This window comes from Mus musculus, chromosome 5 (genome assembly GCF_000001635.26).
Source record: "Mus musculus strain C57BL/6J chromosome 5, GRCm38.p6 C57BL/6J".
NCBI lineage: Eukaryota > Metazoa > Chordata > Mammalia > Rodentia > Muridae > Mus > Mus musculus.
In genome coordinates this window covers 5,506,135-5,565,403 of record NC_000071.6, presented here as the reverse complement: position 1 = coordinate 5,565,403, position 59,269 = coordinate 5,506,135, and the positions used below count along the sequence as shown (strand labels likewise).

General features: G+C 40.3%; 2 protein-coding genes across 11 annotated transcripts in view; both read left to right on the top strand.

Moving 5' to 3' along the window:
• Positions 1 to 5,862: 5,862 nt before the first annotated feature.
• On the top strand, positions 5,863 to 27,950 carry Gtpbp10 (GTP-binding protein 10 (putative)). Of its 3 annotated transcripts, none has more exons than NM_153116.2 (10): positions 5,863 to 5,971; positions 7,998 to 8,191; positions 9,248 to 9,339; positions 10,022 to 10,166; positions 17,404 to 17,477; positions 18,999 to 19,051; positions 21,231 to 21,338; positions 22,036 to 22,113; positions 22,979 to 23,102; positions 25,953 to 27,950. In NM_153116.2, exons 1-10 carry the CDS (start codon positions 5,939 to 5,941, stop codon positions 26,150 to 26,152), a joined length of 1,101 nt encoding a protein of 366 aa, NP_694756.1. In that variant the 5' UTR covers positions 5,863 to 5,938; the 3' UTR covers positions 26,153 to 27,950. The 3 variants fall into 3 exon arrangements, with proteins under 3 accessions (NP_694756.1, NP_001343960.1, NP_001343961.1); NM_001357031.1 differs by having other exon boundaries at positions 22,979 to 23,157; NM_001357032.1 differs by lacking the exons at positions 10,022 to 10,166; positions 17,404 to 17,477.
• A 22,477-nt stretch (positions 27,951 to 50,427) lies between these two features.
• Cldn12 (claudin 12) overlaps positions 50,428 to 59,269 on the top strand; it is a 9,962-nt gene continuing 1,120 nt past the window's right edge. The window contains exons 1-5 of one of the 8 annotated variants that reach the window (NM_001193660.1): positions 50,615 to 50,639; positions 51,028 to 51,172; positions 52,153 to 52,242; positions 54,282 to 54,333; positions 56,950 to 59,269. The exon at positions 56,950 to 59,269 is cut by the window's right edge and continues 1,120 nt beyond it. In NM_001193660.1, the coding sequence (NP_001180589.1) occupies positions 56,979 to 57,713 (735 nt within the window). In that variant the 5' untranslated portion in view covers positions 50,615 to 50,639; positions 51,028 to 51,172; positions 52,153 to 52,242; positions 54,282 to 54,333; positions 56,950 to 56,978 and the 3' untranslated portion in view covers positions 57,714 to 59,269. Of the gene's footprint in view, positions 50,777 to 50,860; positions 51,173 to 52,152; positions 52,243 to 54,281; positions 54,334 to 56,949 lie in introns of those variants that run through there. The other 7 variants (NM_022890.2, NM_001193661.1, NM_001193659.1 and 4 more) reach the window with 7 other exon arrangements.

Below are 59,269 nucleotides of genomic sequence, written 5' to 3'. Positions count from 1 at the left end.
TTCCTGTGTTGGTTCCTGGTCCCCACTATTGAGTCTGACACTTAGGCTTCACTCCAAAATCATGGGGAGTTTCCTCCATGTTTTGTTACACACTCAGTCTTGTGCCTATTTTTTTTAATGAATTGTATAAAATAATTATATGCTGGGTGGTGGTGGTGGTGCGTGTCTTTTCTGCCAGTGTGGGGCAGAGGGGTGGAGGTGCAGAGGAGCAGGGAGAGAGGCAGAAGCATCTCAAGGCCAGCCTGGTCTATACAGAGTTTCAGGACAGCCAGGACTACATTAAAAAAAAACTATTCTTTAAAAAGTTATACAAAATAAAAAATTTAAACATTGTACTGTTGATATCATGTCTTCATTTTTCTCTTCTCTATCAACATTCAGTTTGTTAACAAGACAGAACAAATCTCATAACTCTCATTGTTTCTAGTGGCCATTTCCTGTCAAATAAAATATAGACCAAGGAAGGGACTTGATACTTACAATGTTTGGTACAAGTTAGGGACATAGCTAAAGTTCTCGTGGAAAGGGCAAGTGACAAGCAAGGCAACAGATATGTGAAATAAAAACCAAGACTTCCCTCAAGTAAGGTAAATGAGAAGTGTCATGCCATGCAAAAACTTGGTTAGTAGTAAAAGCCAGATTTAATTTTTAAAAATTATCTCACTTGTTTATTGTCATAGTTTCAGTTCTGTTTCTGAAATACACAGGTAAAAGGGAGCTTAAGGAAAATGTATTTATTTTACCTCTCAGCTCCATTATTTTGGGACAGTTAAGATAGGAACTTAAAGCAGCTATCATATACACAGGCAAGAACAGAGGGTGTGTGTACGTGTGTGTGTCTTCTTTCACAACCATGTTCTACAATAATCTGCCATATCCTTTATGCAGAGAAGTCTCTATACAAAGGGTGCAATATGCATAAATTACATTCCATTCCAAGGTAGTAACTTACCACATGTGGAGTAGTTTATTATTTATACATAAAGCAATAGCTAGTATATTCATATGATAGCGTCTTGATGAGAGGAATATTCACTGAATTATGATGTGCTAATAATAAAGGTTTAAAACAATATGTACATAAACCATAATACCTTTCTTTGTTTAAGCTATCAAAATTGTCCTACTATTAGAGACAACATTATGAACTCTCTGTACAATCGATAAAGAACATGAGGTAAGAGAGAAACCAAAATTTACTTCTGGCTTTCCTGAGCATCTGTTTTGAACAAACAAAAAGCTTACTTTGAGAGACCCATCTAATGACTGAACTGATGTTTTTATGCCTTTTGATGGATAGAAGAAAATTTATAAGAGGGTGTAACTGATGGTTAGTAATACATAGAGACAACCTAATGTATTTTCAATTCTATGGAGCCAGTGGTTGACAATAGGGATACTAAAATTATAACTCAATTAATTCTTCTATAAGTGTTCCTCAAATGAACCTTTAAAAGACATTCTTCAGATTTAAAACAAGATACATTAAGAACAAAGCAGATGTTATTCAATAGGAGCTTTTCACAGCCTTTTAGAAAAATAAGTATCAGAAAGGATAAAAATGTGCTTTTATGCCATTAATACAACCATTCTGCTTAATTCTAGTTCAGTTATTCCAATAGCTATGGCAGTGTCCCTGCTCATAGCTGAGTGTGTGCGGCAAATTCAGAGTCCAGAAATTGCTGTGTAAATGAAAGAATGAAACACTGCAAATTTCTAGAAAAAAAAAAAGGGAAATACTAAAAATCCACTCTCTTTCATGGAGATCTTGTTTGGGGACAAAGATTCTATACCTAGAGGATGCTACCATGACCAAGCTTCATCCTTGTTTACAAAAATAATGACCTTACCTTATGACCCATCATTGGCTTAATCTACCATCACGTTTATCATTTGGAAGAACTCAAATGATTTCATACTAAATTTTCAGACAGTAATTTATAGTATTTCTCAGAGTCACTACATCTGAATAGCATAATCAGCAGCTGTTTACTATGTTACTTTGGCAGATCTTAAAGATAAAACAATTTGCCATAAGAGTGAGCACTCTAGTGGTTGTCTTTCTTCTAAATAAATTAACAACCAATAGAAAATAATCAGTTTCTACTGAGCCCAAGGCCCGAGTCACATAAAGCTTGTTAACTTGTACAAGTACAACCCAAAGCATTATAGACAAATAGTCGGAATCAAATTAGGAGTGGTTAGGAAAACATCAGAAGAATAATGGAAGTGACCTACAAAGCAGAGGGCCAAGTCAAACAACTTAATTTCAATTGGCTAATACAATTAAACTATGTATACTAGATTTCTTAAACATATCTGTCCACACTGTGTTTTAAATTGTATCCTCACTAAACTGTCAGTTAGGTTAAATGTAACCTGTACAGTAATTGAACCTGAAACAGATAACGGTCAGAGGAAATCAACTTTATACTTACAGCTAGGATGTAGCTGAGTATTCATATGTTTGTCTAGCAGGCTTGGTTCTCAACCAACAAACAAACAGAAGTTGGAAGTTCATTGAATGACATTGTACCCAGACTAATTTTTTAAAGATTCATTTATTTTTATTTTATGTGCGTGGGTATTTTGCCTTCTCTTTGTGCACCACATGTACTCGGTGCCTGAACAGGTCAGGAGAGGGAGTTAGGTCCCTTAGAGTTACATATGCTTGTGATTATAAGCTGCCATGTGAGTACTGAAGAACAGCAAGTGCTCCTAACTGCTGAGTCACTTCTCCAACACCCTGGGATTTTCCCCACTATATATAAGAAAGCCTTGAATTTACTGTGCAGCCCAATCCTCCAGCTTTAAGCTTCTCACGTGCTGGGATAACATGCATGCACTACTATATTAGTAGGACTTGCTAGGCAAATTTGTACTATCTTTTCAATTTTCTTGGAAATGGTAAAGTGCTACAAAATGATAGTGTAAAGTTGGTCAAAATCCACAGATACAGAGGTCTTAGAGGCAACCCTGCTGCTGTTCTTTATCTGAACTGTTATGTGGTCTAGCTGCCTTCTAAATATTTACATTTATACTCACTGGTAAATGCTACTCCAAGGCTTAATCAGAGAAACTTCTCTCTGCAGTGAACTGCAGTCAGGGAAGAGGTTCATGACCACTCAAGGTGCTTAGAATCAGTAGTTGGTGAATGCTGAGCCAGAAACAGAACATTTATACCACCAAGGCTCAGGGATCATCCAGAAGAGGGGGCGGGGCAGAGAGAATGTAAGAGCAGGAAGACAGTGAAAGCACTATGAGATGCTGTCTTCTGGACGTGGCAGAACTGTTGCAAACGTGACCTCAAACTGTTGTGAGTGTTTGCAATGGCCTGTACAAGATGGGACCTATGAGCAGGGAACTAGTAGAAGGCTATCATGGATCAGAAAGGGGAAATTTCATGGCTCTACGTCTTCTTGAACTACTGTGGCTACTGATGATGAATCCAGCCATTGTCTTCTGTTATGTGTTCACTGAGGAGTCTGTCAGGCTCAATAGATGGTTTCAAAGCCATTGTTACAGGCAATTCTGATTAAACTCAATGGTTCTTAAAGGAGGAGGAGGAGGAGGAAGAGACATGACTGGAAAAGAGATTTGTGGGGAAGAGGGGTAACTGGGGTAGGAAGTAGATAAGAGAAAATGACGGGTTACAATAATCAAAATGAGCTTTATACATGTATGAATTTTCCAAAAACAAAAACAAAAAAAAATCAAAGAAAAAATTCAAAAGGAAATGCTTAAAATTCTTAACACAATTAAACAATTAAAGCAATTGTTCTGAAATATTTTAAAATCAAATCATGAGTTATGTAGTGAGTCATGTGTGAATTTGATGAGTGACATGAAGAATTCTCCAGTGCTGCTGAGATGAGTGGTTTGCCTACTTTCGTCTTTAGATAAGCCACATTCCTGGGAAAGTATGTTCTTCTCTTAACAGAAATGCCAGAATGTTCATGCAATACTGACCCCTGCATAAGATCTGGATGATCCTCTGGGTCACCTAATTCCAGTTTTTAAATATTTAAATTATATGTGTGTATGTTCAGGTCTGGGGGTGTGTGTGCATATGCTCACAAACACACACACACAGTCATATCTGTGTGATGATATGTGCATATGAGTGCAGGTGCTTTCAGCAGCCAAAAGGGGGCATCAGATGCCCTGGAGCTGTTACATGAGCCTGTGAGACAATTAACCTAGATGCTAGGTCGTGGCTTCTGGTCTTCTAGACGAGTAGGAAATGCTCTTAACCAATGAGTCATCTCTCCAGCCTCATCTCAAGTCAATTTTAACAGCATATTTTTAGGAGAGCGAGTTTAGAGATTTAAAAGGTTTATTCTACTATCTTATTATCAGAATTATAATAAAATATCTTGCTGTGATAATGTTTTGTTTGAGGTATATGTATTTTTCTTTTGCTTACATCATCAATGATCCTTAGCATTTTAGATATCAATTTCTTATTTATATTTTATTTATTGTTATTATATTCTGTGTATGTTATGGGAAAGAGAGTGGGCCTATATTCAATAATCATAAATAAACATTAGAAGGTGTGTGCATTAGGCTAAACATTTTGGCATAATTTAAATGGCAGCACATTTTCTAGATTTAACAGGAAAAGTATGATAACAGCAACTTAATATTCTGGTTTTTAAAATAGTAAGTATATTTATTGAGGCTAACATCTGACATTTGGGTCAATATTTAATGTTAATCTACAGAGGCTAGAACCAACCAACCAAACATCTAAATGAAAATGACAGCTTCAAAGTCCAGGAACAGTAAACTAATCTAGACTGAGCAGTAGTTTCCACACTGTGTACTTCCAAATAGGACTCGCTCCTTTCCCAAATTCCCCATCCTATTGTTTAGGATGCAGAACCTTATCTAAATGAATTGGAGTCCTGTTTTCTAGTCTAGGACTCAGGCATGTAGCAGAATGCCCGTAACTGCAATTTTCAGAGTTTCAAGACTAGCCTTTGCCAGGTTCCAGCTAGGAAAGCGGCCTTAGAGGCGCAGGACCTCGGGCTATCTGTAACTAACTTTAAATCAACCTCATACTGAAAAACGGAACATAACAATTCCTTAAGGTTACTCTCAGCTGCACTGCCCTGGCCAGTGACCATGACTGAGTCACATTTCGCCAAGGATTCTAAACCTAATAATTCTAATGATAGAAAATAATAAATGAGCAGTGAAGGGAGACCCCTCTAGTACGCTCGTGTGCCTTTTTCACTTAAAGACTTGGCAGAAAGATTGGCGAAATGGGCCTGCCATTCAGTGATCTTTTTCTGAAGCTTCCTCTCCAAGCTGGAATGTAATCTCTCGTGTTCTCACAAGGACAGCCTTCAAATGAAAGGTGAAAACTCTCGGCTGAGTCCAGGTTGGGGTTTCTGTTTGCCTCCACTGCACACATCATCCTTTGTAAAAATCTAGATCGTCACACTTCTTTCAATACTTCTGTGCTACAAGTTTTAAGTGACTGGTTCCTGAAGTTTAAGCCTTGGCTAGAAAAATTGCTCAAGCCATCATCCAGCAGTCTTTTAGAGCTCTCGGTGTTTTGTACAAGTGTGTCTGTTGGAGGGGTCTTTCATCGTGAGAAAATCCTGGCACCTCAGGTTCTTCAGCTACCATAAAAATGTTTGTGAGGCAGGCCAGTCTCCAGCGCATAGCGTTCAAAGCGTCAACTCCAGAGACTCCTGCCCGGAGCCCTGCTTCCCCTTGCACACAACTTAGACGAATCTGGGCTCTGCACTCTCCTTCCTGCACCCAGAGGCGTCCAAAGCACACGCCCACCTTCCTCGAGCGCGATGCAGCACGCAGGCGCGGATCCGCTGAGACGTCACCTCTGCGACCAGTAGTGACGTCAGTACGCGCGCCCGACCGAAGTTTGTCCGGATTCTGCGGGCGGGAGTCCTGCCCCTTGGAGCTCATGGTGCGCTGCGGTTGCGCTTTGTTGAGAAAGGTTCGTGACGGGGGTCTCCCCAGCTTTGGTGTCTTCGCCGCTCTCCTCCTGGGTTGTCGTTCCTCGGTTCCCGTCTCCTGGGAGAAGATTGTGTCTCAGTGACACGCTGATGGCCGTTTGGGGTCCAGCTTTAGGGAATTCCTGTATTGTTCCCAAAGCACGTGAGAGGATAATTGGGGACCTGCCTGCGGTTTAGACCCGGCATTGCGGTGCACGTGCCGGCTTGTTTGTTTGTTTGGTTTGGTTCTCATTGTTTAAAAGAGAGTCCATAACCTGCTTTTATACATTTCTCCTCCTTTACACTGCTTTTGATATCTTTCTGAAGACTTTTCTGGAAGTCAGAATGTGTGTTTGCTGTGCCTCATATAGAGATTTTACGTCAATTTTTATGTAGTGCCTGTCTTAAAATCCACTTTTATAACAATCTGCAACCAACCGCTCAATTAAAAAAGAATCTCAGTGAGCTTAACTGGCAACGGTGTGTGAAAGCTAGAGGTCATGTACATAAGCTGTTGTTAGGAACAGCCATTATAAATGAGAGTCCTTAATAAATATGACAAATCTAGAAAATAAAGAAAAAGTCACATACTGAACACAGCTTTAAAAGCCCTTACCAGGAATATCTCAGGGTGGTCAACCTTCAGTTTGTTTTTGTTTTTTTTTAAACCCACAGATTTTTTTGATACCCAAAAGTACTGCAGATTACCAAAAACGTGAATATTAATTTAAACGATTGCTCTGTAATTTGAAAGCCTGGGATTATGACACACTGGCTTTATAAGAAGTTACCTACCTAGTGAGGGAAACTAAATGGAAAGTACCAGAGGATATAATCCAGTGTCCGAGGAAGCCTGAAAAGCCAGTCAGTGAGAGTGATGGGCCAAGGAGGCCTCAGATCATACAACCATAAGCCATAGTTTAGTTGTATTTGAGGATACATTGAAACTGACACCAGAAAATGGGTTTATGATAGAAAGAACAAATGATAATCTAAACAGAGGAGAAAGCATGAATAGAGTGGCAGGGAGAGTGGGCAGCTCAGAAAAGAACAGGAAGGCTCCAACAAATGACAGCTGTCCCGGTGAGATCCGGTGAGGGCTTTGAATCCAGCACTGTAAACTTTATTATTTCAGAAGCAGTAAAAACCCAAAGTCACGACTGTTTCTGAGTAAAGAGAGACATAGACATCGGGTTCACTTAAGGGGGAAAGAGATGCTCTTGGCTCATGGTGGCGGATGCATTAAGAAGGAATGATGAGACCCTGAAAGACCATTTGGAGTTCACAGTCAAGATTCTAAGAGGACAGAGGTCCTGGAAAGGAGTTAGGCTTCTTGGAATGCAAAAATTTTGGGGAAAAGCCATCTGTTTGTTCAGTCTTGGTGAGCAGATAAGCTTTGATAATTAACTGAGGGGACAGCTTTTTGCTGTTGCTGCTGATGATGATTTTAAAATATTTGGGGGCTCAGTGGTTAAGAGCACTAACTGCTCTTGAGTTCAAGGTCTTGAGTTCAAATCCCAGCAACCACATGGTGGCTCACAACCATCTGTGATGAGATCTGACGCCCTCTTCTGGTGTGTTTGAAGACAGCTACAGTGTACTTATATATAAAAACATTTTGTTTTGGAGGGAACCCAAAACAAAATTTGAGTGGGTACCCACCAGGTTACTTATTTAAAGGGTTTCAAATGTAAGTGAAAGGCACTTCTGCTTTCAGTTGTTTTAAACTATTAATAGCTTAACTTTTCCCGGGGATTGGAGGTGGGGGCGGGGAGAGTTACTAGTACCCACTGAGGTCAGGTTTGGAATGAAAACAGGGGAAAGGGCAGAAACCTTGGGGCTGGGTGGAACAATTGATCGTTGAGGAAGAGAGTGGGAAACGAAGTAATGTGAGAAAGGGGTACACAGTGCTATGCACACAGCTTTGATTCTTTCCTGAACGAAGCCTCAGTAGAATGAAATTAGAACCTTTTAAGTTAAAAGAATATGTGATGTATATATATCCTCTCTTTCTCTCATTTTCTTAAGTATGGAAATTTCATTGATAACCTGAGAATCTTCACCAAGGGAGGAAGCGGTGGAATGGGTTACCCTCGTTTAGGTGGAGAAGGTGGAAGAGGTGGTGACGTCTGGGTTGTGGCCCATAAAAATATGACCTTAAAACAACTTAAAAACAAATATCCTCAGAAACGGTTTGTGGCCGGAGGAGGAGCAAACAGTCGGTAAGTGCCTATGGGATGGATGGGTGCTCTGAGCTTCGTGGAAGTCAGACGCTTCTGGGGAAACCAGAATGTAGAACTTTACTGATAACCAAGTTACTTTCTGTTTTCTCATCAAGCAAAAGTCTAACATGAATGACTATTTTGGCGGTTTTGACCTTTGTCCATTTATTCTCCCTGTGTCCCTTTTGTATTTCTTTCTGGAAATAGATATTAATTGAATCCCTACTTTGTTCCAAACTTACCTTGGGCAAAATTTTAATAATGCCCCAGCATTCCCCACCATGGAAAGCCTTTCTCATTTATAATTCTTCCACCCAGATATAACCACTATTTGCTTTGACTTGACTTTTCTAATACAGTGTGGTTTTACAAATGTAATTATATGTTTGTGTATAAGGTCCAGCATAAAGAAATAAGATAACAGAGCAACAGTATCTTACAATGCTCTTTTCATACCTAAAATTATTCAGAAAGGCGGGTATTACAGTATCAGAGTTAATATTTTATCACTTGGCAAAGCAGTTTAGACTAATGTTGGTACTGTCCTTTTTTTCTTGCCATAGCCACAATGTTTTAATGATATCCTATGTAGATGCTCTTACATATTTAATTTCTTGATAAATTCCTACAAGTGGAGTTACTGTTAGAAGATTATAACAACTTATTTTAATGTAAGCAACGTTAAAGTAGCCAATTAGCCTCTTCCAACTTAAGTACTCCAGTTATGGTCAGCTTTTTAGAAAATTGATACTCATTAGACTTGTTGGGTCTCTGCACTTTGTATTGTAGAAATCATCTTTGGATTTCAGATGTATAATATATTAGTTCATTTCAGGTTGAAATGACTTAGTGTTAACTTAGTAACAACTTATTAACATCTTTATAGGACATGTTAGTATAAAATGTGAAAAAATAGGAATAATCTTTTCTTCTTAGTATTTAACCTTTTAATATCTATTTTAGTGAGAAGGCCTGACTGTTATGTAGCCCTTACTTAGCCCTATTTACTGTTACTGTAAATAATTTGATTTAGTGGTGTTTTCTTTTGTTTTGTAGAGTTAGCGCACTGCAGGGCTCCAAGGGAAAGGACTGTGAAGTGCCTGCTCCTGTGGGTATCTCAGTAACTGATGAAAACGGCCAAGTGCTAGGTGAGGCTCTGGCTTCTCTGTCTGTGAAAGATGAGCATATTTTCCAAAGTTAATGCAGGAAATAGCAAACGAGCTCCCTAACTTGTGAGGAAAATGTTCTTCAATATTAAAATTATATCATTTGTTTTGTGCATTGGGAGACCACACACATGGAGGTCGGATGACAATTCACAAGAATCAGTTCTCTCCCCATCCTGTGGGTTCTGTGGATAAACTCAGGTCATCAAGGTTGGTGGCAGGTACCTCCACACACAGCCATTTCTCAGAAGAAAGGTTTTTAACATTTATAACTTTAGCTATTGGCTTATTAAAGTTTTTTTTAATGTATATAAACTGTATTCAACTTACTGCTAGATTTAAGATGGCTTTAAAGAGGTGAGGATACTTACTTGGTTTTAAAACATATAATCAGCTTCCTTTTAACTATGTACAAAAGTATTTTTTCTGGGGTATTTATTTGCCTTGTGTCCATGATAGACAAACACTTTACCTCCAAGGCAGCCCTAGAGAGTTGCTCTTAAAAGTGTGTTGTTTTGTTTTTGTTTTGTTTTGTTTTAAGAAATTTAATGTTATAGTTTAGCCCTTTAGAGTTTTAAATTGGAATTTCTTGATATATTTATGCAACAAAACAAAACATATTATTGGTTTTATTTAGTAGTGTTTGTTGTCTTTCCTCTTAAAGGAGAACTCAATAAAGAAGAAGACAGAGTTCTGGTTGCTAAAGGTGGCCTTGGTGGCAAATTACATACAAATTTCTTACCTTTGAAAGGTCAGAAGCGCATAGTTCACCTTGACCTAAAAGTCATAGCTGATGTAGGCCTAGTAGGGTGAGTATCATTTATATTCTTATAATATGTCCATCAGTTCAAGACTACAAAATAAATGTAAATAATAATTTTGGGCAGTAAACATTCCTAGTTTACATAATTTGTGTATTAGTACTTTGTGCTAAAAATATAGTTGACCGTTAAAAATTTAAGAGTTAAGGCACAAATTTCATCACTATATTCCTACAATAAAAAGTCTTAAAATTGCTTTTCTTTTTTTCTTTCTTCCTTTCTTCCTTCCCTTCCTCCTTTCGTCCGCCTCTCCCCTTGCTTGCTTGCTTGCTTGCTTCCTTCTTGGATCCCTATGTTGCTCCTGTTGGTTTGGAAACTCCATACAGTTCTGGCCAGCTCATGGACCTGCTGCTGCAGCCTCTCGTGCTGGTTTGGTGGTTTTAAAGAGAACAGTCCTCATAGGTGCGTGTATTTGAATGCTTGGTCCTCAGTTGGTGGAACTGTTCAAGAAGGATTAGGAGATAAGGCTCTGTTGGAGGAGGTGTGTCATTGGGCAGCCAGCTTTTAAGGTTTCAAAAGGCCATACCATTCCTAGTTAGTTCTCTTTGCCTCATGTAAACTCTCAGATACTCCTACGGGCTGCCTGCTGCCATGCTGCCTGCCATGATGGCCATAGACGGCCAGTCCCAAGGAATGGTGCCACCCACTTTCAGCATATGTCTTTCCCTATCAGCCAGCACAATCAAGACAGTCCCTAACAGACTTCCCCACAGGCCAACGTAATGTAGATAATCCCTCACTGAGACTCTTCTCAGCTGACTCTAGATTGTGTCAGGTTGACAGTTAAAGGTAAACATCACAGTCACCATGCCTGCACCTGTATATAACTGGATTCCCAGAAAACTTAACTACTAATAGCCTCTTACTGACCTCTGAATTCTTAGTTTGTGGTATTTGCATGTCACATGCTATGTGAACTAGATGTAGTAAAAATTGCATACATTCATTATCCATTTTATAATTGTATTGTGTGTGTGTGTGTGTGTGTGTGTGTATTAGTCTGTACTGGAGAGCTGAGTTGGTTATTAAAAGCATTTGATGTTCTTACAGAGGACCTGGGTTAGTTAGTACTTCCCAGACCCTCATGGTTGCTCAATTCATGTTCATTTATTTGCAGGAAATTATTTTTCCCTATTTATTTGGCCCATTCATCATTTGGTGACTAGTTGTTTAATCTTTATGAGTTTGTGTATTTACTAGAAATTTGTTTGCTATGCATTTTAAATTCATTCATTCATTTGTTCTTTGGCTTTTCAAGACAGGGTCTCTCTGTGTAACAGCCCTGGCTGTCCTGGACTTGCTTTATATAGACCAGGCTAGCCTCAGTCTTACAGTAATCTGCCTGCCTCTGTTTCCCTAGTGCTGGGATCAAAGGCACATGCTACTATGCCTGTCCAAATTTTTTTTTTTTTTGTACTTGTTTTTTTTTTTTCCCATTTTTTATTAGGTATTTAGCTCATTTACATTTCCAATGCTATACCAAAGGTCCCCCATACCCACCCACCCCCAATCCCCTACCCACCCACTCCCCCTTTTTGGCCCTGGCGTTCCCCTGTACTGGGGCATATAAAGTTTGCGTGTCCAATGGGCCTCTCTTTCCAGTGATAGCCGACTAGGCCATCTTTTGATACATATGCAGCTAGAGTCAAGAGCTCCGGGGTACTGGTTAGTTCATAATGTTGTTCCGCCTATAGGGTTGCAGATCCCTTTAGCTCCTTGGGTACTTTCTCTAGCTCCTCCATTGGGAGCCCTGTGATCCATCCATTAGCTGACTGTGAGCATCCACTTCTGTGTTTGCTAGGCCCCGGCATAGTCTCGCCTGTCCAAATTTTAAATGTTATTGCTTTATGACCACCTAGAATACAAAGAGTTATTTCAGTCTCTTTGGATTAGTAAAGATTTGTTTTGTGTCAAGGGATGTGGAATGTTTTAGAAAAGCTGTGTGCTGCTGAGTAAAATGAACATTCCTTGGTGTTTGAATGAAACACTCAGTGAATATCTGTTAAGTCCATTTGATGCGTGATGCGAATTAACTCTCATGTTTCTGTTTAATGTTTGTCCAGATGACCTGTAGAGAGAATGGGATATTGAGCTCATCTCGTATTAATGGATTGGTATCAATCTGTGTCTTCAAACCCAGTAGTACATATTTTATGAAATTGGGTTCCCCGGCGCCTGGTGCATGCGTATTTAGGATAAGAGATGCGTCTTGGTTAGCTCTTCCCCTGATCAGAATGAAGTGCCACTTTTCATCTCTTCTGACTGGGTTTACGTTGAAGTCTATTTTGTCAGGCAGTAGGCTCGTGACTCCTGCTTGCCTCCTGGTCCCGTTTGACTGGGGTACGTTTGTCCGTCCTTTCAGTCTGTGCAGTCCTTGTCTTTAAAGGTAAGGCGTGTCTCCGGTAAGCTATGGAAAGATGGCGATCATCTCTTCATCCGCTCACCTGTGTGTGTTGGTGAAGAACTAAGGGCAGTGATATCTAAAGCCATTACTGAAATGTGTGTGTCCGGTGGTCTCTGTGTGGTTGGTTGGCGCTTGTTGTGTCCTCAGTGGTGTTTCATGGTTTCGTATTTCCTTCACAGTCTCTCTGCTGTGCTCATTCCTCTCATCAGCCTCTAGTATTACTTCCTGTATTTATTCTCTTTAGGCTCAGTTTGTTGGATGTAATTTTAAAGGCTGTTTGTATCATAGAAAGTGTCTCTTTATCCTTCAATTATGACACACAGTTTTGCTGGGACTGTAAGTCTTTTAGGACTTGGAATGCATAGCTCCAGGCTCTTCTGGCCTTCAGTTTCCACTGAGACACCAACTATTATTCTGATGAGTTTTTCTTTACGTGTGGCTTGTGTTTTTCTCTTGCAGCTTTCAATATGCTTTCTTTGTTCTGTACACTTAGTGTTTTATTGTTGTAACCATGATATGCCATGGAGATTTCCTTTTCTGGCCTTGTTTATTTGTGTTCTGTTTCTTATATTTCTATGGCCGTATCTTTTCTTAATCTGGCAAAGTTTTCCTCTATTATCTTATTGAAGCTCTAGCCTATGCCACTGATTTGGGATTCTCTTCCCTTATCAATATCTACAGTTTTTTATGATGTCCCACATTTGCTGTGTTCCTTTCCTCTGTGTGTGTGTTTTAGTTTTTCTATCTCTTGCCTATTTTGTTTAATTCCTCAACGTTATCTTCCACTCCTGAGTCTTCCCTCTGTTTGATTCAGTCTACTTTAAAGGCTTTCCTTTCAGCTTGCAGGACCCAGGGAGTCCTGGATTGGCATGAGTGTCGGTTCCCTCAGCTTGATGTTTGTGTTGCCTCAGGCGTCACGCAGATCTTTATTCCCCTTAAGTTCTTTCTTCTTAATTTCACTGAGCTGTTTGTATTTTCTTTAAACTCAGTTGAATTCTTTGATAAAGTTTATGGTTGTTCTTTTAAATTCTGTGTCCTGGAGTTCACCTACATAATTCTCATTGGTAAACATTTCTAAAGGACTAGGTTTCAGAGAGAAGATACTGGCCTGATCATTTTGTATCGTTGATATGTTTGCAATGAAATCTACGTATATGGACTTTGTTGGTTTGGGCATGTGGACTTTGCTGGTGCTAAGTCTGACATAGACAGAGCCGGTTGGGGTAAAAAAGAGGACTGGGCCTGAAGACTGGAAATGGCTTGAGTGAAATAGAGTCAGTCAAATGAGGAGAGTGGACTGGGGCAGTATACAAGATGTGCCTTTTGATGCCTGGATTAGGGGTCGGGGGAGCAGGAGTAGATAGGCCTAGATGGGAGAGTTGGAGCCAGCATGGGAAGTTGTCAGTTGGGAGTGGGGGAGCATGTCAGATGACTGCAGAGGAGCACAGACTAGCCTGGGCCACTGAGTATGTGACCCAAACTACTGTGGCTGGCTGGGGAGAAGGCATGAATGAGGAAGTCAGTGAAACCAGGCTTAGACCTGGAGAAGGAAGGTCTGGCTGTATAGAGAAGTTAGATAAATCACAGAAGGAACCTGTGGGGGGTAGCATGTAGGACAGATCATTAGAATACACTTTTTAAGTAATCCTTATTTTTAATTCCTATGCTTAATGTTTATATTTAATACTTAATACAAGATGGTCCCTTAAGGGAAATATATCAGTAAAGTCAAAAGCCTTTAAAGTGATCACATATTTTAAACCCATGTTTACCCATATAGATATTTATTAAAATAAAGAGATTAAAGATACAAAGATTTAAGATAATCACCATACTTACTACCTTTTGTTTTTCATTTTTTACTTTATGTGTGGGTGTTTTTCCTTCAGGTATATCTGTACCACTTGTATGCTTGATACCCTCAGAAGCCAGAAGAAGGCATCAGACCCCCTGGGATTGGGATCATACATAATTTATATTTATTATTACAGTTTTTGCAGAAAGGAAAAAAAAAGAACAATTTAACTATTCTACCACTCCAAATATCAGTGAAAAGTATCTATCTCTCTAGTTATGCACATATTTTTATCACATTTACTTGTGTTTGTGTATATGTCTGTGGGTATGCAGTTGCCACAGCACATGTACAGAATCAGAATATTTTTCAGGAGTTGGCTTTCTTCCTTCCCCATGTAGATCTGAGGGATCAAACACAAGTGTAAGGCTTTACTCACTGAGCCATCTCAATGGCTTCTCCAAGGCTTTTATATACATATTTTTCCAAAGTTATTTATCATTGCAACAAATTAGAAGCAATATGAATGTCATTAGAAAGCTGGCTGGATAAATTGTGTATTAATCATTGAAAAGTTGTTCTTAATATCATGTAGTTTAAAAAAGATCAGTAAATTATGAAATATTCTTCAAAAGAAATCAAGGCATATTTTATAAGTCAAGCTTCTCTAGCGGAACAAAACTTATAAAATCCAGGGCAAAGGACTATGTTAAATGATGCTATCTATCTATGTACATGGCACCAGAAAAGTCTAAACTGTACAAAAGAAGCTCTGTGGGACAAATGACCCAGTTTCTTTAAAAATAAATTGCAAAAGAGAAGCAAAATGGAAGGTAAGCATATATGAAAAAGAGATTTCAGAGACTTTCCAGCTAATTATAGTTCCAATGCTTTATTTCAATTTGTATCCAAACAACCGGATTTTTTAAATGGGAGACCCCTGAACTAAAACTGACCAGAATGCTTCCTCCCTGAGGGCTAGTTTCCATGGAAACAGAAAGTACAATGTATGCTCCCAAAGGAGGAAGGCAACCCAGTCTCATCCAGCTGTGAGACTCATGAGCCTATCAATAACCGGCATGACATCATGACCCTAAGGGTGCAATAATGGCACATACACATTGGCAGCAACCAACAGGTTTCTAACTGGACTTAAGACAAACTCAGCATGTTGACACTTGGGAGGCAGAGGTGGGTGGATCTCTATGAGTTCCAAGACAGCCAAGGCTACACAGTGAGACCCTGTCTTAGGGGTTGGGGCAGTGGGAGGAAATACCATGTATGGTACTAGAAACCTAGCTAACTACTATCTGTATGAAAACATAAATACAACAAATATTATATGGATTGAGCATTATATTTGGTAATATGTGTAAGCACACACACATGCATGCAATAACAATGAAATAAGAGACTATGAATTTGAAAGAGAATTGGGGGGAGCAAAAGCAAGGAAGAAAGGTCTTAAGTTGTATTATAATCTCAAAAGAAAAAGGAAAAATTAAATAAAAACGGTATTGGTAATATAGTAATAGTAATTGAAGCTAGGTGATTAGCACAGTAATTATTTCTCTATTTTTGTCTGTGTTTGTAATGTTCAGTTAAATAATGTTTTGTCAGTGTTTGGCTAAAGATAGTGAATTGCAGGGCTAAAAGAGCTGGCTCATCAGTGAGGAGCACTGGCTGTTCTTCCAGGGGATCTGAGTTAAATTCTCAGCATCCAGATGGTTACCCATCACTGTCTGCAACTCCCAGGGTCTCCAGTTCCCTCTTCTGTCCTCAGCAGGCACCAGACACACATGTGGGTGGTGCATAGGCATACAAGCAAAACTCTCATACACAGAAAGACAAATTAAGATAAAAGAGAGTGAGTTACAAGGTCTTGAGCTTTAAGACTTATTTTTAATTATGTGTATACACATGTGTCTGTATGGGGTGGATCCAGTGGCTATGGAGGTTTGACCTGTCAGATCCCTTGAAGCTGGAATTACTACAGCACTAGTGGGTTGAGAATGGACTCTGCCTCTGCAGAAGCTGTGTAGTCTCTTCTTAACCCTTCAGCCATTCTCTCCAGCCCTGAATTTTTATTTGTTTACCTAAATTTAAAAAAAGAGGTACTTTACTCTCTTAAATCTTAAATCCATACATTTACTTTATTCATAAGTATATTTTTTTCTCAAGTATTCCAAAATTATTTTAGTCTTACAATCTTGTGGAGAGAGACTAAAGAATTGACTCCTATGCTTCTTGAATATAGAGTGCATATTCTAGTACTGCAGCGTAATCCCTGGATTCTAGTCATAGTTCCAGAAATACTCGAGACATCAACATTTGGGAGGGGAAGGGTTTGAAGGCTGAGGCAAGCAAATCTCTGAGTTTGAAGTCAGTCTGGTCTACAGAGTTCCAGGACAGCCAGGGCTACACAGAGAACCCTGTGTTGGAAACAAAACAAGAGGAGTGTTCTCTAGGTAGCTTGGTGGTCCTGAAACTCTGTAGACTGGCTGGTCTTGAACCTCCCTCTGCCGCCCAAGCGCTGGGATTAAAGGTGTGTGCCATCACCATCTGGCAAGAAATCCACTTCTTGTCAGAACAAAGTCCAAGAATGGAGTCGATTGAGAATTCTGAGTGCTTGTGAGAAAACTCCAAGAAAACATGAGTCTTGTGACCCCAGTTTCTTTGAAACAAAGAATTGTTCTTGGAATGTGTTTTCATGCTCCTTCCAGGTGTAGCGGATAGGAGTGAGTTTTCTTCAGCTGTTGTTACTCACATGCCTCTATGGAAAAACATGTGTTTGAAACATGTGACATAGTCTTGTGGTTGAACACCTTGCTCATGTGATTCTTTTTATCCCCCAAGTAGAAATTTCCTGATGCTTTGAATAAAATTGGCTATTGATTGAGACTTTAGTCCACCTTATTTTTAGCCCCTGATCTCCCAGGTTCACATCACCAACTAGAGTCGTAAACACTTGAAACATACAACTAATTCTGTTAGTTGTTATAATGCACATATATCATGTATTTCAGATTCCCAAATGCTGGAAAATCCTCCTTACTGAGTCGGGTTTCCCATGCTACACCTGTGATTGCAGATTATGCGTGTAAGTATCAATGGTGTATTTTAATGTGTGAGGTAAGTTTTCTTTGCATAAGACTAATACAAGTCTGAGTTTAGCTTTAATTTGAAAGCTTTCGGCAGTTAGAATCCATGCATTTCTTTTTAACCTTTCAGACCACTACAGTCCTCACAAAAGTCTCTTGTCCTTGTCAGGAACATCACTGCATTTCTTTCACAGTTGCACATCACTTCCTTGGTTACTATAGGATTTTAACGCTACTTAGCATGTGTTATACATTATGATAAAAACTGGGAAGACAGAGATAAACATTTTTACTAATTTTATAAGGAATTTTTTTCTAGGAACCATATTAGGCTATGCCGCTAGTAAAACTGGTAAGCAATGTTGTGAGATTACTTATTACAGACTAGGGAGAAAGGAATGTGTGTGTGTGCACATCACTGATAAATATAGGGGAAGGAAAGTGTTAAAGAGCAAAAGTAACTGCTATAGGTAGACCTTCCTGAGGAACTGTGCTTGGGCAGAGATACGCACAATAATTATGATTAATCAGAGCTTTAGACTAGAGATAACAGATCTTTAAGTCATGAAAAGAGCCTATACACAGCTCAGCTCAGTAGTTACAGGAAATGTGTTTGTCTAGAGAATGTGTCGGAGGGAGGAAGTGAGATTAAAATCTGATCAAATTCCATAGACTACATGGGTGGTCTTTCATCTTACTAAGCATCTTAAACATAAGACTGTGGAAGGGATAAAACAGGCTTCCCAACGTTCTCAGCCTATACTATAGAGACTGGCTGGTACAAAGCACTAAGGAATCTGGAAAGAGTAGTTAGGATGCTAGTGCAGTAGCTCGATGAGATGCAGTGAAAGATTGCGCTAAAGGGATTGGGTGACAGTGATACAGTATTTGCTATTATTAAACAAAACCCCACAGAATGGCAGTCAAGTTGACAAGCCAGATTAGCCTTGATAGAAGGAAAGACAAAAGGTCCTAGGAGAGGGCTAGTATAGAAATGGAAGGCATAAGAATAGCTCAGATGAGAACTTTACCGGGTTCTGTGTGGTGGCTTAGTAGGTAAAGGTACTTGCTGCTAAGCCGGACCATTCAGCTTTACATGTGGTAGAAGGAGAGAACTGAGTCCTGTAGGTATTCTCTGACCTCCACATGCATACCACTCCATGCACAAGTCCTTCCCCCACATAAATAAATACATACATAAAGGTAATGAATTCTTCAAAAGAGAAGTTTTACCGCAGAACCAGTGATCGTGATCAGAACCTAAATTCTGAGCCCTAAACATTCTCAAGCTGCCCTGGCCATGCAATAGGACTTCAGGCCAAAGCACACGAGTCTCTGTCTTTCTAAAGTACAGTGCGAATGACGGAGAGAACTAACTGTAGGGCCCATTTCAACAAATTAAAATGGGATTAAACATTCAGCAAATACATATTATTTAACCTGTATATAATACTGACTTTTTTTTCTAGAAAGTGTAGTCTTTTATTCCTTCCTTAATTTACTGCCACTTCTCCTTTCAGTTACAACACTAAGGCCTGAACTCGGAAAGATTATGTACAATGATTTCAAACAGGTTGGTAGAGTTTTAAATTGAAATACAGATGGTTTTGTTTTGGATTTTTCTTTTTTTTTTTTTTAAAGAACTTTTAAAAGTATTTCTTGTTTATGAATATGTATACGTGTATGTCTTTGTATGAAGTCAGTTGGGTGTCAGAGTCACTGGAGCTGGAGTTACATGCAGGTTTAAGCTATCTGATGGTGTGCTCGGTATTGAACTTAGATTCAGTCAAGAAAACATAGGCTCTTATCCACTGCGCTATCTCTCACCTGGTAGTAGGACTTGAATATTTACATGTGACTATGGCCTTGAAGGAAAAACAGAGGGGTGGTGGTTGTTGCTGCTGCTGCTGTTGTTACTGTTGTTGTTGTTTGATACGTAAAACTATGAACAAAGTAATTCTGCTCAACATTGTATAGTAAAACAAGAATTTAATTTCTTCTCCTTCCTAGTGTTATGCTCACTTCATCTCTCCAGAATTATATCTTTATTATATGTTCCCTAGTCGGTATCTTCTCAGTATATGTCCTTTTTTTACTACCCCAGTGAATTGTTAATCTCCAGTTCTTAAGATGACTTTCTATAGAAACTATAGTACTTCTGTGAGAACTGGTTAATTCCAAGTTTCTAATTCTGAAAAGGAGGAAGGCAGGCAGTTCATTGTTGTTTTCTTTATATTCTTCTTAAGAAAGATCTATAGTTGCTTTATATACACAGAGAAGCCTGCACATCAATGTTTCTAGCAACTTTATTCAAAATTACTAGAACTTGGAAATAATCAAGATTCTTAGTATGTGAATGGATTAACTGTTATATCTAGAGAACAGAATAGTCAGTTTTAAAAATTAATGGATTATGAAGCCATAAAAAGATAAGATCTTGAATACATATCGCTCATGGAAGAAGCCAAAAGACTATCTTCTCCCAGTGTCAACTGTTAGTACTCTAGTAAAGGCAAACTATGGCAAAAAAAAAAAACCCAAAAGGTCAATTTTGTCAAGATAAAGAGAAATGAGGCATGCGTAGAGGAAGCCCAGGTGATTCTTAGGATAGAGTCCTGATGCATCATTCATTTGTCAAAACTTTCAAAATATACAAGATCAGGGATGAACTCTGTGTAAAGTGTGGCACTTAAATGGTACTGGATATTATAGAGTATTAAATGTTAAATATACTTATACAGTATATAGTGTATGTTGAACATAAAGACCAATATTTAGAAGAAAAGAACATTATTTATACCTAATGTTTAAGGGAGATCAATAGAGATTTCTGAAGGAGATTTTAGGATATGAGACCCTTGCTGTGCACACACCTCTGTCATATAGCGACAGCCTCCTTTCAGACTCAGGATCCCGTTCAACATGGGGGACAGTGCTTCTCCTTCCTTACTGGATCTCAAGTCTTCCCGGTGGCTAGGGACTACAGTGGCAAATGATACCTGGTCTTCAGAGACTTCAAACTAATGTCTTATGGATTGCCTGGCTATTTGTTTGTAATAGATTTCCTCTCGGTGATCCCGATGACACAGCAGGTGTCTGGTGCACAGCAAGGCTTGAAAAGTGTAAAGTGACTGTTAATAATTATCACCCATAGGAGGCTTATGGGACACTGCATTGTCTCACTGTGTAAGAATAGACACTCATCCTGCTGGCATATCATGAGCATATATGAGCAATGGTGCCATTTACAGTTGGAATGTAAAACAGAATATATATGAGTGTATCTGCTATGTGTGAATGTTAATGAATTCTGCTTATAAAAGTTACAGTTTTATAAAAGAATTCATGAGCATACTACAGGGTTAGAATTAAAGACTAACAGGGCTCGGAAGGAGAGGAGCTTACATGCCGGACCTCATGGCCTGAGTTTAATCCCTGGATCCCACAGATGGCAAGAGAAAACTGACTACTGAGAGTTGTCCTCTGTCCATATGCAAGTTCTAATTCATGTGCACACATTCACACATATATACATGCTAGTTAATTATTTACACTAACATTAGTAACTGTTAACTAAGTACTAAACTAACCCCCAATAACTATAATTTGGTATACTAATGAGTTAAAATAGGATGCAGATATCTGATAACAAAAGATTTTAGCAAAGATGTCATAGAGTGATTAGAAACTATATGAAGTTTGAAAATTTGGGGAAAAATTGACCTTGATTTCCGTTTTTTCTTTCTTACTAGATTTCAGTAGCTGATCTCCCAGGTTTGATAGAAGGAGCGCATATGAACAAAGGCATGGGCCACAAGTTCCTCAAGCATTTAGAGAGAACCAGACAACTGCTTTTTGTTGTAAGTCATATGTCTATCAGTGATATTCAAGTGGATTAATTTGGCTTTCCAAAAAACACTTTGTAAGATTAAAGATAATGTGTCACAAAATCATGTTTCATCACTGTTGAATGCTGTTCCATATCTTATGGTGGTACCAAAGATCTTACAACCTGGTGATGCCATAGTCATCTTCGACATATGGTCACACTGTGAGTTCACACAGTGATAGAATCATTGGCTGTGTCTTCAGAATGGAGTCCTGGTATTAAGCACTACATGACAGTACGAGTAACTATTACTCCTGTATGTCTGTTGCAATGGGCGAGTACAGTGGAGGATGCTTGTTTATAATATAGGGATGCAAGTCCTGTTGCTGTTGTTTTGTATGCACACTTGGCCAGACTTAACCAAAACTTTAATTCCTTGAGGTTTTGGCATGTCTTCTATAGCATCTCTTTTCAATCTAGTTGGTATGCTTGAGTCAAGCATGAGATTATCAATATTGGTATCAGTTATCTATTCTAGTTTTTCATCAATGGCTGACTTTCTGGTAATGCTTATAGTTATCATGACAGTGCAGTTTGTTATTTCATTGAATGACTGAATTCCCAATTAAATATAGATTGAGAAATTATTCCTTGTTGAAATTATTGAGAGAAAACATTTCTAAGCACAAAACTGAATAACCGATTTATGTTCTATGTTTTCTACTTAGGTTGATATTTCTGGGTTTCAGCTTTCTTCTGTAACTCCATATAGGACTGCCTTTGAAACTATAATACTTCTCACAAAAGTAAGTTTTCTGGTTCACTGTGTTCTGGATGTAGTCCACCAAGTAGGCATGCCACATAGTAATGAGAGTAACCACCTTTGTAAAGATTTTCTGTCAGTTGAAAGATTAAGGTTGCTGTTCCCGGTCTTCAGTATTCACCCTTCCCTCCAACCGTGACGCTGGCAACTCCCTCCTCTGCTCCACATCCCCTCACTCTTGTATGCCTCTGCCCTGGCCTCTTTCCTGAAACATTGTCCACTTGGGAACTTTGCTCTGTGGGGGGTACTGATGACCAAACCATGTGCTACACCAGCATTCTGCCACGGAGCTGTACTCCCACACTTTCCTTACCATGTAACAACTTCGCTGAGAGCGATTGAGCGAGCTTACCGTACTGCCATTGTTTCTCATTGCTTACAATTAATGTGCCCTTGACTGCTCAATCTGTAACTCATAACCCTCTTTTGCTTGGGCTTTAGACTGGATACTACTAGGCATCTGTGACTGAATGTCATGTTAAACACTAAAGGAAGGAGGAGGAAAAAACTGGAGCCTTTTCAGTTTTAATTCTGTAGCTAATCTCCACTTTTAAGTCCATATGCCTTTTCCAAGAACGCCACAGGTATTAAGTTGTTATAACCAGCGTATGAGTCTCATCCCTGTTGACTCTGGTTGGCACTTGGCTCTAGGCACAAAATCAGCTGTTTCTGGGAAGTCCTGTGAGCTAACATCCTATTCACTGGTTTAGCAAAAAGCATTGTTAGTTTTATAGTTATTGTGATTTATTGCGTTGTAGTGATATGAATGGGCTGTACAGTTACCAGGTTATTAAAGAAAGATCGCCGTTACCTTCATACTGTTATTTGTTTTTTCTTGTTATTTACAGGAGTTGGAGTTGTACAAAGAAGAACTACAGACAAAACCCGCACTCTTAGCAATTAATAAGATGGACTTGCCGGATGCCCAAGTTAAACTTCAGGAACTGATGAAGCAGCTCCTGAGCCCTGAAGGTAAAGCGGCTGTCCGCTTCCATCTGGTGCGCAGTGCTGGCCGTGCGCAGAGCAGGTCAGGGAGCTTTGGTTGCTTTTGGTGAGGAGTTAAGTTCTTGAGTCAGGGTTTCCTGTAGCCTAGGATGGCTTCAAGTTTGTTGTTTATCTAAGGATCATCTTGAATTTCTGCCTCTACCTCCCAGGTGCTAGAGTTATAGGCATATACTACTATGACCAATGGTAGTAAAAATCAATGGGAAAGAAAACTAGTGTTTTCTACCTAGAAACTCTATTTTTAAAGAAAGAACACATAATGTTTGATGCACTAGAATAGCATTGACCAGTCATTATCAGGTCTCAAAACAAATTTGTTAAGTTAGAGAAAGAAAAGAAAGACTAATGTTCAAAAAGGTCAAGTTTTAAAAACAAAAAAAAACAAAAAAAAACTAAAACTAAACTGTATATGACCTGTAAAGGGTGTGAGAGGGCCCAGAGAGATGCTCAGGCATTGAGAGCACACACTGATCTAATAGAGGACCAGGGCCACTCTCCAGCATTCACATCAGGTGCCTCATAGCCACCTCTCAGGAAACCCCATGCCTTCTGTGGTCACACACAGCTCTGCACCCTGACACCCACTCATACATTTAACTAAAGATAAAATATTTTATTTTGTATTTTCTGATAGTCTCGTAATGTAGCTCTGGCTATCTGAAAATCATTATGCAGCCCAGGATGGTATTGAAATCATGGCGATCCACCTGCTCTGCTCCTGGGTGCTGGCATTAAAACCGTGAACCATCGTGACCAGCTAAAGATAAAGTAAATGTTTAAAGAGAAAACCAAACCAAACCACCCAAGATGTGTGTAAAAGGAGAGAAGTCAGCAGCGTAACAGCTTCGGTCACGGAACCTTCACCAGCCCTAGATCTTTGTTTCACTGGTACACACTGCATTTTAACAAACCTAGTAAGGTTTTACTCTTGTTTTTTCTTCTTCTTGTTTCCTTTTTTGAGACTTTATGTATGTATGGGTTTTTGTTTGTGTGCATGTCTGTGTACCGTGTGTGTGCCCAGTAGAAGGCATCAGATTTTCAGGGTCTGGAGTTACAGACAGCTATTAGCTGCCATGCTGGAACAGAACCTGTTCTCTGGAAGAGCAGCCAGTGTTCTTAACCGCTGAGTCAGCTCTCCCGCCCCCAAAGCTAGTAGTTTTAAAGAGGGATTTATTTTTACTGATGTTGTTATTGTTGTTTTACTACTGTTAACTTGGTAACTCTGAAGAATAATAGTCCTTGGAAAAGAACATTTAGTTCTGTGTTTATGTGACGCAGAAAGTAATATGTGTGGCTAATGTCTGTGACTAAAAGGATATGTCTGAAATTTCTTAAATGGAAATATTTCCACTGTATAAAGAAACCTAGAGGGACTGACTTAGTCACTATCCTGTTGCTGTAAAGAGACACCCTGACAAAGGCAACTCTTGTAAAGGCAAGCATTTGACTGGGGGCTGGCTTACAGTTTCAGAGTCTTACATTATCATCATGATGGGGACATAGCTTCATGCATGGCTCTGGAGCAGTAGCTGAGAGCTGCATCCTGATTTGCAGACAGAGAGACCGACAGACACTTGGCACAATATGGGCTTTTCAAAGTATTGAAGCCCAGCTCCAGTGACACACTTCCTCCACCAACACCTCCTAATCCTTCTAATCCTATCAAGTAGTGCACTTCCTGATGACTAAGGGTTCAAATATATGCGCCTACAGGGGCCATTCTTATTCAAACCACCACAGGGACTCTTCACAGTGTGGCAAACTGAGTGCTGTAGAACACTTTTATCCTGTGGTGATGTGTTCTTTTAGCCTGGAGAAGACGACCTCCTGGCAAGTGGCCATGTGCTTTTGAAGAATACTGATTTCATTCTGTTATTGGAAAGATAATTGAGGAAAACAGACTTTAATATACTAAGATTAGCAGACAGCACCAACATTTTTCTTTTCTTGAAATCATTCTCCTACATAATGTACATGTTAGGACTGTCTCTAATTTAGTAAGTTACTTTTGGGTCATAAGTATTCCCTAAAAGTCTTCATTCGTTAATATCATTTGCCTTATCAGGTCAGTAGTTCACTTTGCTTATCGATCTTGCAGCTGGTGTGAGGAGTGAGGGTTAGCTCAAAAGTGTTTATGTATTCTGGACCACCACAGTTCTTGAGTTTATCTCTCTGGATTTTCTTGGAGATTTATAGCTGAGAAGTCAGGATGATTTCAGTCTACCCATTTTATTGTTTGGCAGTTGGCCCATCCATTCAGTTTGCTGGCCTCCTCCCCAGCTGCCTTAGTGTGAGGCAGAAGATAAGGCTAGGCACCATTGTTATCCCCTACGTGATTGGCTAGACAATGGTAAACTGATCTGCCTGGGAGCAACTCGGCCTCCTACTGCAATTTTTATTGTGGATGCTGGCCTCCATTTAAATAGTGATAACACTATGCCTGAAAGAAATTAAAACTTACATGCATATTAAGGTAAGCTAAAATGTTCCACGTGATGTCATTGTTTTTATAGAAATATTGCCTCATTTTATTTGGCCTCCTCAAGTAATTTTTCTTTTTCCTTTAAGTATTGTCATGACTTACCAGTATTTATTCTTTATTTTTTTAAAATAAATTTGTCCAACAGTTATTTACTAAGTACTTACCATGTGCTACGAGCCATCATTGTCAGTAATGAAACACAGATCCCAGGAGCATGTGAGGCAGTGCAGACAGGGAAACAGTACCAGATGCTAAGTTGTCAGCTTCATAGTGTTGAATTAATTTTTTAAATTAATTTTTTTAAAGGCAATGAAAATCACCTGTTCTTGTTTCAGATTTTCTGCATTTATTTGAAACAAAGATGATTCCAGAGAAGGCTCTAGAGTTCCAGCATATCGTTCCCATCTCAACAGTCACTGGGGAAGGCATTGCAGAGTTGAAGAGCTGTATAAGGAAAGCACTGGATGAACAGGATGGCAAAGAAAGTGATGCGCATCGGAGCAAACAGTTGCTCAATTTGCAGAGTTCCAGTTGAGCATCTTAGACTGAGCCACATCAAAGTGTGCGGCTACTGTCTCCAGAAAAGGCAGCATTCAAACCTAGTACAGCGTATTGACGCAATACTCTTTCTTCTAAGGATCAGAAAATCATGTTTAAAACGTGGACGAGCCTGAAAAGCATGATGTTCAAAGAAGCCAGGCACGACAGCAAGACAAATATCAATGATCTCACATGCGGAATCTTAGAAAGACAAATCTGAACTGATAGAAATCCTGAAAAATGATAATTTTGTGTAGTATAAATAGGAGCTAGAAGATTAAGAGATGTTGGTCAAAAGATACAAAGTTTCAGTTAAGCTTTACAGATCTGTTATGTACCTTGTTTGTAGAATAATGTATCATATTTAAAAATTTGTAAGAAAGTAGTTTTTAAGTGTTCTGACCACAATTTTTGAGAAAAATATATATTTTAAAATAGATTTGACTCTGTTTTAAAACATGCTGTATATGATATAGACACGTGTATAATTTTATATCAGTTAAAAATAGTATTGAAATTACATTAATTTGAAAGCTTTTCCACATTTTAAGGATAGTATTTATCGATATATGTATCATCATTCAGGAAAATACATTTTCATCTTCCTTTCCTTCTTCTGGCTTTAGCTCAGCAAGATGGTTCACTTTTTTGCATAACGTGTACAGAAGACCCAGGCTAGCAAGCACACAGTCTAGCAAGGCTCTTGTATTTCATTCCTGATGTGGGTACTAATTAGGTCCTATCCCTTTGGTGGGAGCTTGACCTCACAGTCTGACTAATGGATAACTGGGTCAAAGAGTCCTCACTGGCTAACCTACTTTGATTTTCAAGTTTCTTAAAATTAACCCCTTTATTCCATTATTTTTCAAATTTAGTCAGTTTATGTTGGCCATTTGAAGTCTCTAGGAAGAATAAATTATATAATCAGCGGGGAAGCCCACCTTCCAAGAAGAAACAGAATTTTTTTTCCTTTAGGTGAAATGTGAAATGTACATGCTTACTTCTAAAAAATACATCCAAGCAGCACACAGGAGCAGGAGGCAACAGACCTTAGCTAGAGAAAGTTACAGTCAGCGGCTTAAGGTTTTATGAAAATTTTACATTTTTTCCACAAATGAGTTCACTGTAATTTTCTTTCTTTCTTTTTTTTTTTCTTTTTGCAAAGTAGCAGCAAGTTAATGAGCTTTAAAAAATTGCTTACTAAGCGCGGTAGTGTGGGCCTCTGGTGGTGTGGTAAGCTCTGGTAAGCGTGGTGGTGTGGGCCTCTCCCACACCCCTTGGGAAGGAGAAGCTAGGAGTTTTGAGTAAAACACAGCCCCTCCTGGGTGACATAGCGGGTTGTAGGTTGCTCTGGATTTCATAATGGAACCAGGTTTAAAAATACTGGTTTTTAACAGTATGTGTTTTGATTATTGTATGTGGTTTGTTGTTTTGTCCTCAAGTAAGTCTGTGTGACTGTGTGAATGAAGTGTCCATGACAGCCAGAAGAGGGGGTCAGATATCCTGGAACTGAAATTCTCTACAGTGGAAAGCCACCAAGCAAGTGTCGGAAATCAGAACCAGGTCCTCTGCAAGAGCAGCCAGGGTTCTTAACTTCCAAGCCTTCTTCTCCAGCCCCTTTCTTTAATACTTTTTTAATTTGTTAAAAATTATTTAATAATTTATTGTTTAGTAAAAGTTATGGTTATTGACCCCTTTTTAAAAATCCTTTTTTTAATTATATGTTGATTGTACTTAAATTTCTTCTGACTTAATAATGTGTATAGTTTGATAAAATATTATTTGAATTTTAATCTAGTTTCTGTTCCTAATGTTTCCTTCTCGTTCTAGTGCATGGACTAGTTTTTCTTGGATCTCTTTTTTCTTCATTACAGGGGAATTTATTGAGCACTGTGCAGGGCTCTGTGATACAAAGAACAGGTAGAACTCTTATCCTGCTTGTACTGCACAGCAGAAGCTGTGGGGAGCTGGCATGGCCTACTTCATAACAAAGAAGTGAAGCTGAGGAAAAGCATGCCGAGCTTATACTGGCCAGCCTACATGATTGAAGCTGGCCTTGTTAGATGCTGTATCCTATCAGTTCCCTTTTCAAATGTTTTCTACCCACCGACGAGTAGCAGTGAGGACAGCTTCGTGAGGTGAATTCAAGAGTCCGCACTTTGACCTGATTTTGTCTTAGTGCTGGTCTTAGTTAGGTTGTCTTAGGTGGGTATCTTAGTTAGGGTTTCATTGCTGTGAAGAGGCCATGACCAAGACAACTCTTATAAAGGACAACATTTACTTGGAGCTGGCTTAAAAATTCAGAGGACCAGTCCATTATTGCCAGTGTTGGGAAGGAAAGCAGTATGCAGACAGATACGGTGCTGGAAGAGCAGAGAGTTCTACATCTTAATTGGAAGGCAGCCAGATGGAGACTCTTCTGTGGACAGCCAGGAGGGGGTGTGGGGGTAGTCTCTGCACTGGGTGGAGCTTGAGCATTGGAGATTCAAAGCCCACCACCATGGTGACACACTCCCGACAAGGACACAACTCCTAATAGTGCCATTCCCTGGGTCACACATATCCAAACCACCACTTTCCACTCTCTGGCCCCCATAGGCTTCTTCAAATACATGAGTCAAACTATGGGGGCCATACCTAGCCATAGTGTAATTTAAAATACATTTAGTCCAACTTCCAAAGTCCAGTAGTTTATCAATAGTAGTAATCTTAGCAATGTTTAAAAGTGCAAAGTCTCTTCTGAGATTCATGCAATTTTTTAACTAATCCCCTGTAAAAAAAAAAAAAAAAAGAAGATCACATATCACATAATACTTCCAACAAAACACCATATATGCATTACCTTTCCAAATGTCATGTGAGGAAATACTGGACCAAAGCAAGACCAAAAAGCAGCTGGGCAAACTCCAAACTCTTCAGGTTTGATCTCCAACCTCTTTCAGCTTTGATGACTGCAGCACAATTCGTTCTCCTGGTTCTACTCCCTGTTAGCAGCTTTCTTCTGCAGGTATTCCACAGCTCTTGTATCTCTAACATCTTAGAGTCTCCAAGGCAACCCAACTTCATAGCTTCTTGTTCCAGTATCTGGGATATGCACATCTGAGCTCATCCAGATGACTGGTTACTTCTCCAGCTCTGCCCTATGTAGCACTCTAGTCTCTGACTAAGTCTACCTGTTCCTGGTGGTCGTTCCATGGTAGTGGCATCTCCAATACCCTGGAGTTTTATGTTGCAACTAGGCTTCACCAATGGCCTCTCCTAGGCTTTCTTCATGGTGCCAAGCCTCAACTTCTTTGTATGACCTTTTCAGTCCTGGGCCGTCCACTGAAACTGAGGCTGTACCTTCACCAATGGCCTTTCCTGGTCTCTCAGAGTGCCAAGCCTCAGCTGCTCTCCCTGCCCCTTTATGCCTTCAAAACCAGTACCACCTGGGTGACTCTTACACATTAGCAGGCCTTGGCCACCTCTGTAACACAGCGTCTTTGTGCTCTCAGAAAACACTCCCCAGAAGATTTCACCACAGTGATGTCATCTTAATCATCACTAGTTTTTTCCCTGCAGCTAACCAGCATCAGCTGGCCCAGTAACCCCTTTTGACTCTAAAGCCAGAGCCACATGGCCAATGCTGCAAGTTCTGTTGTTTGTTGGGGCTGGAACATGTTCACCTTGTTCTGTTACACCTTTCACTGCCTGGGTTTGGCTATCCTAGTGCCTGCTCTGTAAATTGATCTTGAACTCAGATATCTGTATGCCTCTGTCTCCTAAATGCTGGGATTAAAGGTGTGTACCACCACACCTGAACCTGAGCCTTTCTTTACCTTTTCACTTTTACAAGTTCTAGATTGTAGTTCATTCCAGATGTAGTCAAGTTGACAACCCAGAATAGCCACAATTCCCTTGTTATTTTGACACATAATCAAATCTCCTTATGTCGAAATGAAAACAATAACCAGACCATCATAATGCCTAACATAACTATCCCTTGTTCAACTGTAAATGCATAAACAATAAGCTTAATTGGGTGTAATCTTGCCCTGAGGTCACCACTCCCTTAATTCCATTTAATATTCCCGAACACAGGATTTAGCTCCATTGCATTTCCTGGTGCCCCTTTAATGCTTGGGCCATGTATTTTGTATTTCCCTTTCTAAGCTTTCTACCCTTGACCACAATGTTCCTCATAAGAGTTAACTACAGGATAGAGTCTAAATTTAGTTGATTAGAGAATTCCTTTGTCAATGCAATTAATCTGAATTTATTTATTTATTTATTTATTTATTTATTTATTTATTTTTGGTTTTTCAAGACAGGGTTTCTCTGTGTAGCTCTGGCTGTCCTGGAACTCACTCTGTAGACCAGGCAGGCCTCGAACTCAGAAATCCACCTGCCTCTGCCTCCTAAATGCTGGGATTAAAGGCATGCGCCACCACTGCCCAGCTTAATCTGAATTTCTTTACCTGAGCCTCAGGCAGACTCCCAGAAAAGAGCAAAAGGCAGCCATATTCTTCACCAAAACATCCTAATAATGATCTCCATGCAACATACTAAAATCCCTTTCTCCTGAAACCTCTTAAGCTAAGCCCCCACAATTGAAATCATACTCAGCATCAATGTCTTTCATAATTCCTACTGGGCTATCCCATTAAGCCACACTTAGAGCATTGCTTTCCAAATCCAGAGTCCCAAACACCACATTCCTCCAAACATAACGCACCATCCTATCACAACAATGCCCCAGTCCTTGGGACCAAATTCTGTCTTAGGCTTTCATTGCTATGAAGGGACAATACAACTAAGTTGACCAAGGCAACTAAGGAAAACATTTAATTGGGGCTGGTTTACAGTTTCAGAGGTTCAGTCCATTATCACCATGGAGCTGAGACTTCCACATCTTGACCTGAAGGCAGCCAGATGGACTCTCTTCTGCAAGCAGCCAAGAGGTGGGTCTCTTCTGCACTGGGTAGAACTTGAACAGTGGAGCCTAAAGGCCAACTCCACAATGACACTTCCTCCAAGGCCACACCCACTCTAACAAGGCCACACCTCCTAATAGTGCCATTCCCTGGGCCAAGTAAATTCAACCTATCGCAGGGTTTGAGTCTGGGTAGGAATGTGTTTGTTAGTGATTCCTAGGTTACTGCTAAAGAAATTCATGATTTACTGTGTAATTATTAAAATGTGACTGAAGACGTAGTCTATTTACATCTTTTAAAAGCTGTTAGTTTTTTCTTAAACAAAAGGAGAAAGCCTAGATTTGCAAAGACAATTTAGAGTGTTATGTTCACTTGTGTACATATGCAACAATGAGGCCTTAGGTTGGATCCCCCTGAGCTGCAGTTTGCAGACATTGCAAGATACCAGTCTTGTTTACATGAGTGCTGGAATCTGAACTTTGATCTTCATGATGGAGTAGCAACTCTTTTTGGTTCTGAGCCTAACATTTAATGGCTGAGCTATCTCCACACTCCCAGGTTAATGTTCTACTTTATTAAAAATAATTGAAAAGAGGGATTGTTCAAGCTACCCAATGCTGGGTTTGAACTGCAGCATTGTTGTTAATTTACATCGAAATACATATTTTAATATTTCCTGAAATGTTTTTCCCAAGGGTATTCATTCTACCTTTCAAAATATATTTTCAAAATAGCTGCATTTAAAATATAGTTACTAATGCAATAATAAATCAGGAAAGGCAGATTAAAAGAAAGAAAAAATAAATAAGGTAGCTCAGAGCCCTATGAGACCATTCAACAATGAGAGTTGTCTGCCATTCTACTGGTATTATTAGCTTTTCTAGAGTCTCTTAATATAGTTACTGACTCAATATGCAGAAAGCTGCTTTGCATATAGATGCCACTGAACTTATTCAAGATGATGCCAAATTGATTTCACCGTTCAATTACAACAAGTGATGAGAAATAGAAATCATGTATATGACACATAACAGATCCTGTATGGATCTTCTAGGCCCTCTAAAACGAGGGAATGATGCAATTGATCAGCTACTGATAGGAATTGTGCTAGAGGCTTCAGAATTTCATTTTTAAAAACCCACCATGTCAATGCAAATGTTTCAAGAAAGAATTATCTATCACTTAGCAACAGACTAAAGAAGTTCTAAAGAAATACCCTAGTTCTTTATATAACCAAACTCCATCACCTGCAGGAAGTAACCCTTAAGGAATTAAATTTGACAAGTGGGTGTGTTTCACTTCACAGAGCTTGGTAAACTATAATATGTGTACCACACTGTAGACATATTCAGGATTTCAGTGGGCGCCAGCTTTATCTTCTGAAAAGGTCGATTATGTAATTACGCATTTATTAGAAGTTATGACCATTATGGGGATACCTGTACAAATGAAGACTAACAATACTCCAGCACTGTCTCTAGGAAAATGATGCAGCTTTTATGCACATATACACACATATATAAACATACATATATATAAAAACATATTTATACATATATATTATTAAATTATTTTATTTACATTCCAGATGGTGCTCCTCTTCCCAGTTCCCCCTCCTCAAGTTCTTCACTCCATACCCCCTCCTTTGCTTCTGAAAGGGTACTCCCCAGCCCCCACACACACTCATCTACACCTCACCACCACCCCCCACCTCCAGTATCATTCTTCTCTGGGGCATCAAATTTCTACGGGATTAGGCACATCCTCTCTCACGGAGGCCAGACAAGACAGTCCTCTGCTACATATGTGCTGGGAGCACGGACCAGCCCCTGTATTCTCTTTGGTTGATGGCTCAGTCTCTGGGACCTCTGAGGGGTCTGGTTAGTTGATACCGTTATTCTTCCTATGGGATTACAATCCCCTTCTGCTCCTTCAATCCTTCTCTTGACTCTTCTGTAGGGTTCATCAACCTCAGTCCAATGGTTGGCTGTAATTATCTGCAACTGTTTCAGTAAGCTGCTAGTAGATCTCCTCAGAGGACAACCATATTAGGCTCCGGTCTTGCAAGCACAGCATGGCATCAGTGATTCTGTCAAGGTTTGGTGCCTGCACAAAAGATGGACCCCAAGTTGGCCCAGTCACTGGATGGCCTTTCCTTCAGTCTCTGCTTCATTTTGCCCCTGCATTTCCTTTAGACAGGTACAATTCTGGGTCAAAAATTTTGAAGATTGGTGGGTGACTTCATGCTTCAACTGGTGTCATGTCTATTTATTGCAGGTGGCCTCTTTAAGTTCCATCTCCCCACTATTGGGCATTTTGGCTAAGGTCATCCCAGTTGACTTTCTATAAGTTCCCTCTGCCCCCTACCCACTACTACTGCATATTTCCATTCATTCTCCTGGCCCTCTGGTCTTCATTCCTGTCTTCCCCCATTCCTGATTCTGCTCCCTATTTCCCCTCCCTCTCCTCCTGCTCTTCCAGGCCAGGTCCCTCCCTCTCTCTGCCTCCCATGATTATTTTGTTCCCTATTCTAAGTGGGATTGAAGTATCCACACTTAGGCCTTCCTTCTTGTTAAGCTTCATATGGTCTGTGAATTGTATCTTGGGTATTGTGAGCTTTTGGGCTAATATCCACTTATCAGTGAGTCATTGTGGTATGGTGGAACATCTTTTAGGTACATGCCCAGGAGTGGTAGAAAATATAAATATGAATTATTTATGTATATACATATAAGATATATATAAATTATATATAAATATATGAATATGCTTTTACATATAAAATATATACACACAATCCTATAGGACAAGCAATTGTGGGGTGATCCAATCATACTTTAAAACAGATGCTTAAACAGAAAGAGGTAACAAAGATCCGCCCCCTCCCCGAGATAGATTACACAGTGCTTTATTAACTTTGAATGTTTTAAGTACTAGCCAACAGAACATTACAGCTACTGAGAGACATTGGGCTAAGGAAACTGCTGAACTGAGCTATCCAGTTCATTGTAAAGATGGCCATATACCCAAAAGATGCTCCAACATATAACAAGGACATATGCTCCACTATGTTCATAGCAGCCTTATTTATAATAGCCAGAAGCTGGAAAGAACCCAGATGCCCCTCAACAGAAGAATAAAAACAGAAAAATGTGGTTGCCCGCAGAGAGTACTCTGACCACTGAAGCTAAGGAAAGAGAGCTAGTCTCCCAGGTCTGCTGATAGAGGCTAACGGAGTCACCTGAGGAACAAGCTCTAACCAGAGACAACTATAACAACTAGCTTCAGAGATTACCAGATGGCGAAAGGCAAACGTAAGAATCCTACTAACAGAAATCAAGACCACTCACCATCATCAGAACGCAGCACTTCCACCCCACCTAGTCCTGGGCACCCCAACACACCCGAAAAGCAAGACCCGGATTTAAAAGCATATCTCATGATGATGGTAGAGGACATCAAGAAGGACTTTAATAACTCACTTAAAGAAAACACAGCTAAACAGGTAGAAGACCTTAAAGAGGAAACACAAAAATTCCTTAAAGAATTGCAGGAAAACACGACCAAACAGGTGATGGAATTGAATAAAACCATCCAAGACCTAAAAAGGGAAGTAGACACAATAAAGAAAGCCCAAAGTGAGGCAACGCTGGAGATAGAAACCCTAGGAAAGAAATCTGGAACCATAGATACAGGCATCAGCAACAGAATACAAGAGATGGAAGACAGAATATCAGGTGCAGAAGATTCCATAGAGAACATCGGCACAACAATCAAAGATAATACAAAACGCAAAAAGATCCTAACTCAAAACATCCAGGAAATCCAGGACACAATGAGAAAACCAAACCTACAGATAATAGGAGTTGATGAGAATGAAGATTTTCAACTCAAAGGGCTAGCAAATATCTTCAACTAAATTATAGAAGAAAACGTCCCAAACCAGAAGAATGACATGCCCATGAACATACTGAACCAAAAAAGAAATTCCTCCTGACACATAATAATCAGAACAACAAATGCACTAAATAAAGAGAGAATATTAAAAGCAGTAAGGGAGAAAAGGTCAAGTAACATATAAAGGCAGGCCTATCAGAATTACACCAGACTTTTCACCAGAGAATATGAAAGCCAGAAGAGCCTGGACAGATGTTATACAGACACAAAAAGAACATAAATGCCAGCCCAGGCTACTATACCCAGCCAATGGATTACTACTCAGCTATTAAAAAGGATGAATTTATGAAATTCCTAGGCAAATGGTTGGACCTGGAGGGCATTATCCTGAGTGAGGTAACCCAATCACAAAAGAACTCAAATGATATGTACTCACTGATAAGTGGATATTAGCCCAGAAACTTAGAATACCCAAGATATAAGTTACAATTTGCAAATCACATGGAACTCAAGAAGAATAAAGACCAAAGTGTGGACACTTTGCCCCTTCTTAGAATTGGGTACAAAACACCCATGGAAGGAGTTACAGAGACAAAGTTTGGAGCTGAGACGAAAGGATGGACCATCTAGAGACTGCCATATCCAGGGATCCATCCCATAATCAGCCTCCAAACGCTGACACCGTTGCATACACTAGCAAGATTTTGCTGAAAGGACCCAGATATAGCTGTCTCTTGTGAGACTATGCCGGGGCCTAGCAAACACAGAGGTGAATGCTCACAGTCAGCTATTGGATGGGTCACAGGGACCCCTATGGAGGAGCTAGAGAAAGTACCCAAGGAGCTAAAGGGAACTGCAACCCTATAGGTGGAACAACATTATGAACTAACCAGTACCCTGGAGCTCTTGACTCTAGCTCATATGTATCAAAAGATGGCCTAGTCGGCCACCACTAGAAAGAGAGCCCCATTGGACTTGCAAACTTTATATGCCCCCCAGTACAGGGGAAAGCAAGGGCCAAAAAGTGGGAGTGGGTGGGTAGGGGAGTTGGGGGGGGTTATGGGGGACTTTTGGGATAGCATTGGAAATGTAAATGAGGAAAATACCTAATTAAAAAAATAAATATAATTTAAAAAGTGTCAAAACATTAGTGAAAATATTTTTAAAGGAGACACAAAGTGGGGGTAAGAAAGACAAAAATCATACAATCATCTCAATTCATTCAGAAAAGGCATTTGATGGAAACCCAGATCTCTTTTCATAGAGTAGGAATAGAGGAACCTGGCTTCAACACAATAGAACATGCCAATGCCATTATAGTGTATGGGAGAAAATTCAAAATATATATAACAAAATTAGGTACTCAACAAGGGTGGCCACTTTCTCTAATTCACTGTGGTGCTTGAAGTCTCAGCTGGAGCAAGAAGGCAAAGAAAAGAAAAAGGATATAAGTGGGAAACGAAGTCAAAGTATTCTTGTTTGGCGATTAATAATTTCACCAGAAAATTCTCCTATCTAATAAATACCTTCAACAAAGTGAAATAATACAAGATTAACACAAAGATTACTAGCCTTCCTCTACACCAATAATGAACATTCATAAGAAATGAACATGAGAAAGAAATTGTGGAATAATTCCCATTCACAGTTGCCTTAAAATAAAAAAGAGAAGTAGATAGGCTAATGAAATGAAGTTTTCCAAGAATGAAATATAAATAACAAATTCACATGTAAAAATGGTTAACCTTGTCAAAACACCATCTGAGAAAGAAGTCCTGTGAGAAATCTGAGTGCTTGTAAGGAAATTCCAAGAAAACAAGAAAGAATCTTGTGACTCAGTTTCCTCAAACAAAGGAAATGGTTCTTGAAATGTGCTCTCGTGACCCTCCCAGGTGTAGCAGCTAGGTCTGAGCTTACTTCAGATTATTCACTACAACTGGCTGTCCATCTGTTCACACACCTCCTGTGTGTCCATCTGTTCACACACCTCCTGTGTGTCCATCTGTTCACACACCTCCTGTGTGTCCATCTGTTCACACACCTCCTGTGTGTCCATCTGTTCACACACCTCCTGTGTGTCCATCTGTTCACACACCTCCTGTGTGTCCATCTGTTCACACACCTCCTGTTCTTGCCCCGTGTGGATTGTCTGTATGATTATTCAGTATACTCATGTGACTTTTCTTAACTCCCCACGTGTAAATTGTCTGATGCTCTGAATAAGTTACCTATTGCATTAGGAAAGAAATTCATATTGCAGTTTGGTTACAATCAATACTAGCTTAAGAAAGATAAACATCTTTCAAATCTGCCCAAACAAAGAGCAAGGAATCCTTATTAATTGATCTGTGCACCTTCCACATTCCATACATATGTCAATGCAAAACTTATATCATTTGTGAGAGTTTGTACGTTCATGGTAAATAAAAACCAAAAACACATCCCTGACGAGATTTACCATGGGCATACTGAGAGACCCAAATCACAAGGAAACAATTTCAAGAAGATGGTCATCTCTTCCCTTAATATGAGATAGATGGTTTGGACATTTTATGTGTTATGGATATTTGCAGTTATTTAGGTGGGTGTTTGCAAGTTGTTAATGATCCTGATTATAAAAAACAAAAACCCGACAAAGTAAGGTATAGGAACTTAGACTCAGGAATTTCCCTTTCGCTTTTCTTTTTTTCTATCCTTTCTCATTAGATAAAGGAAACAGGGTTGAAAAGAAAAGGGGGGGGGGAGTATCATGTAGGAATATTATGATAAAAGTGTAGATTATTGAATATACTCTTTAACTTAGAGCTATTGCCATTCATAAACAAGTTTATTTTGTTTGTATTGATATGGATTATTGTAGAGTGATATAGATTTAAGGTTTTCATTAATAAAAAATACTTTTATATTGATAAAAAATTTAAGAATTCTTTCATTACAACATACTATGTCTACATGTTTTCAACTTTCATATAAGGTATTGGACCTTTATAATTTGCTTAAGAATGCAATTTTCAGTTGCATCCCTTTTAAAGCTGCTTTTAAACACAGTCTGTTTATGACATTGAAGAAATAACAATAGTCAGACAGTCAAACTCATGGTCATGTCATATACTAGTCTAGGTTATCACAGAAATATATACCCTAGCTGGAATAGATAATAATAGCTAGAAACAAGCAAGGTTTGGTTGTTCAGATATGCTATGAATAGATAGATGGGCTTCAAAATCCTCAGCGACAGAATATGGCATTTAAAGATGTTTTTTGTAGCAGTGAATTGTTAAACTGCACTGAGATTTGGTGCAGGCTCTGCACCACCCAAGAGCTCTAGATACATGAATGAAAGACACACAGGCAGCAACATTTTAAATATGCCTTACTAGCTCAATGGCTGAGTCACTCCTGAACCTCCCCATGGCTAGCACACACTCCCCTCCAGTATTCCTTAGTTAACACTTTTTTTATTTTTTTATTTTTACAGTTCAGTCTTTTTTTTTTTACCATTTTTTTATTAGGTATTTTCCTCGTCTACATTTCCAGTGCTATCCCAAAAGTCCCCCATACCCACCCCCACAATCCCCTACCCACCCACTCCCCCTTTTTGGACCGTTTGCAAGTCCAATGGGCCTCTCTTTGCAGTGATGGCCGACTAGGCCATCTTATGATACATATGCAGCTAGAGTCAAGAGCTCCGGGGTACTGGTTAGTTCATAATGTTGTTCCACCTATAGGGTTGCAGTTCCCTTTAGCTCCTTGGGTATTTTCTCTAGCTCCTCCATTGGAGGCCCTGTGATCCATACAATAGCTGACTGTGATCATCCACTTCTGTGTTTGCTAGGCCCTGGCATAGTCTCACAAGAGACAGCTATATCTGGGTCCTTTCAGCAAAATCTTGCTAGTGTATGCAATGGTGTCAGCGTTTGAAAGCTGATTATGGGATGGATCCTTGGATATGGCAATCACTAGATAGTCCATCATTTCATCACAGCTCCAAATTTTGTCTCTGTAACTCCTTCGATGGGTGTTTTGTTCCCATTTCTAAGAAGGGGCAAAGTGTCCACACTTTGGTCTTCGTTCTTCTTGAGTTTCATGTGTTTAGCAAATTGTATCTTATATCTTGGGTATCCTAAGTTTCTGGGCTAATATCCACTTATCAGTGAGTACATATTGTGTGAGTTCCTTTGTGATTGGGTTACCTCACTCAGGATGATGTCCTCCAGGTCCATCCATTTGCCTAGGAATTTCATAAATTCATTCTTTTTAATAGCTGAGTTGTACTCCATTGTGTAAATGTACCACATTTTCTGTATCCATTCCTCTGTTGAGGGACATCTGGGTTCTTTCCAGCTTCTGGCTATTATAAATAAGGCTGCTATGAACATAGTGGAGCATGTGTCCTTCTTACCTGTTGGGACATCTTCTGGATATATGCCCGGGAGAGGTATTGCTGGATCCTCTTGTAGTACTATGTCCAATTTTCTGAGGAACCGCCAGACTGATTTCCAGAGTGGTTGTACAAGCTTGCAATCCCACCAACAATGGAGGAGTGTTCCTCTTTCTCCACATCCTTGTCAGCACCTACTGTCACCTGAATTTTTGATCTTAGCCATTCTGACTGGAGTGAAGTGGAATCTCAGGGTTGTTTTGATTTGCATTTCCCTGATGATTAAGGATGTTGAACATTTATTCAGGTGCTTCTCTGCCATTCGGTATTCCTCAGGTGAGAATTCTTTGTTCAGCTCTAAGCCCCATTTTTTAATGGGGTTAATTGATTTTCTGCAGTCCACCTTCTTGAGTTCTTTTTATATATTGGATATTAGTCCCCTATCCGATTTGGGATAGGTAAAGATCCTTTCCCAATCTGTTGGTGGTCTTTTTGTCTTATTGACGGTGTCTTTTGCTTTGCAGAAGCTTTGCAATTTTATGAGGTCCCATTTATCGATTCTCGATCTTACAGCACAAGCCATTGCTGTTCTATTCAGGAAATTTTCCCCTGTACCCATATCTTCGAGGCTTTTCCCTACTTTCTCTATAAGTTTCAGTGTCTCTGGTTTTATGTGGAGTTCCTTAATCCACTTAGATTTGAACTTAGTACAAGGATATAGGAATGGATCAATTCTCATTCTTCTACATGATAACCGCCAGTTGTGCCAGTACCATTTGTTGAAAATGCTGACTTTTTTCCACTAGATGGTTTTAGCTCCCTTGTCAAAGATCAAGTGACCATAGGTGTGTGGGTTCATTTCTGGGTCTTCAATTCTGTTCCATTGGTCTACTTGTCTGTCACTATACCAGTACCATGCAGTTTTTATCACAATTGCTCTGTAGTACAGCTTTAGGTCAGGCATGGTGATTCCACCAGAGGTTCTTTTATCCTTGAGAAGAGTTTTTGCTATCCTAGGTTTTTTGTTATTCCAGATGAATTTGCCGATTGCCCTTTCTAATTCGTTGAAGAATTGAGTTGGAATTTTGATGGGGATTGCATTGAATCTGTAGATTGCTTTTGGCAAGATTGCCATTTTTACTATATTGATCCTGCCAATCCATGAGCATGGGAGATCTTTCCATCTTCTGAGATCTTTTTTAATTTCTTTCTTCAGAGACTTGAAGTTCTTATCATACAGATCTTTTACTTCCTTAGTTAGAGTCACGCCAAGGTATTTTATATTATTTGTGACTATTGAGAAGGGTGTTGTTTCCCTAATTTCTTTCTCAGCATGTTTATCCTTTGTGTACAGAAAGGCCATTGACTTGTTTGAGTTAATTTTATATCCAGCTACTTCACTGAAGCTGTTTATCAGGCTTAGGAGTTCTCTGGTGGAATTTTTAGGGTCACTTATATATACTATCATATCATCTGCAAAAAGTGATATTTTGACTTCTTCCTTTCCAATTTGTATCCCCTTGATCTCCTTTTGTTGTCTAATTGCTCTGGCTAGGACTTCAAGTACAATGTTGAATAGGTAGGGAGAGAGTGGACAGCCTTGTCTAGTCCCAGATTATAGTGGGATTGCTTCCAACTTCTCACCATTTACTTTGATGTTGGCTACTGGTTTGCTATAGATTGCTTTTATCATATTTAGGTATGGGCCTTGAATTCCTGATCTTTCCAAAACTTTTATCATGAATGGGTGTTGGATTTTGTCAAATGCTTTCTCAGCATCTAACGAGATGATCACGTAGTTTTTGTCTTTGAGTTTGTTTATATACTGGATTACGTTGATGGATTTCCGTATATTGAACCATCCCTGCATCCCTGGGATGAAACCTACTTGGTCAGGATGGATGATTGTTTTGATGTGTTTTTGGATTTGGTTAGCAAGAACTTTATTGAGGGTTTTTGCATCGATATTCATAAGGGAAATTGGTCTGAAGTTCTCTATCTTTGTTGGGTCTTTTTGTGGTTTAGGTATCAGAGTAATTGTGGCTTCATAGAATGAGTTGGGTAGAGTAACTTCTGTTTCTATTTTGTGGAATAGTTTGTGAAGAACTGGAATTAGATCTTCTTTGAAGGTCTGATAGAACTCTACACTAAACCCATCTGGTCCTGGGCTTTTTTTGGTTGGGAGACTATTAATGACTGCTTCTATTTCTTTAGGGGATATAGGACTGTTTAGATCATTAACCTGATCCTGATTTAACTTTGGTACCTTGTATCTGTCTAAAAACTTGTTCATTTCATCCAGGTTTTCCAGTTTTGTTAAGTATAGCCTTTTGTAGAAGGATCTGATGGTGCTTTGGATTTCTTCAGGATCTGTTGTTATGTTTCCCTTTTCATTTCTGATTTTGTTAATTAGGATGCTTTTTCTGTGCCCTCTCGTGAGTCTGGCTAAGGGTTTATCTATCTTGTTGATTTTCTCAAAGAACCAGCTCCTCGTTTGGTTGATTCTTTGAATAGTTCTTCTTGTTTCCACTTGGTTGATTTCACCCCTGAGTTTGATTATTTCCTGCCTTCTACTCATCTTGGGTGAATTTCCTTCCTTTTGTTCTAGAGCTTTTAAGTGTGTTGTCAAGCTGCTAATGTGTGCTCTCTCTAGTTTATTTTTGGAGGCACTCAGAGCTATGATTTTCCTCTTAGAAATGCTTTCATTGTGTCCCATAAGTTTGGGTATGTTGTGGCTTCATTTTCATTAAACTCCAAAAAGTCCTTAATTTCTTTCTTTATTCCTTCCTTGACCAAAGTATCATTGAGAAGAGTGTTGTTCAGTTTCCACATGAATGTTGGCTTTCTATTATTTATTTTGTTATTGAAGATCAGCCTTAGTCCATGGTGATCTGATAGGATGCATGGGACAATTTCAATATTTTTGTATATGTTGAGGCTTGTTTTGTGACCAATTATGTGGTCAATTTTGGAGAAGGTACCATGGGGTGCTGAGAAGAAGGTATATCCTTTTGTTTTAGGATAAAATGTTCTGTAGATATCTGTCAGATCCATTTGTTTCATCACTTCTGTTAGTTTCAGTGTGTCCCTGTTTAGTTTCTGTTTCCATGATCTGTCCATTGGTGAAAGTGGTGTGTTGAAGTCTCCCACTATTATTGTGTGAGGTGCAACGTGTGCTTTGAGCTTTACTAAAGTTTCTTTAATGAATGTGGCTGCCCTTGTATTTGGAGCATAGATATTCAGAATTGAGAGTTCCTCTTGGAGGATTTTACCTTTGATGAGTATTAAGTGCCCCTTCTTGGTTTTTTTGATTACTTTGGGTTGGAAGTCGATTTTGTTAGATATTAGAATGGCTACTCCAGCTTGTTTCTTCATATCATTTGCTTGGAAAATTGTTTTCCAGCCTTTCATTCTGAGGTAGTGTCTATCCTTTTCTCTGAGATGAGTTTCCTGTAAGCAGCAAAATGTTGGATCTTGTTTGTGTAGCCAGTTTGTTAGTCTATATCTCTTTATTGGGGTGTTGAGTCCATTGATATTAAGAGATTTTAAGGAAAAGTAATTGTTGCTTCCTGCTATTTTTGTTCTTAAAGTTGGCATTCTGTTCTTGTGGCTGTCTTCTTTTAGGTTTGTTGAGGGATTACCTTCTTGTTTTTTCCTAGGGTGTGGTTCTCATCCTCGTATTGGTTTTTTTTTTTTCTGTTATTATCCTTTGAAGGGCTGGATTAGTGGAGAGATAATGCATGTATTTGGTTTTGTCATGGTATACTTTGGTTTCTCCATCTATGGTAATTGAGAGTTTGGCTGGGTATAGTAGCCTGGGCTGGAATTTGTGTTCTCTTAGTGTCTGTATAACATCTGTCCAGGCTCTTCTGGCTTTCATAGTCTCTGGTAAAAAGTCTGGTGTAATTCTGCTAGGCCTGCCTTTATATGTTATTCGAATTTTTTCCCTTACTGCTTTTAGTATTCTATCTTTATTTAGTGCATTTGTTGTTCTGATTCTTTTTTCTTTTTTTTTAATTTTATTTTACTTTTATTAGGTATTTTCCTCGTTTACATTTTCAATGCTATCCCAAAAGTCCGCCATACCCCCCCCCCCAATCCACTATCCTCCCATTCCCCCGTTTTGGCCCTGGGGTTCCCCTGTACTGGGGCATATACAGTTTGCAAGTCCAATGGGCCTCTCTTTGCAGTGATAGCCGACTAGGCCATCTTTTGATACATATGCAGCTAGAGTCAAGAGCTCCGGGGTATTGGTTAGTTCATAATGTTGTTCCACCTATAGGGTTGCAGTTCCCTTTAGATCCTTGAGTAATTTCTCTAGCTCCTCCATTGGGGGCCGTGTGACCCATCCAATAGCTGACTGTGATCATCCACTTCTGGGTTTGCTAGGCTCCGGCATAGTCTCACAAGAGACAGCTATATCTGGGTCCTTTCAGCAAAATCTTGCTAGTGTATGCAATGGTGTCAGCGTTTGGGAGCTGATCATGGGATGGATCCCTGCATATGGCAATCACTAGATGATCCATCCTTTTGTCACAGCTCCAAATTTTGTCTCTGTAACTCCTTCGATGGGTGTTTTGTTCCCATTTCTAAGAAGGGGCAAAGTGTCCACACTTTGGTCTTCGTTCTTCTTGAATTTCATGTGTTTAGCAAATTGTATCTTATATCTTGGGTATCCTAAGTTTCTGGGCTAATATCCACTTATCAGTGAGTACATATTGTGTGAGTTCCTTTGTGATTGGGTTACCTCACTCAGGATGATGCCCTCCAGGTCCATCCATTTGCCTAGGAATTTCATAAATTCATTTTTTTAATAGCTGAGTAGTATTCCATTGTGTAAATGTACCACATTTTCTGTATCCATTCCTCTGTTGAGGGGCATCTGGGTTCTTTCCAGCATCTGGCTATTATAAGTAAGGCTGCTATGAACATAGGGGAGTATGTGTCCTTCTTACTGGTTGGGACATCTTCTGGATATATGCCCAGGAGAGGTATTGCGGGATCCTCCGGTAGTACTATGTCCAATTTTCTGAGGAACCACCAGACTGATTTCCAGAGTGGTTGTACAAGCTTGCAATCCCACCAACAATGGTCTGCCTTTATATGTTACTTGACCTTTCTCCCTTACTGCTTTTATTATTCTCTCTTTATTTAGTGCATTTGTTGTTCTGATTATTATATGTCGGGAGGAATTTCTTTTCTGGTCCAGTCTATTTGGAGTTCTATAGGCTTCTTGTATGTTCATGGGCATCTCTTTCTTTAGATTTGGGAAGTTTTCTTCAATAATTTTGTTGAAGATATTTGTTGGTCCTTTGAGTTGAAAATCTTCATTCTCATCCACTCCTATTATCTGTCGGTTTGGTCTTCTCATTGTGTCCTGGATTTCCTGGATGTTTTGAGTTAGGATCTTTTTGCATGTTCCATTTTCTTTGATTGTTGTGCCCATGTTCTCTATGGAATCTTCTGCACCTGAGATTCTCTCATCCAACCAAGATGGCTCCCCTAGTTAACACTTTTTAAATCTGTATTTTATCTTTGCTGCCCCAGATCCAGTCAGGGGAGTGGCCCCTGTAGCCACTTATCCTGATTCTTACATGTCGTCAGGATCTTAAGTCTGATCTCTCTGTTCCCCTATCATGGCGATCCTGTCTGTTCTTCTGCCTCTGTCTTTTGCCTGTGCAATCTAAATGTCCTGATTTTTTTTTTTTAATGTTGGCAGGGGCATATAAGCTTTATAAAACTTTGTGAGAAGCTGGGCGTGGTGAGGAGCACATGACCTGAATCCCAGCAGAGGCATTGTGTCTTTATGAGTTTGAGGTCAGCCTGGTTTACCTATTGAATAACAGGTCAGCCAAGGCTACATAATGAGACTACCTCACTATTAGTAAGAAAAGAAAATATTATGAGTCTCAAATAGTCAATTTTAGAAGACATTTGGGAAAAAATGGTCTGCTTTACAAAATTTTATTTCTTGGGATTAAGCCAGTGAGATGGTAGTTGACATTTAATATTAGCAGTTAAGACAATATAGTTTTACTGTAAAATCAATGAAAGGAGAAGCAGTTTTGTTGTTGTTTCCCCTCTTAAAGAGGTGTCTTGTTTTCTGATGAGTGCTTGGCAGGCAGTGGGAGCATATCTACCAGGGGTTTCATTTTCATCTTTGCATGCATGTTGTTCACTAGTGGAAGGAGAATAAAAGGCAGGCAATATAAATGGGGAAGGGATAGAAGGAGGGTAATTTTGAATATTGAAAATTCCCCGTGGATATTTAAGCAGGGTCACTGCCTCTGTTGGCTCTGATCAGGACAGGGTGAGTTCAACTACTATGTCTGACTGTACCCACCTACTTATCTGAGGCAAATTATAATTGTTAAATGTTTTTCACCACGTGTCAGTTTAGCAATTAATAATTATCAGGTACTTGGAAGACTGTAGAGGAGGTTATTTGTACATAACATTAAAATGTGTCCAGTAGAAATTAAGTCTATGGGATGCCCAGATACCAATCAATGTGAGGCATAGCTACAGCCTGAAACATGACCTTTGAAATACTTGGAATTCGAAGAACAGGATATGTGGTTTATATTATAATTAATTTTAGAGCAATATATGACGAAGTTTTTTTTTTCCTATTTACTTTCTAAATTCTGAGTGTGCTCAAAGTTGAAAGCAAAGGACAAAAGCTTCCTTTGTTTATGACCTCAGGTTTCAGTGTGTTTTTCTGAAATTGCCAGTGGTTTCCAACCAATGCCTTCATTTTTATTGGTTATCAAACATTATTTTGGGATTATTTCTATATAAAAAGCCTTAAGAAGGCTTCAGTATAATTTTACTGTATTAAACAAAAGGACATAATTGCACAGCTAGAATATACCTTTATTTCTATTTGTATATGGTTTTCTAAAAATTACAGGATATGAAGACTGTTTTAAATCAAGGACAGATGTTGAGTACAAGCCTCTGACTGGGTTTGAAACATGATTGAATAAAGTAGCACAAGCCCCTGGTCAGCTGCATCATGACAGGGAGAACAAAAGTACTATAGAATAATTGACCTCAGCTTCAAAAACAATCTTTCCCAGAAGCGGTACCATTTGGCATCAAGAACAATAGTAAGAACTGTACGATGAATACAGATGGACTTTCCTATAAAACATGAGGCCATAGAAGCTAATCAGTTTCAAAGAACCAGATATGTGCTGTTTCCAAATCTGTAATGCAATCCTACAAAAGTTTAAGGAAAAAGTTTCTCATTTAAAAAATGAAAACCAGTGCAGGTCATGGTTACACTGAACAGTTTGGGAAGCAGGAAGCGGGTACATGCAGAGCTTTCATTGCCTCACTTCTAGACAAACCCTTCTGTGTCATCTGTCCTTCTGAGACTCTCAGAGAGCAGTTATTAAAGGTTAGAAACTTACTGCAGGTTTGGTAGGATAGTTCTGTAACCACAGTGGCAGGAAGGATGAGTTCAAGGTCAACTTGGGCTACATAAAATCCTGAATAAAAAAATGAATGAATGAATGCAGTAGTGCTAAAAAAAAAAAAGGCTAGGACTATCACTTAGTGAGTTATGATATTTAGGACTACCACTTGCTTTGCATGTGGGAGGCCATAAGTTCAGTCCTAAATATCATAACTCATAAAAAGAAAGAAATGAGCTGTCATGCTTCCTGTTACAAACTGTACTATGGATTCCTAACAGGTTTTGAAAATGCATCAGAGTAAAGTTTTCTCTTTGCTTGTGCTGTGTGCTGTGTGCTGTGTGCTGTGTGCTGTGTGTGTGTGTGTGTGTGTGTGTGTGTGTGTGTGTGTGTGTGTGTGTGTTAGTTAACATTTTACACTGCCCAGGAAGCCTTTTGAATTCCTGGACTGAAATGATCCTCCAGCCCTTGTTTTCTTTGTCCATCACAGGAGGAATCAAGATGTTTCCTAATTTAAACAGAGTATAAAGAATATATCCATAGTAATGGCTAACGAAGTGCAACCATTCACACAATAAGTAAGACCTTGTACATAGGAGTACAGTTAATTTGTATTAGCAAATGCTGAAGTTGAAGCAAGAGCAGAAAAGCGCATGGGCTGGTAATTATATACTAAAGTAATGGCAAGTCTGGGCCAAAGATGTGGGTTTGAGAAAATTGGTTGTTCTGCTCCAAGAGAGTAAGTTGACTTTGAGCAGAGCAGGACCTAGCCTGTTGTTAATTACAATGAAGGCTGGAGAGAAGAAAGGGAAAGAAAGGGTTGACACAGAACTCGGGAGGTTAGAAATGGAAATGGTAACACCGACAAATCCATGGAAAAGACGTTTTTTGGAAAAGTGGTAAAAGAAAAAAAGTAGAGAAACTAAGACTCAAAAACCAGATTTTTGGACTCAGCCTGGAAGAGGTTCTTGGAATATGACAGGCAGAATGAGATTTTCTATAGTCAATCACAAGCTTTTCTGAATCTAAATATGTCATGTTTCATGGCAAGGGGTGAGGTAAGGTTTTGGGTGAATTTAAAACTGTTAATCAGGTCCAAAAAAACTGTGGTGTCCTGTATGTCTGGGTGTCCCCAAGAAGTCAAAGGGTTCTTAGTATGGAACAGGAATGGAAGAAAGAGAGGGGGCTGGAGAGATGGCTCAGCAGTTAAGAGCACTGACTGCTCTTCCAGAGGTCCTGCGTTCAAATCCCAGCAACCACATGATGGCTCACAACCATCTGTAATGAGATCTGACACCCTCTTCTGGTGTGTCTGAAGACAACTACAGTGTACTTATATATAATAAATAAATCTTTAAAAAGAAAAAAAGAAAGAGGGGGCTGCACTGCATTTCTCAAAGTAATCTCACAAAGTGCTCAACAAGAAGAACATAGAAAGAAAGTTTGTTCTGGCTTACATTTGAGAGTACAACCCATCACTGTGGCACTGGCATGGGAGGAGAGGAGCCATGAGGCACCTTGTCCACACACAGGAGGCAGAGAAGCTGGGGTCAGAAACAGGACTGGGGTTACAAGACCTGTGTGCTAGAGACCCACTTTCTCCAGTTCTGCTTGGGGGCTGACTGTTTCTTGCCTTAGATAGACTCGTTCACCATCTGAAGCAATATGGCCATCATGAGAAGAGGATAGCAGTGGACAGATAATAGACTTTTCTCCCTTTTTGAGTAAAAGTCCAGTTGTTACTATAGCAACACAAAATGGAAAGTATCATTAGCCAAGTCCTTGTTATATGTGAGGTACTGTTGTGCTTTTCTATGTTTTCCTTCTTATAAGATTTAGATTAATTTAATTTTCATGATTTTCTGGCACAAACACACTGTTCTACAGATGGAGACCATAAAACACAGCGGGTCTTCTTGTCCAAGGTAACAGCAGGGCAGAGTCAAACAAGAATGGGGTGGGATCGTTTACAGTCCTGTCAACTCTGAGAATTGAGTATCCTTTTTTGAGAAATTGCAAGTGAGAAGCTACAGACCATTTAAATGAATAGTATACAAAAAAAAGTGTGTACTTGCTTAGATTCAAAAGTTGTTCCCTAGCCTAGAGGTTCTTTGCAATTGATACCTACTAGGAAAGAGATCAGTTTTATCCAAAAGGACATCAACCACAGGAGCAGTTGGCTACTGCAATCAAGACTCCACGTCTTCTTGATTAGATTTGGTTTGGGACTTTTTGTTTGCTTTATTGAGTTTTGTATGTTTGATAAATAACATGAAGTTGGGTGGGTAGGGAGGTGAGAAAGATCTGAAAGGAGTTGGGGGAGAGGGAAATATAATCAATATTTGTATGAAAAAATTAAATAATAAAAAACTTGTCATCACAGAGGCCTGGGATATGGGAGGCGCCCAAGAATTCTATGGGGGTGACCTTAGCTGTGACAGCAATGGAGATTTGGAATCTGAAGAGCTTACTTCCTGTAGCGAGACAGGAACCCTGGTGGAGTGATAGAGACACCGATCCACACATAAAACTTTCAACCCAAAATTTATCTTGTCTACAAGGAATGCAGGCACAGGTGATGGAGCAAAGACCATCCCATAGGCAAGCAACAATCCCTGACACTATTAATGATACTCTGTTATGTTTGCAGACAGGAGCCTAGCATGGTTGCTCTCTGAGAGACTCCAATCAGAAGCTGACTCAGACAGACGCAGACACCCACAGCCAAACAGTCTCCAGAGCTTGGGGACTCTTACTGGAGAATAGGAGGAAGGATTGCTGTGCCCTGAAGGAGATAGGAACTCCACAGGAAGACCAATGGAGTTAACTAACCTGGACCCTTGGGGCTCTCAGAGTCTGAACCACCAACCAAAGAACAAACACAGGCTGGACCTAGGCCTTCCAGCTCATATGTGGGCCCCAAACAACTGGTGTAGGAGCTACCTCAAAGCTGTTGCCTGTACTTGGGCTACGTACCTGGCTGGGCAGCCTTGTCTGGCCTCAGTGGGAGAGGAAGTGCCTAGCCTCACAGAGAATTGAAGTGCCAGGGTTGGGGGGTCGAGAGGGCTCCCCGACTCAGGAGAGGGGGTTGATGGGGATAGGGGCAGTGTTCAGGATATAAAGTGAATAAGAAAAAAAAAAGATAATTAAAGAAAAGAGTTGTCAACATCGACAGTTTTTGTTTCTCTATTTGTGTGTATGTATATAGTGCGATGGAATCAACTGGAATTCACAGGCATCATTTTTGCTCTTTTTAACTTAAATACTGTGTATGAGTCCTTTGACATATTTATCTGCACAGGATGCACATATCAGAGAAGACGAGAGAGGATAGCTGATGTGTAGAAGAGTCAAATTAGAATACTTAATAATTAGTTTTATGTATGGAATTTTGCTGCAGTAGGGTATCTTTTGCCTATAGTTAACCCCAGAAGTAACAAGCAAAGTGCCCCTTGTAAATTTGTGTGGCTATGGAGTTAGACCTTTTTTTTTTTTTTTTTGCACTTAATGAACAACTTTTGATTGAGTAACCAAACGAATCTCAAATTTGTCCCTCATGCGTGTGATTGAGAGCATTCTAAAGCAAGCCGTAAACCTATCCCTAATAAGGTGCAAGAGGAAACGAGGGAGGCGGGACCCGGAAGAAGGAGGTGGTCTCAGGAATTGGCCCGCGGCCAGCGGCCCGATGGATGCTAGGAACTGTAGTTCCCGGCAGCCAAGGTATTCCCGAGCGGAGCCAGGGGAGAGCCTGACTGGTTCCCTGAAGCCTCCGGGGCGGCTTCGCCAGAACGCACTTCCGCGGCAGCGGAGGGAGACCAAGGAGCCGCGGCTCGGAGTGGGTGAGCGGGATGCCCGAGCCGTGAGGAGCCGGTAGGTGTGGTCAGGGACGCTCCCGTTTCCGAGTCTTTTGCAAGTAGTTGAAGGTGTTGCGTGAAACGGCGAAGCGGCGGCGAGTCGGCATTTGAAAGGTTGCCCACATGGGTGGACGTGGAAAAGTGGCCGAGGAGGTATTTGGTACCGCGTTTACAACGTTTTCGTCCCCTCCGAGGAGTGTGGAGCCGCGTTGCCGGGGCAGCCGAGGGCTGGGGGCGGGCGGGGGTGCGAGCTGCGAGCTGCGAGCTGGCTGCTATTTTGGACCCAGCGGCTGACGGCGCTGGTTGTGTAACGCTGACCTGCTCGCTCTCCCCACGCACCGGGCAGGGGTGGGCGAGCGGCGAGCGTGCGCCCGGGGAGGGCTCACGCCATTGGCTGGGCGCAGCCGCCCCCCCTTTGCCAGGCTCGGCCGCTCGGGGTCTCCTGAGGACGCGGCTCCCACCCGGACGTGCCGATCTGGCTGCTGCTGTCCCTCGACACTGCCCTGCTCTGCGAAGGGGCTAGTCTTCACTGCAGAACTGCTATGCCAGGTGACCTCATGGCAAAGGTTGCCCAGGGGTCCGATTGGGGTCATTGATTGTAAAACGAGCCCTTCTGACTTCGAAGCAACAATCTTGATTGATAACAACTCAAGAATCGTAGATGGGAGGTGGGGAACCTCGATGGAAATCAGCACCCAGGCCACATCCTGCATAATTACTGTAATAGGGCCAGCGATAAACGCCTGGATCCAGGAAGCTGCCAGGCGTTTATGAGTTTTTCACTCATCCTACCTGTTTGAGTTAACTAGTATTCCAACAGGAAGTCACTCCTCTTTAGAGATATGAAAACATACCAAATGGCAGGTTGAGCCAAGGACGATAGATACCACACAACATAAACTAAAAAGGACATACTAGTTGCAAATTTTAGGTTGTACAGAGCAGATTAGTTTTGTCTGGTTTTATGGTAAATACCGTCTTTTAAACATTTTAGAAAACAGTGCATTTCTTTTCATTCCAAGGCAACTGCATGGTGCTTTCTTTCACCGTGCTCCTTATGACACGGTAGGCAGGAACTAGATCTTGAAAAATAAATCTATTAATTTTTTTCTTAGATTTCTAACCCAGTAAAGTGATTTGTGATTTTTAATTTTAGCCTTAATTATCCCGAACTTTCAAATCACAAAATAAGAGTTATTTTCCTTTGAGGCTCATATCTAATAGTGAATATAAGAATAAATTGCCTGTGCTATTTTTTTTGTTGTTGTTGTGTTTTTGTTTTTGCTTTGTCGTGGTGCTGGCGTTTGAACTTTGGGCCTTCTACATGATGGGCAAGCATTGTAGCTGAGCTACACCCCTAACCTTAAACTGCCTTTTTGAAAAACTTATTGCTTGCCTGTTTGGCTGTAGCATTTTATTATTAAGTCTAGACAATTACTGCCCCCCCCCCCCCCCCAGTTATATGTGAGTTAAAATAGAGTTGCGAAGGAAGGACTGTAGTAATTTGGAGCATTTTTCTACTTTGGTAGGTCCAGATTATCTCTGCTTTGTGTGCAGATGTGCTCCTGTTGCATCTGAGTTCACTAAGCTGACTTTGGAGGATCAGGCACAGGGAAAGGGTGAGTATGCCCCTGTCCCTGGTTATATAATGTTTCTGCTGTCTCAGTCAGGAACGCTGCTGTTCTTCTCTTCTTCAGCAAAATAAAAGTGTAGAACCTTTGTGGGTACAGTGATTGATGGTTACAGTTTCCAAGAAGACCCAAATTATAGGTAGAAGGGATAGCCACTGTTAGCATCAAAAATTAATTTAGTGGCCATGAGACATACATTCTTTTGTAGTGATTCCTTGGAATTGTCTCTGAAAAAACTATAATGGTTTTGAGAATTCCAAAAGCTCTTAGCCACTATTTCTGCATCAGCTTTCTTTGAACTCTCTTCAAAGCCAGAAAAAATAATCTTTTGAAAGTATTTTTATTCAAAATGATACCATCGATAACATTGATAGACTAAGTTTTCTTCTCTGAAAGTCACTCTGGAACAGATGACAAATGTGGAGTCACTGTTTTAGAACAGAATATTTGATTTGGTCAGTAACCACACCAAAACAAAAGTTCTGTCATTATTGCTAGAAAAATCTTTCTTTCATTTTACAAAATTGGAGAGACTGTTTGCCAGTAAGTAGCAGAAACAGACACATAATCGAGAATCAGCCTGAGTGTTTCAGAGGCGAGGGTGTGGGGACCTGTCCCAAATGAAATGAATTCAACTTCCACTAAAGCAAATTTATAATTTCCTCTGTACCCTAGCTAGACTCATATGGACCAGCTATGTATTGACTCCTTCAGTCAGTAAGTAATGGAGTACTGTCTGTGTGTCAGTAGGAAACTCAACAAATCAAACACAGGGATCTCTGCCCTGAAATTCACAGTCTGTTGGGAAGGAATATCTAAACAAGGAATTGTAAGCATTTTCACTGCTACCAAAGAAAACGTAAAACCCCGCTGTTCACGTCATGCAGCTGGGGATGGAGGACGGCTGTGACCAGAAAGGGAGGGGTTAGTAGGTCTCCCAGCAACATGACTGGATGTCAGTTAAAGAATATGGTGGGGCTGAGGAAGTCCTTAAGGCTTGGAGAGCTGGCTTAGCAGTTTAGAGCACTTGATGCTCTTTCAGAGGACCTGGTTTGGTTCCCAGCACCCACGTGGTAGCTAACAGCCAACTCCAGTTTCAGCGGATCTGGCATCATCTTCTGACCTCAGACATTGCATGCATGCGATGCATAGACACACATGCACTCACATAAAAATAAGTATTTAAAAATAATAGTTTGGGAGACTATACCATGTGACGTAGCTATTAAATTAAAAAGTGGAAAACCTGGAAAGGTTAAATGGAAAGTTTGGAAAGGTTAAACAGTGTGGTTACATAGACAGCTGTATAAGGTAAGAGTGGCATAGAACGAGGCTGAGCATGGCGGAAGCCAAAGGGTGTGCGCCTCAGGGAGATTGGACGTTTTTAGAGACCTAATTATTCAGGAAGTGGGAAACTATTGTGTGGAAACAAGTGAAGTGACAGATCACAAAAATACTGCTCTGGACACAGAATTCATCAGCATAGCACAAGTGTCTCAAATTTGATCAAGTCTTAATCTGCAAGTCAGCAATATTTTTTAGTTTTAGCACTAAATAGATCATTTCCTATTATTCCCTCTATCACCCTTTGAGACATTATGTCACCAGTGGGATGAGACTTACTATCAAATTATAGATGTATAGAGTTAATAACAGGATAAAAAGTGAAATGACCAAAGGCGGTTACAAGATGCTAAACATGAATTCCAGCACTAGGGTTGAACCTGAATCTTGAGGCCATTAATGTTCTTTTTCTGAAACACAATTCATGGTATCTCTGATGACTCTATAAAACTGTTAGTCCTTGAGAGTTTAATTAAGCATATGCCACCATACCAAGTTCAGAGAAGTGATATAAAATATAACATCAACTTGAAGGAAGGTATAAATACACTTAGCACTGAAGTAAGTGCTTGGTCTGCCCACGTCCATTGATGCTGTCTGGTGTCTGTCAGCTGAGGGCGGCAGGAGAGTAACTAACAAGGCTGGATGTTCTGACTGTGCTTCTCGCTGCCTTTGGGCTGCAGGGATCAGAGGCGCAGACAGGCTGCTTGGAGAAACGCTGATTACCTTGAAATTGTGAGTATTTGTTCCCCATCTCTGGAATCAAGAATGAAATTGTGATTGAGCTGAGAGTTTGAGAGTATTTGCTGATGGAAGCTTGAAGCTTTAAAAGAAACAGGAAAAACCCTTTCCTTACCGCTCTGACTTTACCTAACCCAGGGCAGTAACTTCTTAATAAATGGTTTACTGCCTTATGTCGCTTAATGGAATAACAGTGATCACTTAATACATGGTAATCATACAGTTGGTTAACCGTCAGTATTTTGTATTTGCATGAAACAGCATACTTTTATTAACACACTAGACCAGTGTCCTTTCGGGACATTTTCCACATGCATCGCATGCCACAGATACTTGATGCATGACTGACTCCTTAGTCATAGCTGTTTCTTTGTCTAGCCCACATTTGTGAATACATTGTATGGCCTTGCGGTACACGGCCCACTTCTCATTCATATAATCCTAAAATGATTTGTGTGCCAGGTGCTATGCAAATTGCTCATCATATGTGGGGGAAACGGGTCAAAAAAGAGCTGGAGCTGAGCGGTGGGGCTTGGCATCATTAAGACTTCCAACACAAGTCTTCTCAAACCTGCACCAAGGTGCTGGCTCTGAGCCAAAGTCGTCGTTGCTAAAATTAAGCAAGAAGGGTGGATTTTTTTTCTAATTTGCATGAAAACTAACCTATATTTTTTGCAATTTAATTCTGAAAATTTTCTGGAACAGTTACAACTTTTGATACCGACAGAAGGCAACATAATCAGTAGTAGCTAATACTGTGGGAAAACTTAGAACTACCCGTGGTTAATTTGAAAAACCTAACTTAAGGCCATTTATGGCCAAACTCTACTTTGATAGTATACACTTAATGATGTATTATTTGAATACACAGGCATAGAGTTTTTGTTGGTAACACTATCCCTGGTTTGTGTGGCTGTCTAACACGACACTGTTTCCTACAGAACACTATGTTTGCTTGCTGAAACATGTGCTAGTCTCTTAGCATTTCGCCATGATTATCTTTCTGACCCCGACTTCCCGGGAGTGTTCCTGTACCATCTCAGTAGACAATACTTGATTCTGGAAAAGAGGATGGATTCTGTGAACATCATGATATTGTATTCGTTTAAAAGTCACTCAACTCTACCCCTTCATCTTGCTTTGAATAACAACAAAGTAAATGTACCCCTAAAAGTTGTCTGCTCTGTTGCCTCATGGTGGAAAATAATGTTTAAGTAGTGCTTTGAGGTGCATGGGAAACTGGAGAAAATTAAATCTGAGTCAGATGCTGCTTTACATAGTCATAGATGGGAAGAGCATGCAGCCTTGTAATTTGAGAAGAGAGAAAGGCCGTGTGCTGTTTCTATTACAATGGTAAGGGGTTCTGAAGGGGTTCTACTTCAGAATCTGCGTGTATCTTATGCTAACGTTAATAGCTTTATAAATACCAAGTCTTGGAGATTTCCCTGAAAAGCACTTGAGTCTAATTAAATCATCCAGAAGATAGGTAAGAAGAAATTCCAGGACCTTTTATTCTCTTCTGATCGACTGGAGATGGGCCCATTTCATTTCTAATAACTTCCTGGTGTGCCAGAAAGTAGCGAGACGAGTTTGCTTTTTCTCAAGTAGCATTTGCTCAGTAAATGCTGCTTAAGCCACTGTAGTGTGCCAGGTACTAAGCTCTGGTCAAGCAGAAAAGGCAGCCGCTCGTGCTCACACCCAGCGTTCCCTTTACACAGTGCTTCAGGCGTGTTCTAAGCACGTGCCATTGCATTAACTCATTGGATGCATGAGAAAAAAGCCCTGTGAGGTAGGCTCTACTTTCTTACCCAGTTTGCAGATGAGGAGTGAAGGCACAGGGAATGTCTGTCTGTCAGCCAGGTCACGAGGCAGCTCTGAACGTCCGTCCTGCTGTCCTGCCATGCTTCTCCAGACAGCTTACTCACCTGCTGCTTGGGGCTCACTTTGCATTTGTTAGAGCACTTATGCTGAGGCTGAGGTCGTAGAGCCTGTAGCTGTTAGATATTGAGTGTCCTAGCCCTTGCTTGCTACAGTTTGAATAATTTGTGATTTATTTTTTTCATTGAAAACCTGATATGCAAAGTGGCCCGTGTATGTATGCTGAGTGAATATTGACAACCACTTTTAAATTTTAGGTGTGATGTTACTCTCTTTAATTATGAAGAAAAATAACAATGGCTGAAGATTTTAGTTGCTGTGTGACAAAGAGATGACAAAGCACATGTGTGCACTTGATCTGGGACATATGTGTTAATAATGTACATTCATATTGTACAGACAGGAGACTGGAGTTTCCATCTCCTTCCTTCCTTCCTTCCCTCCCTCCCTCCCTCCCTCCCTCCCTCCCTCCCTCCCTCCCTCCCCCACCTTTCTTTCTTTCTGATAGGATGGGTAGGTGGTTGGCAGGGTCTAGTCTAGAACTCAATTTAGAGACCAGGCTGCCCTCAGACATGCTGCAGTCCTGGTGCCTTAGCCACAGAAGTGCTAGGATTGCACTAGCTAGCTCCCTCCTGCACTAGCATTTCATCTCTAAATGTGCTGCCAGTTGGTGGCAACTCTAGCTGTGCTCTCCCATGGTGCCTGATTTGCCCTGTGTGTGTCATCCCCCAGACTGACCATACAGCTCAAGCCCTCCTGCCATGGGCTGCCGAGATGTCCACGCAGCCACCGTCCTGTCCTTCCTGTGTGGTATTGCCTCTGTCGCAGGCCTCTTTGCGGGGACTCTGCTTCCTAACTGGAGGAAACTGCGGCTGATCACATTCAACAGAAACGAGAAGAACCTGACGATTTACACGGGCCTGTGGGTGAAGTGTGCCCGGTATGATGGAAGCAGTGACTGCCTGATGTACGACCGTACGTGGTACCTGTCGGTTGACCAGCTGGACCTGCGTGTCCTCCAGTTTGCCCTGCCTCTCAGCATCGTGATCGCAATGGGTGCCTTGCTACTCTGCCTGATTGGAATGTGTAACACGGCCTTCAATTCTTCCGTGCCTAACATCAAACTGGCCAAGTGTCTGGTCAATAGTGCAGGCTGCCACCTGGTGGCCGGACTCCTGTTTTTTCTGGCAGGTACCGTGAGCCTCTCTCCGTCCATCTGGGCCATCTTTTATAACAGCCATCTCAACAGGAAGTTTGAGCCGGTCTTTACCTTTGACTATGCAGTATTTGTCACTATTGCTAGCTCAGGGGGTCTGTTTATGACTGCTCTCCTGCTGTTCGTTTGGTATTGTGCATGCAAGTCTTTGTCCTCTCCTTTCTGGCAACCGCTGTACTCTCACGCTCCCGGGATGCACACTTACTCACAGCCCTATTCATCACGGTCCCGCCTCTCTGCCATTGAAATCGACATTCCAGTAGTCTCACACAGCACTTAACAGAGATACAATTAACTGTTCAAAGGATGTCTTGTAGCCTCACAGCCCCCTGCATAATGAGCCTTTTTGGACCTGTGTACATTTTTCCTATGTTCCTTATCAGTCAGTGGAGCCAAATTTGTATATCTTGGTAGAATGAAATGCTGCTAGATTTTATGAGGTACATATTACATTCTTCTAAATGTGAACCATTCCTTTTATCTTGCTTCTGAGACTAGAAGGGTCTCTAGCCTCCTTGTTGATGTCTGATCAATAGCTTATGTGAAAGGACCCATGATAACACTGGAGGCAGTGAAGACAGCATATTGAACAATGCTGTTTGATCTTCACCCGTATTTCAGATTGTGCATTGACTCCGATGATTGAAAGGTGGAAGGGGCAGTTTCAAACTTAAGACGTTTCAGTCGGATGAGGCTAGGAGTTTGTCTGTCTCCAGAACTCTTCCAGCTTGAAGGTATAATTTCATTCTCTCTGGGGACTAATTGAATAGGCATCAGTATACTGAAGATTGCTATCTTCTACCTCATTCCAGGGAAAAGTAAAACGCATTTTACATGACAGAGTAAAGCTAATATTTAAGCATGGTTAACATTTGGCTTCTTCATTGGTTTCAGATGGGGTCTTGCTGTGTAGCTCTGGCTGGCCTAGAGATCACTGCAGACCAGTGTGTACTCAGACTTTCTACCCGCTTGCCTCCTGAGCACTAACTACAAGGCACACCCAATTACACTAACAATGCGTCAGGAGACAGTCAGTATGTTGCTTCATTTGAAGCAAGAATCCCTTTCCAGATCCCCTTATCAGGTAGTGCTCATGCGCTGGCCAAGCTCTTAGTGCCTAGGACAAAATTGTTTTTCAGGGCGCGGGAGTCTGTTCTTTAGTGTCAGCGCCAAAGATTCATTTGGTGGCTACTATTTGAGTAGTGGCTTTAGTCTGTTCAGTTCCTGCTTCAGAACTGATTTCTTGCTTCTGACACTGCTTAACGTTTGAGTAAGTACTTCAGAGGATACACAAATAGGAGAAATAGCCATGTCTATGTAGGAATGTTGATCTAATTCACCTGATAACCAGTGGGAAGTCTGACATTATGGTAGCTGGTAAGCTTGTCAAGCATTGACCCAGGAGTGTATTTCATCTGAAAGATGTCTTTGTGACACAGACAGCCTGTGGTCCACCACCAGCAATAGCCTGGACGCTGGAAATTCCCTTTAATCAGGTCTCCTCCCATAGCCGTAATAATGGTCTCAGATCATGAGAATGGTAAGATAGGAGAGAGATTAAATTATACCTATTCTACCTCTGAAGCTAAGATGATAAATTAAAGAGGGGCAAATTTTAAAAATATCTCTTCTGATGTGATATCAAATGGATAAAACCATGTTAGTACTAACATGACATTGAGGGGTGTTGGGTCTTAGCTTAGGGATTTGAGCTGCTCATTTAGATAATGTCCACGTACTAGCATTGTTTGTAAGGACTGTAGTACATTGTGCTTATAGATTTTTACAAGCAGCTGATTTTATGATAACAGTTTCTGATGCCTCTTTTGCAAATCT

Bases quoted from the DNA above. Each gene is read 5' to 3' on its own strand.
- Gtpbp10 (NM_153116.2), top strand. From the start codon at position 5,939: ATGGTGCGCTGCGGTTGCGCTTTGTTGAGAAAG. The intron at 9,340-10,021 runs GTGAGGCTCTGG...TTCCTCTTAAAG, and splicing joins TGAAAACGGCCAAGTGCTAG to GAGAACTCAATAAAGAAGAA. The intron at 22,114-22,978 runs GTAAGTTTTCTG...TGTTATTTACAG, and splicing joins CTATAATACTTCTCACAAAA to GAGTTGGAGTTGTACAAAGA.